Below are 72,089 nucleotides of genomic sequence, written 5' to 3' on the forward strand. Positions count from 1 at the left end.
GATAGCAGACTCGATCGAGCATTATGGGTGCAGTCCACCAAATCGTTGTATTTCTGCGCGAGAGTTCCTTAATATTTTGTGATACCACGGGATTTTTGCAATAAGACAGACCCTAACCAGGATGGGTCATAGAAATATTTCTATAAATCCCGAATTTGGGATTGATACTTTCCAGTTCGGGGTGTTTCTTTCACAAAAAGCCCAAAATTGCGGGCCTATTTTGGATAGAGGCGGGAGGCTACATTCAGAAATGAATTTTCCTTGAAAGGCGAATAAATTTTTTTTCGTGGCTAAATTGGCGAAATTGAAACGAAAAGTAATCTTTTGGCCATAATCTTGCATTTCCAGTGAAAAAACGGAGGCCAACCTCTTTACGAGAGTCAACAGTCGGCGCTGTTTCGGTCCGATTTTGCTCTGTTTTCTGTGGGCGCGTATTGGTGTAGTGCTACCTTATGGGTGTAGTCCACTGATCCAGGCCCCATTGAAAACAGTGTAAAATCATCATTGTTCGGGGCCCAATAATATGCGTACCAATATCCCTGAGGCATCTGAAAAACACTCTAAATTATTGTATGGTCCATAATCTTTTCTTTTCTTTCAATTTTCAGTGGGTTAACCGATTACATTTTGAGTTATTCCTTCAAAACAAAATTAACCCCCAAAAAGTGATATTTCCAAAGTCTGCTTGCAGCCATTTTTCAAGTGACAACCCTCAACCTTCTCGGGCACTTAAGACTATTTTTCAACAGTATTTTTTTTAGCCATTCTGCTCTCATATGAAAGCCCAAAGACCCAGGGAGTTGAGTTGATTCTGGCAAAGATTTACACAATCCCACCATTTTGGGGGCCATACAATCTCCTTTTTCAAAAGATACAGTCGAGGGTACTTTTAATGCTTATGAGCTTGCCAGAAATTCTCGCTTGAATTCTCCCCGCGCCGCGCCCCGCTCCGATTTCTATTGCGCCCTCTTGTGACTTCATTTTACCAATCGATGGCTCGTTCTCGATTAGTGAAATGTAGTAACAAGAGGGCGCAATAGAAATCGGCGTGAGCGGGGCCGAGTCGCTGACTGGCTGTCGCCGAGTTCTGCTGTCTTTGCCCAAGACTACGTCAGAGGCAGACTTTTGACCTTTAAACTGTCTCGTATCCGGTGCCAGGGATTTTTTAAGCAGCAGGCACACTTTGCGCGTTATTGAATAGGGAAACTATCTGAGGTATTTATGAATAACCTTTATAGGCTCACCCAAAGAGGGCACTGACTTGTAACTGGCTAAATCATTTGTAGTCGATTATCAAAACTCGAGTACATGTACCGATTTTTCCAAGTAGACACAGTGCGGAGTACGATATTCGATTTCTCCATCAGTATCGAATTCATTTGGTTAAATATTGGTACTATAACCTTAACAATACATGCTGTTGAACCTTTATGAACAATTTAAGTGTCATAAAATGTAGACCGAAATTAAAAAAATGGCGGCGTAAACATGGACAAGAATTCAGCCAAGTCTTCCCTAACGTGGCACACTTTCAAAAACTTCACAGAAAATCTCACAAAAATCATGTTGTTGCGCACCCGCAAATCTTGTTGGAATTCTAGCTCCCCCTAGTTTTACTCGTTCTGGTATTTCAGTTGCATTCTCAGGGTCTCTTATTTAGCCCAGCTATGCATTGTGGAAATGTAGTAGAGACGTTAATTTTGTATTACGTTATTCATGCTGTACTCTGGCGTGGTCGCGTGTTCCTTCACTCCTTCAAAGTTTGTCATTCTGTTTTCTCTGCTCAGTTTGGCATGTTGGAAATTCCCCTCCACGTGGCTGCGTGGTTGGGCGTGGTACGGTTCCCTGGAATGCTATATTTAGAAACCTCAGACTTCGTAACAGTTAGCCATTCCCCACAGATGACCTGGTAAACACTTCCACGCACCCAGCTTACACTTTTCACACGTGACTTCTTATTCTGTATTTCACCTTACACGCGACGCCGAGATTCTGGCACACGACTCTAGCAGGAAGTCATGTGACCCTTTGAGATGGAAGATTCCCATTGGTTGAGCTGTTCAACGATGCTTATATTTTATTAATTCCTAAGCCTCTAGAATCCTATAAATAGAGCAGATTTCCTCTAGCTTGTCAGTCACTAGCACTTGCGGCGGCGTGGACCAAACCGAACGAAACCTAACGTGGTGCGGCGATTGGACCCTTTCCGGGAGAAGTGCAAACCATTCTTATGGCGAAGAAATGTAACCATATGAATGCCCAACTGGCTTAGCTTGGACCGATGCGAGAGTGGTACGAACTAGCCCAGGGTGCTGGTGAGAGTCATAGCGGCCCGTCACCGCTACGTCCGAACCGGTTGCCCAGCGAGACACCCCGTGTCCCTCGCCACCCATGTCCTGCTTACTAGCCCAGTCCTCCCCATCCCTACGCGGAGCCATTGGTACATACAGGGTGTATCAAAAAAAGCATACAGTCAGAAAATTAACTGCAATTAAAAATGTGAACATTTTTCGAAAAGCTCTTCTCCTACATGGGTTGATCAGAGTATCATGCTCTTCTTGAACTTCTGATCAAGAACAGATTTGCTGGGGGTGTACTGCGGTCTGACCATCTTGTTTCATTGATTTCAGCGCTAAAGAATGAGGCAGTGGCACAGAGGGCCCTCCAATTTTGCAATTGCAAACATTTTTTGTCCAGTGGTATGCAGTGAAATCAAACTAATGAACACCAAATTGCCGTTCTCATTACTTGTGCTACCGACATTTTTGTGTGGATTTGTAAGTGGGAAAAGACGAAGTTCAAAGAAACCTTCCAAAGTAATCCAAGGAACAAAGCGCATACCATACTTGTTTTTCTGGACTTTTGATCTAATTCTGAACAAAGCAGGTGTTTGCGCAAGCCAATTTTTGAGCGATTTAGGAAAATAGCTCCTGGTCACTCAAGCGTGGAAATCTGTTCATGATCACAAGTTTAATAACAGCATGATACTCTAATCAACCCATGTAGGAGAAGAGATTTTCGAAAAAGTTCACAGTTTTATTGTGCAGTTAATTTCCTGACTGTGTATTTTTTTATACACCCTGTAGTGCGGCAATTCTATCATTGCGCTCATCACATTGCGGTCTGAGCAGCAGTGCGGTCGGTACATTGGCGCTGGCTCTGTTGCTAGTCACCCCGTGGTGGAACAGGACAGCTCTCACAGTACCACGGCCCCATGAGTGTTGTGCGATACTACACACCCGTACCGTACCTAACTTGCATTTCCAATGGTCTTGCCAAACTGTAATTCAGTTACACTTGTATACAGCTTCGCCTCTCTATAACTTTGCCTTTTATGTGTTGTGTTATGTTAAGCTACACCTTCTGCAAACCCACATTGAACTTTGATGAAGAGAAATGAGAGCAATAAACCAACTATACACTTTGACAGTCACCCAAACCCCTTGTTTCCCGTAGACCTTTTAATAAAATTGTTGACCCCGAATATCACATCCCGTAGATACTAATAAAGTCCATGCTACAATCGACGTGATAGTTAGGGAACGCAATAATATTAAAAAAAATTCTTTAAAGTTCATTGAATTCTGATGAATTATTATTATCTCCACTCGAAGGGCGTCAATCAGTTTTGAAGGGGGGGGGGGCATAGCCCTGATCAGAACAAATGCAAGCGCGAAGCTCGAGCGGCGTGGGGTCCGAGACCCGCCTGGGGGATCTGAAAAATCTTTTTGGCTACTTCAGCCAGTTTTTACAAATGCTTTTTCAAGCTATACATTTTCATGTTGGCTTTGGAAAAAAGTGGTGGGGGACACTTGATATATACCCCCCCGGAAAGGTGGGGGAGATTTTCCCCCGTCCCCCACCTATTGACGCCCGTGCTAGGTTTACATTTTGTACAAACATCCTCCATGGTACACTGAACCTAACCACAAGCTTATTAGAATTTTTTTTTCCTAATTCTTTTTTCTTTGGCCGCATTATTTCCAAAGAAAAAAATTGGAAAATAAAGCCAAACTGAAATTTCGTGAGAACTTTTTTTAGCGGGTAATCGAATATTCAAAAGTAAGATTTTTTAATCAAATTATTGGGTTTTTAATGAAATTTCACTGGTAATAAAATGCAAGGTCAACAATATTTCTCAAGTCACCTACTTTATATATCAGAGGAGAACAATCAATGTGAGGGCAGCAGGCTACATCAATAATACCTCGGTGTGGGTTTTATATGATGTTGGAGTGCGAAGGACGATGAACCCGAGTTTTGTTTGCCTAGATTTAGGGGCCCTTGTGATACACATATCTACGTCTAGTTAACAAAAGAAGTTAGCGGAAAGATGGCTGCCCGGATGAGTAACTAACGTTACAGTCTCCATTGAGAAGACACGTCTAAGTACGTTAAATGTTTTTCTCAGGCTGGTCCTCAAATCTCTTATAAATTATGGTCCTCTCATGACGTGTAGACAGCCAAACGTAGGCCAACTTTAATACCCGTACCACACGTACAGTAGCTGTTTAATAATAGTCCGATCTCGACCCTACAAGTTAACCTTTTTACATCTGGCCATGGTCGGGTGATGTCCGAATGTTTAAAAAGGTGATTTGTAATATTGTATGTCCAAATGTTAAGGTTTAGTCTAAGTAGCTGTTACCTGGAGTGTGTTAAGTCATTGTGTTATGCCCATTTCAGCATAGGGGTTCAAACCATTTCCATTGGATTTTGAGCTGCCACCATGTCTTCTGCCCTCAATGTGATTGGTTCACACAAATGTGCAGAGGCCTAAACATCTCTTCCAAAGTGGGCCCCTATACTGGAGCCGTTTAATGGAAAACGATGTAAAACTGTAAATAAACAGATACAAAATATTTTGAGTAACAAGGAATAAGTCACTAAGTTCCATAACAATACACAATGAAATGTAGAAAATGCAGAAAGTCTAAGGACTGCAAAAAGTCTATTCTACCTAAAGTACATGTACACACATGTACATGTAGGTCAATGTAAAAGGACACAAATAGATGTAAATACATGTACATGTAGAAAGAGTTCATGTACAAATTAATGGGTAAAAATGCAATGTGTGAGGAATGTAACTATGAAACCTCATAAAAAGCAAACAGTCCTGTGCGTACAGACAGATAAAAGTGCAACATGCACAGTAGTGAAAATGAAGAACACAGGACACAATGTACCGGAAATCTTTGCTTAAACATACTGGTGAAAATGCATGTACATGTCAAATTACATGAACAGGGCAATACTCCATAACACGCTTCAATTTAAAAAGATCAACTTGTGAAGTCAAAGAAGGCAAGATAATTACAGACAGTTCCACAAACAGAACTTACGATAAAACATAACAGGCACTGGCAAGAATGTGTGTATTGTAATTGTATACAAAATACTACGCACGTGAGTGGAGGAGGTGAGTGTGACACTGAGAGGGCTTTATATACCAGAAATAAACCCTAAATTGGACTTATAATAGACTACAGAGGAACTATATATTATAAAGGAAACACAGAAATGGTAAACTTACGGATCGTGCTTGAACAAGGGCTTATAAACAGGTGTAGCAAGTTGTAAAATGTACGAGTGAAGTAACGTGAATGACATGGAGCGGGAAAGTGAAAAGCGATGGTAGAGGGCGCTAGACTAGATTACTGTGGATGAGCAGCCCAAGAGGAGAACTCGAGGCAGAACACTCCCCGCCTGGCATCTGATAGATGTCAAATCTAAAGAACATGATGATAATAACAAACAGCATGGAATACACAGTGAGAATGTAACACATTCATTCTGAGGATGAGTTGCTAGAGTCTCTAGCGAGAAGGAGAATGACTTCAGTCACGGGTCTCAGGAACAGTCTCTGTTCTCCATTACGGATGATTTTTACTTCAATCTTCCTGACTCTGTCATCTCCACTAGGGAAGGTCTTAGTGACCAACCCCATGGGCCATTCAATCCTCTTGGCTTGAGAGTCTTTCATGAGGACGACATCTCCCTGTTGCAAGTTAGGTTTCTCAGTTTTCCACTTGCGGCGTTCTTGTAGATTCATGATGTACTCTCGCTTCCACCTCTCCCAGAACATGTTGGCCAATCTCTGAACGCGTCGCCACTGACATCTGAAGAGATCCTTGTCATCAAACTCACCAGGAGGGACTGGGGGTGTACCGACCTTCTGCGTGAGGAGCGTCGCTGGGGTGAGAATGAATGGAAGGTCGGGATCCGTAGAAACTGGAGACGATGGTCTTGCGTTAATGATGGCAGTCACCTCTGCCATGAGCGTAGTCAAGACTTCATGAGTTAGCTTGCCTGGTCCCAGCTGAAGCAACATGGCGTCAAGGATGCGACGAGCAGTACCGATCATTCTTTCCCAACTGCCACCCATGTGTGAGGCATGGGGAGGGATGAATTTCCACTCACATCTATTGTCTATAAGCAAGCGCTCAACCTGTTCCTTCTGACGTCCTGATGAATTGATGCCAAGCTCTTTGCAGGCACCTATGAAGTTAGTCCCACAATCAGACCTGAGCAGCTTTGACGGTCCTCTCAAGGAAAAGAAACGTCTGAGTGCATTCACAAAGCTGGAGGTGTCCATTGCCTCGATCACCTCGATATGTACACCTCGAGTGGCCATGCATGTAAAGATGACGGCCCAGCGTTTGTTGTTTGCTTGACCTCCTCTTGTTCTACGGGTCGTGACTGACCATGGGCCGAACACATCTAGGCCTACATAGGTGAAGGGAGGGTTGGCACTCAGGCGATCTGGGGGTAAGTCTGCCATGATCTGCTCTTGTTGTTTGCCTCGTAGTCTACGACAGGTAACACAGTGATAGATCAAACTGCTGATGACTCGCTTGCCACCAAGGACCCAGAAGCCTGCTGCTCTCACCGCACCTTCGGTCAAGTGTCTGCCCTGATGGCGTACCTTTTCATGGAAGTGTCTGATGAGAAGTGTGGTGACGTGGCACTTCCCAGGGATTACAGCTGGGTGAGCTTCATCATTAGAGAGCTTGGCCTTTCCCAGTCGACCTCCAACTCTGAGTAGATCATTCTTGTCAAGAAAGGGATGGAGCTTGATGAGTGGACTGGATTTGGAAATCGGCTGTCCACTCTTGAGACTTCTTATCTCGTCTGCATAGACCTCATTCTGCACTGAATGGAGAATCGCCACCTTTGCCCGCTCCAACTGTTCTGGCCTTTGGTGCTGCTGACATTGGTGCCATCCATGACATGAGCTGCCTTTGTCCGTCTGGGAAAAAGAGTCAGCAATGTGGGAGAGTTTTGAAATGGCAGTCTGAAGATCCCTCCAAGAGGAGAAACGTTTGAAGCGCTCACTTCTCAGGCCTGCTTCAGACACAACTGTGGCACAGCTATGTGTAGTCGTCTGGAGTCTGACTTCTTTGTCGTTTTTCGGATGACGCTGCCGATGAGACCTGAAGGGGAGTGGGGCTACCCAACTGTTGGCGTCATCCTGGACAAACTCCTTATTCATGATGGATAGGAAAAGCTCATCCTCGACTGATGCTGCCATCCTGTAATCATCAGGAGATTCTTTGAAGATGTCAAAACCTGCGCTGGCCGACTGTCTCTTAGGAACACACTCGAAGGTCTCGTCTGTCAATGTTTCTTTGACGTGAAGCTTGTTTCTGCATGGCGTCAGGCAGGTAGGCCGGCCGTTGTCCAGTATGCTAGTCTTGTAGGCATGGACTTCAGGCTTGTGTGCTCCGCCAAGGCACACATCTCCAATTACTACCCAGCCCAAATCCAAGCGTTGAGCGTACGGTGCGTCTGGTGGCCCGTTGCACTGGCTTCGAACCTTGTGTGCCTGAATGACGTCTCTGCCTAGCAGCAGGAGAATTTCAGCTGACGGATCTAGTGGCGAGATCTTATGGGCAATGGCCTCTAGGTGAGGGTGATGACTAGCAGCTTCTGGCGTCGGGATTTCGTCCCGGTTGTTGGGGATGGCATCGCACTCAATGAGAGGTGGCAATGAGATGCTGACTTCACCATCCAGCGACTGTAAGGTAAAGCCAAAGGCTCTCCTTCCATGAGTATTTGTTGTTCCAGAGCATGTACGGAGTGAGTACGGGGATGGGTTCCCATGAATGTTAAACATGTCGAAGAAAGTGGATCTTGCAAGCGAATGATTGCTCTGGTCATCAAGCATGACATACACTCTCTTCATTTTGTCAGGTTGCCCTTCTGGATAAATACTGGCTAGGCATATCTTGGCACATGATTTCCCCTGCACACCTTTTCCACAAACCGCTGTACAAGTCGAGGTTGTCAGGGGAGGTTCTGGACGAGCTTTCTCCCCGCCGTGGCTCTCTGCATTGTGCCCGAGATCCTTTTGTGCCCAAGGGGGTGGGCCATCATGAAGGGCTGACACGTGACGGTCACTGTCACACTCTGTGCAATGAATGGCAGCCTTGCACTCTTTTGCCTGATGAGCAGTGGAAGCACAGCAGCGGTAGCAGATGGCATGTTCTTTCAGGTAGGACTTCCTTTCCTCTAGTGGCTTTCCCCTGAACCCACGACATTTTCTAAGTGAGTGAGGTTTCTTGTGGATAGGGCATTGCCTTTCGGGTTCCAGTGGCGTATTTGAGGCAGACGGCGGAGCAGTGGTTCTCTCTATTTCAGTCTTCTGGACGGAAACCGGAACCCTGGGTTTGGATCGGTTAGGTGTAGGTTTGTCATTCACAGATGTGGTCATAAAAGACGGGAGGAGTGAGAAGCTTGGGTCGTTCCTCATCTCTGCTTGTGAGTAGACGAAACTGACAAAAAAGGAAAAAGGGGGGAAGGGAACGCTGTGCTGTTCCTTATACATCGAGCCTTTTGTCACCCACTTCTCTTGAAGGTAGTGTGGAAGTTTCTGGACAATTGGATTTGTTCCTCTGGCTGTATCTAGGAAATTGAGGCCAGGCAATTTACCTTCGAGTTTTGCCGCCCGAACTTCAGTGAGAAGATCCGCAAGCTCCTGTAGTTTCGTGTATTCTCTGTTTCCTATCTTAGGAAAGTTCTCCAAACGTGAGAAGAGAGATGCCTCAATGGCCTCCGGAGACCCGTATTTCTTGTCGAGCCGTTGCCAAACCAAGTTCAAGCCAGCCGACGGGTCGTCGATGTGCACAGCTCTGATCCTGGTGGCATGCTGTAGGGACTCCCCGCCAAGCCATCTGGTGAGTAGGTCCAGCTTCTCACTAGGTTTCAGGTTCAAGCCTTGTGTCACATTGTGGAAACTAGCTTTCCACGCCCGGTAATTCTCTGGCCGGTTGTCAAAAACCTTGAGCCCAGCTGTGAGCAGGTCTCGACGAGTGAGGTGGGCCGTGAGATCTGAAATATCTGAACGACTGGGTGCGGGTCCATTAGTCTGGCCCCTGTTGTCGGCATGACAATGTTCGGCCACATTTGTCAGGTAGGAGGGGCGTGGAAAGGTCATTGCGACAGTTGTTTGAGGGGCTTGGGCAGAGAAGCTTGGAAAGTTCTGCGGAGGATGCGGCGGAGGGGCCTGAGACTCAATGGTGATGCTTTCCGGATGCAACTGTCCGTTGAAAATGGGGGCGGCCTTCGAGCCAGGTTGCTCAACAGGGGGCTCTTGGCGACGGTCAAAATGTGAGTCGATATACTCTTCTGTGCGTCGTGCCGGTTCAGCCGAAGGTGCAAGGGGGTTGCTGACAATGCTTGCTCCATCCTTGATGGCTTCGGCCTCCGCAGCTGCCTCCAGTGTCTTGGCGGCAGCTAATGCAGACTCAGCTTCGCCTTCTTCTTGCAAGGCAGTCAACATGGCGTCCAAACGTGCACGTTCCACTTTCATCTCGATCTGACGTTTGGTGTAGTCAGCTCTCGTGCGTGCGGCCTCTGCTTTAGCACGTGCCTCTGCTGCAGCCAAGCTGACGTGAGACCTTGTAGATCGTCGTGAAGCGGAAGATGACGCTCCACACTCTGAACGCACTTCCAGGTTCTGCAAGTCACTGGATCCTTGGGCAGACGACATGGTTGTTACGTAGCACCAGTCAATGGGGGAAGCTCTTGAAGTGAAGTGTCGATCCTTTTACTCTTATGCCCTCAATGTGATTGGTTCACACAAATGTGCAGAGGCCTAAACATCTCTTCCAAAGTGGGCCCCTATACTGGAGCCGTTTAATGGAAAACGATGTAAAACTGTAAATAAACAGATACAAAATATTTTGAGTAACAAGGAATAAGTCACTAAGTTCCATAACAATACACAATGAAATGTAGAAAATGCAGAAAGTCTAAGGACTGCAAAAAGTCTATTCTACCTAAAGTACATGTACACACATGTACATGTAGGTCAATGTAAAAGGACACAAATAGATGTAAATACATGTACATGTAGAAAGAGTTCATGTACAAATTAATGGGTAAAAATGCAATGTGTGAGGAATGTAACTATGAAACCTCATAAAAAGCAAACAGTCCTGTGCGTACAGACAGATAAAAGTGCAACATGCACAGTAGTGAAAATGAAGAACACAGGACACAATGTACCGGAAATCTTTGCTTAAACATACTGGTGAAAATGCATGTACATGTCAAATTACATGAACAGGGCAATACTCCATAACACGCTTCAATTTAAAAAGATCAACTTGTGAAGTCAAAGAAGGCAAGATAATTACAGACAGTTCCACAAACAGAACTTACGATAAAACATAACAGGCACTGGCAAGAATGTGTGTATTGTAATTGTATACAAAATACTACGCACGTGAGTGGAGGAGGTGAGTGTGACACTGAGAGGGCTTTATATACCAGAAATAAACCCTAAATTGGACTTATAATAGACTACAGAGGAACTATATATTATAAAGGAAACACAGAAATGGTAAACTTACGGATCGTGCTTGAACAAGGGCTTATAAACAGGTGTAGCAAGTTGTAAAATGTACGAGTGAAGTAACGTGAATGACATGGAGCGGGAAAGTGAAAAGCGATGGTAGAGGGCGCTAGACTAGATTACTGTGGATGAGCAGCCCAAGAGGAGAACTCGAGGCAGAACACCATGCTTCCACCATGGCATGCTCTGCGAGTAGGCTGTTTCAACAGTTTACCACCACTCTCAGACCAAATGACGTACATGTAGATTCAGATGACATTGCCTCTTTCCTTAATTTCTAACATGCCTTACTTCCTTGACCTTGTTTTTGTGCTAAGTTGTAGTGGCTGTGTATGCACTGTACTACATGTATGTGGCCCCAGACGGTCAACTCGTTTGAGGATAGAGGAAACCATAGTCTCCTTGTTGTTTCCAGAGTGCCTTTAATTGGTCTTTATGCGATTTATCCCTCAGCTCAAGGTAGAATTATTTTTGCACATCACTCTTGGTTGAGCAGTTTCCAAGTTTCTTGTGCAGAAAACTCATTTACTGTCCTCCATCAGGAAAAACTAAATAGCAATCTTTTCTTGCATGTATGGTACATGTAGTTGAAGGTGTATGTGTTGGAAGATCTAGATTAATGTGTGGAGGGCCTTACGATGGCTCTTGCTGGGATGACTACAAGTAGATGACTACATACATTGTGGAAGATGTTTACGCATCCCCCTTTATTTTGTAAGTGAAAGAAGATCCTATTTCAATGCACGGATCATAGCTGATGGGCCGTAGGCCATGATGTAGTCATAGTCTTTGTCTGAGCACAAATCTCACTTCCCTATGTTGAACAGCTTTGATATGACTTCCTGCATATAAGGATCCAAAGCGGCCAAGGAATCTGGGGTCCTGACAAGTATGGTACATGTACGTGTAAGCCTCGGACTTGGGTCTCTTTGAGCAGTTGCAACATAGAAAGCTTAAACTTGGTTCGCAAAGGAAGTAATCTTGTTGATGTGTTGGTTCCATCTGAGGTTGCTACATATTGTGATGTCAACGCATCAAGGATACATGCACATGACTGCTGCTATCCTGACGATGCAAATTTGGAAGTGTGAAAAACTTCTGACCAATGAGATGCACGTGACTGTAATTTTCTGGTCACTCTGTCACAGCCTTTTACTGCAGGGAGAACTCTTGTTAGCCTTTCTGAATTACTTTTGAGTAATCTGCAGTGGTGTAAATTTGTACCGGAAATGGGGGGGATGGGGAAAAGTGGGGGGATGACATGCTCAGCCATGGATATTTGAAAAGTGGCTTGGGAGGATGACACCGTATGACACTTTATAGAGGTCCAATGTTCGTGATACTGATGTACATCTGTAAGAATGAAACATTTGTGGCATTTTAAAATTGTTTTTCCTTTTTGAATGATATCGAATGCATTGTAGTGTTGGGAAGTCCAAAAAATTCTTCACAATCTGCTTGAATTTTTCGCTTACCACAAAAAGTGGGTGTGGGAGGTGATGATTCAATAGCTCATCCCCCCATTGGGGGGATATATATTTTGGGCTACTTTATCGAATGCCATTCTGTTTGCTTTCTGTTATGAAGTGCAGAAGCCAGGTCATGTACAATGTATTGTCTTGATGAGCTGGGATTCACAGGAATGTTTAGTACATGTACGCAATCCATTTTCTTCTGCTTAGAGTGGTCATATGTTAAAGTGTTAAATATGTTCTATGAATTTGCAGCATACTCTACATGTATTATCGTCAGCAATATAAATACTGGTCAGTATTTATCTGTTCAATCTCCTTTTTTGAAGATGGAGCTGATGTTGACTCTTCAGTCTTTTGTTAGGATACACATGTCTAGTGAACTCAAATATGGATAATTCCAGAAATTTGGGGTCCATTTTTTTCTTGTCCCTGTCACATCTGACATATGGTTTTGTAAGTTTAAAACACATTTTCTAAGTTCCATGAATCAATGTAGAGTACCTGCCAAACAAATAGTGATAGTTTTAAATCAATTCCGTTGATATTTTCATGTCAAATAACAAAGGTCAGATGTAACAGGGACACAAAAATCTCACATTTTTAGACCCCTAATTTCTTACCCATATGTAGGTGAGGTCTGGAGCAATTTCAGATGCACACTCCTGCAGTATGTAAGCAGATAGATTGTACGGGCCTGCTGTTTTGTTGGACTGCAGTTGTGCAAGAAGTTTCTGCTCTGTCAGAGTGTGTATGGCAAGTTCTGGCACAGTTGGAAAACAATACTGTCCAATCATGGCATGTTTTCAGTGTATTGTTGAGCGAACACTTTCCTAAATTGGTCATTCAGGAATTCAGCTGTCTGCATGCTTCCAGAAATCAGGTGTACCTTATCTCTAATAGCGCAATAAAATATCTAGAAGCTCTTAGACGTTGCTTTGCAGAATTTGTTTCTCGTATCTCCTGTATTGTCATTTATGTTTCTTTCCAGAGGATTTAATACCTCTCTTTATCCTCTTGGCATTTAGTCTTGTACTAGTTGTTAGTTTGTTGCTTGCATTTGTGTAGTCTCTTAATGTCTTAAGTGATCCATGGTGGCTGTTCACCCTTGGTGATGAGCTTTAGTGGGATGAACTTGTCCATTGCCTCAGTCAAGCCAACTCTGAAGTCAAACCAAACAATCTGCAGGGTAATCATGTTTGTCATAAAGGATGACTATGTGACCAGCCAGTTTTGACTTTAGTCACTTCCTTCAGGCTGTTTGATGTCAGCTTTCCTATAGAAGTAAATTTTCTTTGGGTTTTGCTGAATCTTGCAGGGTTTGTTGTTAACTGTGACAAGAAGTAAACCATTGTGATCACTCATACCGGGCTACACTGTTGAACATGTATTCACCACAAGGGTAGGATAGGGTTTATCATGAGAAACAAGTCCTAAATGTTGCCCATAAAGGAAGGGGCAAGTACCATTTGTTCATCATGAATGATATTGATAAAATCATGCTCTAAACTAGGTTTTTATCTTCCTGGAATGGTTGACATAGTGCATGTACTCTAGTTGATGCTAGGGAAATTGAAGTCACCCCAAGCCATACAAGTACGTGCTGACCTTTGGATGGATCAGTGTTATCCAATAATTGGCACAATTACTGTAAATACTCATATTCTTGGAGGTGACTAGACTGTGGCCTGTAGAAAGTGTCGAAGACTGATCCATTAGCCATGTTAACACACACCTTTAATGTTTTCCCTTTGTGGATTCATTATTTTGTTTCAGGTTGGTACTTTATATGTATCTGGATGAAGCAAGGAGGGTTACACTGTTGGATGAAGCCAGGAGATAGTGTGGAGGGTATACTGTTGGATGAAGAAGATTCAGTTGACTGTTTCTTGCATATGTGGGCCATGTTACAGGCTGGATAGTATGTAAAGATTTTAGCCCCATGATGTGCGACTAAAGCTAAGAGTTAAAATGCCACTAGTGACAGTTATTGTCATTGGTGCAGGGCAAAGGGGGAGGATGTACAGTAACTATGCATTGGACTTCCCTGAAAAGCTGAAGGTATGTTGGCAACCAATGACATGTATAGCATTGGTCTCAATAGTACGTACAGTTTGGACCAGAGTCATTATTTTAATAATGTAGTGATTCAAGTTGAGTCAAGTCATTGTAATAAAGTGACTTAAATCAAGTCATTTGGCTAAAAAGTGTAGTCAAGTATTTCGCCCACGACTCCCAACTCAGTTAGGGGTCATCCAAAGTTTTCTACATTTTCACAGTAGTACACAGAGTACTATTTTTCAAGGCCCCCAATTAGTACTTATCAACATTATTCTTTCGGTATCTTGAGTTATTCACAAACTCCCGTACTCACTACATTGTTGTAAAGTGCCCATTATTAAGCATACAGATGTGCATTTTTGAAAACCTTCATGTTCAACCTTCATAAAGAGTTTCAATATGAAAAAACATTATTTAGACGCATAGTTGATATTGAAACATTTTTCTCATCAGAGATGATCTCATGCTTGTCCCCGGCACCAGGACAAAATTATGTGGGTAAATATGGATACAGCATTGGGAACGATGCACCACAGTGTCAAAGGTTATTTAGTACACATGTACTGCTGGCATGTCACGCTGTGTGCTTGCACTCATAGGCTGGGCTTCACGTACATTGTAGATGTAGATGTACACACACCTGCAGCATTCACATCATATCAATGTGGTATGTGCTGGGCCGTACCATGCATCACAGCGGATAGGCCTACAGTACCTGGAAAGTACATGTATGTACACGTACATAATGTACATCCATCAGAGCCAGCTTTCAGCATGCGACTGGTGATTACATGTAATGCTTGCTTTTTCTTGATTTTCTCGTTTTACATATACAGTGTAAATAAGAATACTACAAAAAATCAACATCTTACTAGACCAAAAATGTTGTATGTGGTTTATGACCCCCTCCCCATTTGTACGCTTTGTTGACTGAGAAAATGTTGAAAACTTTGGACGCCCCTAAGGGGTGCCAATATTTGAACACAATACAATAAAAATGAGAGCAAGTTTGTTTTTGTTTTTGCAGTTTTTAATTTTCTTTCTTGGTTTCTATGTGGTTACACCACATGTTACCTCTGATGATGATATATATCGTGAACATTATAAACTGCCATTTCTTTTAAAATTTGCTTTTATTTTCGGGACTTGAGTCTTACTAACTTTCACTCGAGTTATTTACCCATTGAGACCCGAGTCACATTGCCAAAAATTGTGACTAGAAATGGACTCGAGTTGATTCATTGACTGGCATCATTGCAGCTCTGGTTGGGACTGTCTCATGGTTGTATGTCAAGTGTAGTTATGTACGTACTGTCTATAGTTAATTACTTTTTAGTAATGTGTTTATTTTTCGTGATGGAAAACACCTTACTTTTGAGGTACTTTCACAGACAATCAAATCATTTAAATCATTTGAGTACTGTACATGTATACTGGAAGCTGAATCTATTGGAGCTTCTGTGATGGAATTTTAGTGCCCCTTATTTTTTTCATGTTTTTGTGAGGTGCCATGAGTGAAAAAATTTGTAAAGAAATTATTTAGTTATTGCGTAATTTTGCTTTCAAACTAATTTATTCATACATAATTGATTGACATACATGTAATGCATTTGGTCTGAGAAAGTTTTTATATGTAAATAATTGTAAGTTTCAATTATATAATGGAATTGTGAAATAAATAATGAAAATTGTATGCAACTTACTAACATTAAGACACATCTGAATTGGTGTCATTATATTTGAATAGTTAAACTGACAATTATTTACATATAGTTTTATTTGACGAAAGGTTATATGAAGTTATATAATGAATACATTTAATTATGTATCAGTCATTTGGTTTAATAATATTTTACTCATGGCACCTTTTCTACATTGACTGAATATTCACATAGTAAAATTTTACACAAATTTGTACACTGTACACAATTATGGCTTGATTAATGAGGTTCTGTCTTTAGGTCTGCATTAAAGAGCTTACTTCAAGGTATATACTGTACATGCACACTGAAACCACTTCAGAAGAATGACACAAGAAATACTTCTCTATGTGCACTATTATTCTACTCCTGAATGCTTGTTTGCTTTGTCATGGTGATAAAAGGTTGTTGGAGTTGCTGATCCCAACATCGTAGCACGAAGTCATCTGCAGAAAATTCACAACATTCCCGATGATAGACTGTATGATGGTAATATAACTAATAGATCATACACAGGCAAACTATCTTACATTGTACTTGAAAGAACTTTCAGATTTGGGGGGAATTAATGAAATACACTATAATTTCAGCCCAGACTGATTGTTGACATTGTTGTCATGCAGTGGAAATAGAAGCAAGTTGCCAATAATTCATCTCTTTGAATAGGATAGATGCTGATACGGGCCATGCATGTTTCAGTCCCTGTAATTAGTGATTGTAAAATGTTTGTGTAGGCATGGCTGTACTCATCAGGGAATGGTCGAATGTGTACATTGTGTGTTAATATAAATAGTCAATCGCAGATGAATGTACATGAAGGTGGCATTTACATTTGTTAATCCATTTAAATTGTCTTATATTGCAGATTGGACCAAAATAACAGCACAAGACAAGTTTGCTGATGCTGTCATTATCTCAACTCCAGACCATCTTCACAGAGTAGGAACACATTGCCTTGTACTACACTGTACTATTCAAACATGCAATTGAATTTGTTACTTTGGTTTATATGCAAATGATATTCTTTAATTTTGCCTCAGTGATCTTTAAGAGGACCAGTTATATGCACAGTGAAAAGCAAGTCTTTTTATCGGTAGGGAAGTGAATGCATGAAGTACATGCTGGTGTTTTCCTTTTAAAAATTATGTTCATAAAAAATTTGGATAACACTTCCCACAATTTTGTGGTGGATTCATTCTTCTTTTTTACTTCTACGTTGGCACTTGGCAAAGTCCCATAGTGGGATATCATGCCAAGGGTCCATGTAAGACCGATGAACGTCTACATGTAGGTTGTACTGGGGTTGTTTTGAAATAGGAATATGCAGCAGAGGTGACTGATGCAGGGAGGTTATTCTAAGAAGGTACTGTTCGACGGAGCAAGTAGAATTTGTAGATACTCGTGTGAGTATGAAATATGGCGATACTTAAGCTGATGATAACCGCATGTTCCTTTGATTGCTTGGAGTTAAAAAATTATGTGGGCTAAGAGATGGTTGTTGGTTGTTGGAGATACAGTAACATATTGGTTGTCTGGTGTTTCTTTGACGAGTTGTAGTGACTGCCATTTCAATTCTTCAATTATTTAAGACATGCTTTCCTTAGGATGGTATTTATTAAGAGCATACCTCGCAGCTCTTTTTTAACTAGCGTCTATCTTGTTGATTCAGATGTTGATTTGTGCGTATGGGTCCCATATACAAGTGCAGTATGTTAATTTTTGTGTAAAGGTCCCATATACAACTACAGTATTCCAGTCCTGGAATCTTAGATAGTAATCTTAATGGACACACCATGGAAAATCCACAGAGAATTCCCTGTCTGTGAAATCAAGAGGAGCATGGTATGATGCAGATTAAAAGAGATCAATGTGCGATCACAAAATGTGGAATGGCAATACCATACTGAAAGATGATGAAGAAAATAGCACAAAAACAACAACTTTTAACAGCTTGAAGAAGATCAGCAAGTTTCTCCTTCAGTTAGGGGCAATATCAAAACAAATATAAAAAGTGTATAAAAAGAGGATGATACAATGAAAGCAGTAAAAATGAATGAAATGTTTCAAAATTTACGCAAAAAAATGGAATGATGTTCAATGGTCTAGTGTCCCCATAATGTACCTGGAAAGGTATTTTGTAAAATTTTTAGTCAAAATGTGTAATGAGTTTCAATTGTGTAAATGCTAATTGCTTTAGATCAAGCAACTAACTTGACTTTGATTTTTTTGCTTTTCTTTTTCTTGAATTTAGGACCCGGCCGTTGCATGTGCTGTGGCAGGATATCACATCTTGCTGGAGAAGCCTATGGCAGTGAGTATCTAAGTGGCGACTATTCTCAGATATCACTAGCAATAGAATTCTATGCATACACATTTTGTTGAATGTTATGGGGACAACAATTTCAATAACATGTAAAACACATAAACTTGAGATGAAAATGCGTAAAACAATGAAACTATGAACTTAGCATATTCAATCGTGAATCTCAAACACAAAAGAAGAACTTTTAGACAAAGACAAGCAAGGAAGGAAGGAATCGACCTGGCTTCATTGTAACAAAAATTTTTGATTTGTGTTTTGGAAATGTTTACTTCCAAAACGCCTCACATTGAAGAAATAGAGTTTAAAAACCGAAATCCCAGAATCTACATGTATTTTGGTACAGTTATAATGATCGTGCACTGTGTCTATGGGCAAATACATGTAGTGATGTCCCTCTAGTTGTTATGGTATAAAATGTTACTCAGAATTCGATTGGTAGGCTTTTAGATAGGTCATTTAGCATGTACTTGTACATGGAAATCCAGGCTAGACATATTTTGGAAGAACAAGCGAAGTGAGGCTACAATCAAACATTGACAAGGCAAAGCAGTCAATTGATCTGTCACAGACAAATCTATGATTTATTTAGTTATCTTTGACAACAGTTATTCATCTCTATCACCCTAATGGGCTTCCTCAAGTACTAGCTTATTTAAAACAATGCACGTACATTGAATGTTTTCCGAAAACTTTCTTTAAACAGTTGCTTTTGAGAAAAGAACAATGGAAATGTTGAAGAAAACTCCACAGATGAGTAAAACTTGACTACCAGAGGGCCAACTAATCCATTGAAACTGAGAAGTGATGAAACGCTTGATCGGTTTATTTCTGCATCATAATTGTTTGGTGAACAAATCCCATGTTAATGAGGATATTGGATCATAGTATTGGTAGAAACATAATTGCTCTTCTAACTGGAAATAAATTGGCACACCGATCTTTATATAGAGACAGGATAATGGATGGAGAGCCCCTTGAACATGATACATGCCGGTTTGGAAGGACCTGATGTGTGCGCAGCACTTTTGAATGCATGCAGATACATGTTGCTTGCTCTTTGTATATGCAGTTGTCACATCACAATGAGCTTCAAGTGAATTGCTTGTGTGGGGTATTTTTTGTTGAAAAAAGGATTTTTGAGAAAATTTCATCAGCAACCAGATTTCAGTTTGTTTTTATAAACAAAACCCTTCGTGTAAAACTGCTGTAAGGGTTTGTTTACATGGAAAAGACCTCAGGAAGTTGTCAAGTAGTGGATTGTGGTGACACAGCAGGGTGCCAGGCTACATGTACATTATTGTATGTGAACTACATGTATGTACATGTAAATGTATGTATTCATCTCTACATACATGTATCATATACATGTGTCTCTGGTAATAAAGAGCCATACTAGAAACCTTTACTTTTTATTGGGCCCCTCTGCAAGTACACATTTCTGATCTGTACTTTGACAAAGTGGAAATATTGTAATTAATACAATTTTTATAAAAGTGCACGTAATTAATTTTCTTTTCCTTTCCTTTCAAAAGCTTTGAAATAGATCCAATATAGCCTCAACCCTCAGAGAGTCATGAAAGGGTACATTAAAAGTTTCCCAATTTTTTTTTGGACCTGCATCTCCTTCCCCTTCCCAAAATTGGGTTCTGGACCCACCCTTGTCTGTAGGGGTAATCTCAGTAGCCATATTATCACAAATAATATTTGACAAGAAAGATATTGTTGAAAGCCAGCAGGGTCTTTTTCCATTTGACACTATCCATTTGCATCATTTATTCGCATGGTCAAATTTTTTTTTCATGATTGCAGACAACAGAGCAAGGATGTCGTGACATAGTTGAGGCCTGTACGCTTAATAGCATCATTCTGTCAGTCTGCCATGTTTTACGTCATTATCCCCCCATGAGCAAGATTAAGGAACTGATTGACAGTGGTGCTGTGGGTGATGTTGTCAACATACAACACATCGAGCAGGTAAATTCCAAGCTTTCACTGACTACCTTTTATTCATTCATTCATGGAAGGCAGTCGCGGGTGACTAAGACGTCAGAGGCGTCGTTGATGTGAACGTAGGTGGGAACGCAGCCTAAAGTACGATGTGCAGATGCGGCCACACTGTGGGCATGCAGCAGCTGTTGGATCAGGTCTCCTCTCTTTACAGACTTGATGCTTCAGGTCCAGATCTTGCAGACGTCTCTCCTCATATGCCTTACTCCATTTTGGACTGCAAGTCGCCAAGCACTATGGTCAGTGGCCAAGTCTCCCAGCTACATTGAGTTACAAGGACATCTTTAGACAGTCTCTGTAGTTTTAGAGTGGCTGACCATATGTAGAAATTTTTATCTAGATTAAGACAGGTGTTCATCACTTTTTGAGATACTTTTGGAGGCAGTCGTCCCAGCTAATGCTACTCAATCAGCCTGAGCACAAAATTGCCCCCCCCAAAAAAGGTCCAACCCACTGACCCAATTTTGGAAGGCATGCATATTTATTAGCACAACTATTTTTGGGGCCTAATAAAAGACTTCACGTATGCAGTAGGCCTTAGTTACATAGCCATAATAATCATTGATTCTAAGAAATCTTTAGCAAGTGTTGATCCAATTCGAGCAAGCAAATTTATGGCTTACCCAATCGGGGGAAAAAAAACAAAAAATCGCCGCAGCCTGCACCTTAAGAAGGATTACTTAATGCAGCTGCGTGTATGGTTCTGGTAGGACCAAGGAAAAAAAAATTAATTTCGGCCCCTGACACTGCACGTTACAACTCTACCTTGTATATAGTATGGCAGATAAAAAGCTGGTAATGGCTGAACAAACTTGATTGTGTTATGACATTTTTTCCGAGCACTTTTTTGGTCTAATTCCGAACTCTGCTGTCACCTTTGTTCTTATAAAGGTGGATGATGTTGGCGTCCTTAAAATCCTGTGGGACCGAACCATCCTCTCAGAAGAGCTACATCAAGTCCCTGAGCTCAGTTGTCACAGGCTCTCCTCCCTCCTTGAAGATTTCAGGGGGTATCCCATCAGGGCCAGGAGCTTTACCGACTTGGAGCTGCTTGATGGCTCGCTAGGTTTCCTCCAGGCTAGGAGGGTCATCAAGGGATGCCAAGGCTATGCACCGAGGCATGTCCTGGATTACCTGCTGATCTATGTGAGAGGGGCTGTTAAGCAACTGACTGAAGTAGTTACTCCAATGCAAAACTATGTCGCTCTTTCCTGTGAGGAGGCTGACATCAGCAGATCTAACAAGTGCCATAGTATTGGAAGAAGGGCCGTACACAGCCTTCACCCAAGCAAAGAACTTCTTAGAGTTTTTCCTCATCTGTATAATGTTGTAGTTCTGCAGCCTTTGCTTCCCACCACTGGTTCTTCATCCATCGCAACTCAGTTTGGATCTTGCTTCTGAGATGCTTGAGATGTTCTTGCTTGGCAGGTGAGTTTTTGTTGTTTAGCCAGCAGGTCCTGCTTCCTGCTTCTGTTTCAGCAAGCTGGTAATCTCTTTGTCGTTGCTGTCAAACCAATCCTGGTGTTTCCGCTTTGGGTAACCAAGTGAGTCTGGCAGTGCTGTAGACAGTATTTTGGAAGTTGGTCCATGCTGCTGCTGGATTGCTTCAGATGGTAGACTGTCAATCCGGTCCTTGAGGTTTGCAACGAGGGTTGCTTGTGTTTCAGGATCAGAGAGTTTCAGGACATCCAGCTTCTGGATGTCCTGCTACTTTGACGTCTGTGTTTTCTGGATCTCAGCATTAAGTGGTCAGTCCAGCACTCTGCCCCACTCATTGCTCTTGTAACTTGTACATCTCGGATGTCACAGCGTCTGGTGATCACATAGTCAATCAGGTGCCAGTGTTTTGACCTGAGGTCTTGTGGTCTTGTGGATGTCACGTAGCTTGTACAGAGTGTTTGTGATGGTCAGACCATGCTCGGAGCAAAATGAAAGGAGCAGCTGGCCATTTGAGTTCTGCTGTCCTGTGCCATGGAGTTCAATGACAGCCAGCCATAACTGGGAGTCTCTGCCAACACGGACATTGAAGTCACCTAGTAGTAGAAGCTTATCTTCACGTGGGGCTGAGAGTACCAAGCTTGTGAGGTTCTGGTAGAACAGTTCTTTCTGCTTCTGGGTGTGGCTCATCGTGGGGGCATATGCACTGATGAGCGTCAGATGTGTCTTTCCTTTCAGTGGGAGTCTCATCACCATCAGATGATCGTTGATTCTTTTGGAAGGGATTCCAGGTTGGTGACAAGTGAAGTGCGAACAGCAAAGCCAACTCCCGCTTCCCTTGGCTTTTCTGGTGACTTTCCTGACCAGAAGAAAGTGTGACCAGCACCTGTTTCAGTAATCTCCCCTGTTTCTGCCAAGTGTGTTTCATTGAGGGCGGCAATATCGGTATTGTATCACTCAGCTCATGCCTTATCAGTGCAGTTCAACGTTCTGGTCTGTCGCAGTTCTTTCTATCCATTAGGGTTCTTATGTTCCAGGATCCAACACGAAGAGTGTGTTTGTTGGCAGATCTTGGATTTTTCGTAGATCTTTCATTTGAGTTTTGACCGCAAATTAGATGTCCAGTCAGCTGTGATAACCTGACACGATGAATTGAGGAAAGCTTTGTTTAGGTCACCTTTTTCAGACCCTTCTCTAAGAGGGGGAGCAGTGCTGCCCTTCAAGAGGGCTGCTCCATCGCTAAGGTAGCTGCAGAGCCCTACCTTTGCCTCAGGTGAGTAGAGAGTGACCACCCCACCTTGACCGCCTGAGTGCAGGTCCGTGGCTAGCAGCTCCCAGTGCCATCTTACACCTGCCACTGTTGCCACTCGCCTGTCGCCCCAGGACTTTAGACAGACGTCAAAAGGAGGAAAGATTAGTGGTGTCTCTGAATCCAGGGCGAAGAGGTGTATGGAGGTCTTTGGCTGCCCAAGTACCACAACCTCTCAGCCAAGCCAAGCCTCTAGCCAAGAGGGATGCAAAACATACCGTCTTGACCACGACTGGGATGCAGGAGCTGCCAGAGTGAAGACAGAATTTGCCGCCAAACTGCCTTAAGGGTCTCCCCTCCTGATTTCCTGTTGAGGTTGACTCCTCTAGCCTTGGTCTTTCCCAAGATTACCCACAAGGCAATGGGACCAAATTACCCATGGCTGGGGGGTTGTGGTCAGAGTTTCCCTTCTCCTAGGTGGGTTACCTCCCATGGCTGTTGAGCCCCGCCTACCTGGAGCTGTCTGGTTTTGAGGCACCAGAGACTCGCCTTTCACACCTCTGCTCTCAGTTTTAAGCATGGGCTGGCACGAGAAGCCAAGCAGTAGGGGTTTGTTAGGAGAGGCTTTCGGAGACGCTAACCTAATGGGGTATTTTAGAAGATGAGAGGTGGCTCAATTTCTCTCACTGCCCCGGCCATTCTAACCTTTTGGTTCATTTTTTATCTTTACATATTGACATATTATCACCATTTATATTTTGTTTCCGGAATCAAACTTCCAGTGTGGTTTGAATCATAAAGTGGAGCTCATTTATGCATTTCACATTTACAGCAAATCCCTTGCAAAGCATTCTAAGAGGTGCAGAATTTATTGGAGCATTATACATACACAGCATGTATCTGCATCATGTATAATGCATCTACATGTACTTGATGGGCATGCATATGATGTATTTGTGTATTTAATGTTTTAAAGGGTCAATTCAGTGCATTGTTTTACAGTTTACCTTCATATTTGCTAGTTTTGTTTGGTCCCTGACCCTACCTCACCCAGGCTATTCATCAGTCAAGGAATTGGCCTCATTACAGCACATAATATAATCACTGTTATAACTTTTGCAAGTTATCTTGCCACAGTGAGTTAATATCCACTGACCATCTATCTGGCTATGGCGAGCTATATTATCTTGCCGCAGTGAGTTACTATCCATTGACCATCTGTCTGGCTATGGCAAGCTATATGCTTTTGCTGCGGAAAAAATTGGAGGGAATTAAAAACATTCCCCCTTCATCCAAATATGGAAATTCACGTCCCAAAGAAAGATTTTCTTTATTTGAAACATAGCTTTTTCAAAGCAGGCTTAAACCAACTTCACTGCATCCCATTCTAAGGATACATTTGAGAATGATGGTAGACTGAATAGCACTTATAAAACTGTTCAGGTATTGGCCGTGGTGGGATATCGATATGCCATGGCAAAGTGTATTACTCACTGCAGCCAGATAGTCAAGATAATAACTCACCGCAGGGAAACGTTAACTCCCAATGGCAGTACCATTTGGGAAAAAATGTGTTGCCTATACCCCTTATGCTCTTCTGTATATTTCTTTGTGGCACATTACTGTGACAAAAGTTAGATACTTGTACGCCACATACAATGTAATACACACATGTACATGTACTATATGCATTTGAACAAATTTGATCATTGGTACAACAATAAGAAGTACATGTATATGCATGGTGTTCTGTGTTTCTTCACATTTAACTGTTGGAATCAGTGTGTAAGTCACCCACCAAGTGATCAAATTGAACCAACAAATCATGCATGTTGTATATTCCTGAATACTGATACTATGATAATTGCCTTTGTGTTCCAGGTTGGATTTTGGCACTTTGCACATTCCTTTGTCCGTGGAAACTGGTGTTGTGAGGACAAATCTACGTTTTCGCTACTTGCCAAATGTTGCCATGATGTTGACCTCCTATCGTGGTGGATGAGCAAGTACAAGTGAGTTATACTTTATGTTTAGGAGGTGTCTCTAGTTGGACAACAGACAACAACTGAAAGCCCAGCACACATCCACTACAGTCCTATGGGTTGCTTCAGTACCCCAACTTTCCAAGACTGACCTGGATCGTTACAGGGATCAGGCACATTTTGTAATATACACTACTCAAGATAAGTTAAAGACCCCTTTTTTATCTGACTTTTTCCTGAAACTATCCATTTTGAGAAAATGTGCATTTTATGTTTTGAAACATTCAAAAGTTTTTTATTCCAATGAAAACACCATCTAGACAAACAAATAAAAGAACTAGACCCCACTCATTGCTTAGAAAAAATTATAACTTAAGAAATTAGTGGTCCTTAACTTTTTTGAATAGAACCTGTATGTTTATGATTGGTATCGATTTTGTTTCTAGCTTGGGTCGGGTTGCAAAGGTTGCTAAAGTATGACCAGTGATCCACTTAATGTCAAGCCTGTTGGCTTACCATCGTTACAAGTAATAACAACAATTTTTGTTGTAATTTTCAAACAATTGTGTATTCCCTGAATTTTTCCTGCAGTATTTTACCTGAATTATTCTTTGGAAAATCCCCTGAAATTGGGTAAGGGACTGAGAAACCAATCCACTGTAGGCAGAGGTAGGATTCAATCTTAGGTCACAGGTCAAAGCAGTGGAAGGTAAAGAAAAGAAAGTAGCCTCTGTACCAACCTGTTATGTCATACTGCACACGATAAGACTTTTCTGAGTGTATCTGAACTCAACCACTGTTTGCATAGTTACATAATTGACAACAATTTTGTTTGTGCTACTGTTCATGAATAAACTGAGGGAAAGCAGATAGTGCTCATAATACACCAGGCTTAAGAAAAGCCATGTACCGGTATGTATAAAGGCAATTCCATGGTTAGTTTTGTTATATTTGAAGTAATGTTGCATCACTCATTGGGCGTATTGATCCATCAACGCATGTAGGGATGAGTTCTTCATATTGGTACCATCAGTACATCTTGCCAAGATTTGTAACAAAGCCATAAGCAAATTTAGTGACACTTGATGATTTGTGAGATGTAATTGGGCATGTAATCTTGGTTAGTAACATTAAGAAATGGACAAGAATAACAAAGAAATATGTTTGCAGACAGAGTTTCCTGAAGTGGGATACTGCTTAGTGCTGAGTAAAATTATAGCATTTCTGTGATTGCCTACTGACTGTTTTGCCATTTGTCATTTCTCAATTTCTCATCAGTTGATAGTATTGCCCAAAGATTTTGGTTAGTTACGTTGCAGTTCGTCTACCCATCTTGTTCATGGAAGAGATTGCAATCAAATAAAAAAGCTTGTTCAGCACAGAATATGAACCTTTCTCTTTGGCTTCATGACAACAAGTTACAAAACAGTCCTGCTTAGCATGCTAAAACAAGGTGCCAAAATGGGTATCATACATACCCATGATTTTAGCCCCTAAACAGGGTTTTAACTAAAAGCCAGAGTTAAGTAAATTCCATCTCATTAGCAGACCACTCAAATGAAAGGTCTTCTTGTTCTCTTTAACTTGATAGTACATTTATTATTTTGATGCTTGTTCTGAAGATACGTTAAATTTTCTTTTTTTTTTTAAACCTTTGACCACTTCTTCATGGAATTGCCACAACTAAAGCCCCTTTCGATACAATAAATCATGCATGGTGGGATTAAATCTTGATAAGTACTGCCCCATAACTTGGGTAAGTTGGAACATGGTATGGAGTAATTTGGAACATGGTATTTTATGATTTTTAATAGTCTTGTATCTTGGATTTTGCTGCTTGTAAGGGGCACACAAAATAAACACTGCCGTATGTTGAGACATTTGCCAGCTTTTCCTACATTACAGGAAAGGTGTTTTCCTAGTTGCATCCTGTCAACCATTTATTGCTGTGGTGCATTTGCAGTATCCCTGCAGCTAACTTCATATGGCACAAAAACTTTGAAAATTTATTAGAACCTTAACCCTAACACTCCTCAGTCCTCCAACAGGTGAAGGATTGAGGTGGGTTAGGGTTAATCTAACAGCAGTGGTGTCAATTGGGTTGAGTTTGCTGGGGGCTCTTAGGGCACTCATTTTTTTTGGGGGGGGGAGGAAGCATGTGACGTTAGGATCTGATCTGTCCTGTTCTATTGGAGTGAAAGGTACATGGACCAAGGCAGAATATCACTAGATAGTCCCTCTTGTAATTGCAGTGAAACTCATTTCAGATTATGTCCCGAAAGTTATTGATTTTGAACATGAGTCAATATGGTCCAATGCAAAACTGATAATTGTATATAGGTAGAATGCTTATGATTTTTTTTGTCCACAAAAATAGTTCAGAATACTCTTCAGGGTGTTCCAGAGAAAACCAAACCCTGAGGAAAGGGGTTAATATACCCAAACCATGAGATATGATTGTAATGTATAAGGATCTCTGAAATGATACCTATTTCTAATGATACCTTGATGGTATCCCTCCTGTCATGCATGACTGAGCACCATTGTCTTGAAAATGGGGCATCTGAGCTCAGTTGTAACACTTTGGATGCATTCTAGGAGCCATTGAGCAAACTCCCGTCTCCTCCTGAAGTCTCCATGCAAAAGTCATTAACATGACTTTTTGTTTCACTTTCAACCATACATGTTTAGTCATACATGACAGGAGGGATACCATCAAGGTATCATTAGAAAGAATGCTGCTTGTACTTTTCGGAGATCCTTATACATTATAATCATATTATGGTTGGGTATATTAACCCCTTTCCTCGGCGTTTGGTTTTTTCTGGGACTCTGTGCATAGGTTTTTCACTTTGAATTGTGGAATCAGAATTTCCTTATTGAAAACATATCTTAGAGAGGGTTACTTGCTTGCTTATTGCAATGTGTTCACACATCAATGAATATTCAAAGTAAAGAAAATTTACTTGGCCAGCAAAAAGCTGTAAAAGGTAGCAGTTTCCGTGCATGCACAGACATTTTAGGCCACATCCTAATTATTTGACTATGGCTTGAAATTACACATGACTATATGGGGACTGGCTTCAGCCATTACTGTAGACTCGTGCGTAATTTCAGGCCACAGCCAAGTAATTCGGACACGGCCTTAGTGTAACATTGAGGTTTTCCTTCCATGATGGCGTTACAGTTTTGTTCATGAATATAGATATCTCATTAGCATAAAACCAAAACATCAGCAAAATACCCCTTAAAATTGTGAAACAAAAATTAAAATAAAGATAGCTGAGACAAAGGTGCATTTTACAGTGGCCATGTACTCTGTTTATAGGGTCTAACAAATTTGTCTTGTGTGAGGGGGTCATCATGGTAAGAGATAAGAAATGCCACTTTTTTCTGATTCCTTTGTATACATGTATTTATTATTTACCCTGGGGAGACTGCTCAGTGATTCCCAGCAATTACTATAAAATCCATTGAAAACAACAGTTAATACTGCACCGAGAAAAGAGTAAAGTCGAAATCGAGTTAAAGAGTAAAAATCAGTTAAATAAGTACACAAAATGTTAATTAACATGATCCAGCCATGTGCTGATGTACATTAGACAAACATCAAAATAAGTAAATTTCATGAACACCCATACATACAAGTATTAAAAAATCAAGGCTTTGTAACTGTTTTTAAAACTAGTTACAGTACAGTTGCTGGCAGTGGACTTCTTAGGTACATAGGCAGGACATTTAATGTGTCAGCTTCACAAACATTAATTTACGTTTACCTGAATTTGATTTACTGAGTGAAATAAGGTTACCTTTGGAAATTGACAGAGTATTATAAGAATGTGCATCAACAGTGTGAAAGAAACAGTTGCATAGATTTGTGATGGTCACTGCATAATAAGACTTTTGTAGACCAATGTATTTAAATGAAAAGTATGCCTTTCTTCCAAGGTATTCCATTGTAATGTTGATAAGACATGCTGTTTGGGGTTCTCTGTGGTAGACTGAGGATAACTCGTCCAGCAGCTGTTCTGAATTTCTTTTGAGCCTGTTGAGGACTATTTTTGTGGAATTTCTCCAAACAGCATCAGAGTAATCAAAGTGAGGCAGAATCAGAGTTTTGTACAACAGGCTTAAAGTGTGCTGTGGGAGAACACCTCTAATCCTCCAGATACCTCCCACACTTTTATTGGCTTTTCTAACTTGTCTGCCAATATGCTCATTCCAAGTTAATGATGGATCCAGCCACACACCTAGATACTTTCAGCCATTTCAGTCATATCCCTGTTTAAAACTCTTGCCATCAACAGATTTATCACAAGTGAAGGATGCCATGTCACCAGCATGTAAAAATATCATAGTGTCAATGTACAGAGTAAAAAGAGTGGACCCAATGTTGATACCTGAGGTATTCCAAAATTAACTCCAGCAGGGGTAGAATACTTGCCACCAATTTTTGTAACCTGCTAGCATCCCTGCTGTTGAATCAATCAAGCTCAAGACGACGCACTCCAATATTGTACAATTTGTCAATAAGACAAGCATGATGAACAGTGTCAAATGCTTTAAGTACAAAAAACTGCACCTGGCATATTTTTAATTAAGTAATCAGACACTTTCTAAAGACATGTTTGGGTGGGGTGCATTGGCCTGAAGCCCAACTGGTTTTCAGAAAGAATGCTATTCGGATCAAAGTGGTCTGGCAATTGTTCGTGGACAAGCTTCTTGAAAATTTTCATACAAGTAGGAAGTACAGAGATAGGCCTGTAATTATTCATATCAAGGTGATGATGCCCATTCTTATAAATAGGGGATACACTACTCATCTTCCAGACTAAGGGAACAGAACCAGTGGAGGGGCTTAAATTCATAGTGTGGGCCGGTTATTTTGCAAGCTGTCTACAACCAGCCTTAAGCAGTTAAGTAGTCTGGGAGCAATACCATCACAATGATTATTGAACGAGTTGTCTTCTATACTATTCATTACTTAACTCTCTACACTGATGTTTTATTCAGTAGTATGTTTCATGTGTCTGATGCCATTTGTAAATTCCACAGATGCACTGGGGTATCTTCATTTGGGTCGCTGTCCCACTTCAGAAAGGAAAATAAGGTTGGTAAACATTTAATGTAATTTTCAACCCCTGGGAAATCCAGTAGATACCAATTCTAGGGATACTTCCTGTGTCAAAAAATCAACGTATCTCCTTAGAAATGGATCCTCATCTGTTCATGGCTGCCATAAGGCTTTAGCTTTCACTGAAAGACCAAGCCAGCTGCATCTAAATCATGACCGCTTTTATGAAGAAGCCAATTTCTCTCCGGAGAGTAAAACCTAGGTTTCAAGAAAATCATATCTGAAGTTGGTCTCTTTTTTTTCAACATTTAATTCCCCAGTTTTTAGCATGGCTTTGACTTAACCAATCCTGCTTCGTGAAAGAGGGGCTCTTTAATGACACAAAACTACAGAATAATGTAGAAGTCACTTTGAATTGAAATTGTTTATTATGTAAACAAACACATTCCTCTATTCATAACAATGCTAGAGTTCGTGTGACTTGGCTATAACGCGTTCCAGGTGCAAAATTGTTACATTTGTATCCATTTCTGAAGTCAAATTCACCTCTTCATGAAACCTGCAAAACAAGTTTGCCCATGGTTTGCCCTTTATGGCTAATGCTATATAAAACCGTTAAGACAAATTTACCTCTTGTGAAAACACAAACTGCGGTATAGTTGAATTTTGCCCAAGGTAGATCATCATGATTTGGTTGATTTCGGTAGATTTGGTAAAAAATGATTACACCAAGTTGTAAATAGCCCAGTTGATTTTGCAAAGAAAAAGGAAAATGAAAAAAATCATGACTTAGGGCCTAATTGTCTCTTTGTGAAAATGGTGACAAAATGTAGGGCTGAGCATTCAGTGTAGCACTTTGGTCATGGTAGATCTGGACACTATGATTGCCAAATCACTTTTAATTGAGGAAGGGACTTCATGACGTTCAAGTGATTTCAAGGATGTTATCCTCGATCTACCCCAACATGTAGGTAATATCTTCTGCATCATATATACAGTGAGCTTCTTGCATGCAATTTTGCCATTCAGGTTGAAGCTTAAAGAGTTAATGCTGAAGGATGTGTAAACCCCAAACAATTTTCCTAACAGTTTCCATGGTTACTGTACATGTACATGGAGATCATACAAGCTACTTTTCTGGATAAATAACGTTCATTACAGGAATAAGTGATGGCAAGGCTGTTAGGAAGCAGGTTTACTAAGATAAATGTTTATGTTGTGAAACATACATGTATATGAATGAGTAAGAACAAGTGCATCCAGACCTGTACCGGTGCTTCACCATGACTAGAATAACCTACCTGATCAAAAGAGTGGCTACTCAAAGTCTTACTATATGATAGAGGAGCTTTCCAAAAGAGTTAGTGATGCAGCCACTCATCAGGTAAAATTGACATGTATTTGAGCTGTATGAGACCAGAAGTGTGGGTAGACCTGTGCACCACACTGCAATCCCTGGAGGGTTTAGTGTTAACAGAGTTAACATTATGATGTGGCATTAACTATGGAGACATTCAAGAAATGGACATCATGTTCCTTGGAAGTGCTCATAAGGTTCAATACATTGTGTGAAAATTCTGTGTGACACATTATTGTTTATTCCATTTACTACATACTGAATGGTCAAAACGTCTTACCATGCTTGATCCTGGCATATATGGTGGTGTTAAAATGGCCCTTTTTGGTTGCATGTCTGCATGGCTGCCATATTGTCCGTAGATTGTTTAATTGTCAGATATGTGACACTTCCAATGGTTTGATTACCCTGACCTGTGTGTGCTATAAGTTACTGGACATACCTGGAACACAAAGTACCATGGCCTTGCTGTATCTGCATGCCAGCCCTATCTCATAGGTTTTCCAAAAGACACAGGTATCATGCGCCTGCTTCTTGATGTAAGGAATATTACATTTTGCCTTGTCTGTTTTTACAGTAACAATATGGTGTTTTAGACAGTCTTTAAAATGAGGTTTTGAATTGACATTGGGTTTGATTTATTGCAGCCTCCTGGTTCAGCCACTAGATGCCTAGACTGTAAGATTGAGAAAGACTGCTGCTACTCAGCCAAGAAACTCTACTTGAACATGTATGAAAAGGTATGCACTGTTACATTCAAAATGAGAACGGTCTAACTTATTAAGCCCTAACAGCTGTGTTTTGTCACCTTTTAATGTTCTAGTTGATCAAGATCACTGACACTGTACAGAGCAAGCCACATATATACAAGTATTTGTAGGCCAGCACTGCTACATGTATATTGCAGAACTATAGTTCAGTCAATTGCAAGTAAAGTCAGAAATAAAATGTATTTGTATTGAGAAACATTACACCTTTGTGCCAGAGGCTCTTTATTTGAATAACTTGTGACTCTGAGATTGGTGTGATTGTTTTTGGATGACTTGATTGTACCAGTAACTGTCATATAAACTCCTTTTGCATTTCCTTTAGTACAGTCTCATTGGTCATCAACACTCTCCTTTTACTCCTACATAGAATATTGTAAAAGCATGGTAAGGGTTCATTTCTGAGATTAGTCCATATTTCTAGTTGAATTGAGACCAGTCCAACAAGGTACACACAAAATCTTGGTTCTCAAGTGAAAAGGTTAAAGGGTAGCCTCATGAATGTTGAAACAAAGTATTGATGGTCTATAGCCCTAACATTCCTGAATCCTCCAATTTTAATCTGATTTTGCACACACCCTAGGGAGTTAGGGTTGATGACTTCACTGAATGAAGATCATTCTGAAGTGTTCAGGTGACATTGCTTCAATTAAATAAATCTCATAGTGGAATTAAGCATTCTCATTGTAGCTTTGGTACATGTTAATAGACCATATTGCATTTTTATTCTCCGGGCCAATTTTTTGCAATGCTTTTTCAACTGTTGGCAAAGTTTTATTAACCTTACTCTTATGAAAGATGTACAAATACTATTACTTGTTTGAACATAGAAATGGTTGCTGCTTCCCTGATGGAAGCAATTCATATTCCTGTGGATTTTGTAAATAGTTGGAACTTAAAGGCTCAGGTTATTGTATTCTTAAGTGTGATATCCCATGTGATCTTGCAGGGTATTTCTGATTGGCCAGTTTCAGTTATCTGCCATGAACCATCAATAGACTCCATCACGAAGGCTTTACAAAATGGGCCATATGGACGATGTGTGTATGACAGTGACAATGACGTGTGTGACAATCAGGTAGGTGTAGCAGATAAGTAAGAACGTTCATTGTATTTTATGGCCCATTGTGGTGCGACTGTAAGGTCAGATGGCATGCAACTTTTCCTGAGAACACCTTATTTCATAGTTTTACTTACTAAATACCTTGTATTCTTGTTCACAAGGAAGCAAGGAAACAAAATTGTTCCCAGAGGTACAAGAAGCCCTGAAGTTACAGAACCTTTGTTTATAAATAACTGAGACAGTTTGAGTTTTGTGACTGGTCCAGGTGGTTTTTATCGAATGATTAGACACGGTCAAGAGGTGTTCAGAACCAGGGGCCAGTTTTATAGAGCTGCTTAAGCGCAGAGTTTGCTCAAGCACAAAAAAACCTTGATTAATAAACAAAGGTTACCAGCTCAAACTCTGTGTGACTGCGGTCAAGCTATAAACCAAAAGACAGGTAAATACCTCTTCACGACAATGTACATCATAAGAAGTTTTGGCTAGTAACCCGTTTTGCCACGCAAGGATATTTCATGCTCAAATTTTTCGCTTAAGCAGTGCTATGAAATTGGCCCCAGTATTTAATAAGCATGGCTGTTGAATCAGAACAACAAATGTCTACCTCTTCAATTGTCACTTTTAGTAAAATACTTTAATTTGCATAAAGTGGGCAGTATTTAAAGCTTAAAAATTACAGGTAGGTTTCACAAAATGATTTATTTTAGATTACTTTCAAACCAAATTGAGAGCATGGTCCATTGTCAGCCAGAGGCCCATGGTTAGTTTCAGATGTATTTTTTAAGAAACTGCTCAATCGCCCTTTTATTCCAATTTGTAAATATATTTTTACACTTCTTAGAAAGGCAAAAATGAACATTTTGATTAGAAATCTGTCAATTTCGTTGTGTTTGGCGAAACACTCCTATCCTATAGCCAAATCTTTTTTTTTTTTTGGAATGGCACTGAAGAAACACCCATGTAATGAGCTCTGGACCAATCAGGATGGTCTATCTTGTTAGTATTTGTTAATAGTCAGTGAAAGAGTACTTCAAAAAAGTCTTGCTGGATTAATAAAACCGGACATACCTCATTCCATGATTTGATGAAAGTTGGTCTCTGTATACGGTCATTATACTACATGTATATATAACTTCATTATTATCATACATGTACCATACATTTCTGCCTTGTGTAGTGCTTTCTGTTTTCCCTTTTCTTACATGGACATTTATCTCTGTTACCTATGTATTGAAGGGTTTTTGCGCATGTAATGCTGTGACTGGTTTTCAGTGTTTGTGAGTTTATGTCATCTGTCCAGCACTACTTCCCAACATCTCTACCCTACATGATCTATAGTATTGTCACTACCTCATTACAAGCTATCTTTTATTATTATGCATATCTATTATTCTGCATATGAACCATCTACCTTTCTGTATACTACCAGTTGTCATTACTGTGTCTTTTGTCTGTTTATATGAAGGTTGTTAGTCTGCGCTTTTTTGGAGGACGTACAGCAACGCTAACTATGGTGGCTTTTACAGAAAGTGTGTGTAAAAGAATTGTCCGAGTCTTTGGAACAAAGGTAATCAATTGGAACAATTGTGCATCCTCTTCACTACATTCCTTTTATTCTCTGACTGTGCAATTTCAGGTTAGATAATTCACCTTTGATAGTTTCATGTCGATATACCGGTACATGAATATACTCAAAGGATGTGAAAGTGCATGAACTTTGCTACTGGCCACAAAACACCAATCATCAGTATCTTCACTATATATGTGGTACTGAATGAACTTAAGCATTAAGCCTGGTTTCCATATTGACATAAAAAATGCAGAGAGCAATGCAATCAAGATGCACGCTGTATCACAGACATATGGAAACATATGAAACGAAATGTATGTTGCCAATACCCAAACATATGCAAACCAACTCCAGACGGATTGACAAAGTTGAATCCGGTTCAACTTTGCTGATTGTGCATTGAGTCACTGAGCGGCCTATACATGCACACTGGCATGACGACCATACGATGTTCCTCTTGCTTAGTACCACCCATTTTGTTCATTTTCTGCTTTTACTGGCATATGCAGCCCCATTGATCAACAAAATAGCTGATCATAAAAAAAATACATCAAACTGGATTATCAGTTTGGTTCCAAGGGTGGTATTTCCACCTATACAAGGCATTTTATGCAAAAATTTTCTGACTTTCAGACACCAATTTGTTTAATTTTTTGGTGGAATGCCGTCACGCAGCGTCTCTCTCACGACTGTCTGTGTCTTGACATTTTGCGTGCCATCTGTGTTCGTTTCAACCCATGCAAACCAGGCTTTACAATTTACTTATCATTTACACACAATTCAAACTGCAATCATGCGCCCAAAACATACAACTGCTGATTCTTGAGCAAATGTCAGCTGGCGTGCACTTGTCCAGTTGTGTTTCTTAATACCCTGTGCAAGATGGCTTCTCTTTGAAAGACTCTTGGTGATGCACCACAGTACAAGCTTTGCTTCTATATAGTGTAAATTACCGCTGGTATGTCTCAGAACGTTATGTCAAACTGCTAGGTATTGATGTATTGATATGCAGGGGGAAATTAACTTGAATGCCAAGGGTGAAGTACAGCTTTATGACTTCCTCAGTCAGCAGACGATAGACGTTGGTATAGATTTCCCTTCATCAGCTAGTGTGCGAAGAAGTGTAATGGGCCATGACATTGCAGATTTCTGTCTAATAGACAACTTTGTCCATGCTGTGGCAGTAAGTATTTGTTCATACAGAAATAAATCCAAGGAGTGACACATAACACACTGCAGCCTGTTTTATGCCAGGATCTCCAAACAGCTTTTGTCAAGAGATGATGATTGGAGTTTCACCTCACAGTGGACAAATGTTCCTTACTGGCTGGTATTATATAATTCTAGGTGAGATTACTGGGGTAAGGGAAGATGGTTGGAGGGAGTTTTGGTGAACAGCTCATTGGAAGCATTTCCCATTAGATGAGCCTGCTCTACTGTTCTTTGTACATGTAAAACTTGAGATATCTAGTGACTTAGTTGAGATATCACTAGATTTTGTTCTTCCATTACCTGAAGATTTCAAGAAAGTTTTCAAGTCGTTTAAACTCTTTCTTTTTGGTTTCTACATTGTTACATCCAACTGGGCTTTAAATTCAAAAATATTATGTCACTTTTCATAACATTGAAACATGCTTTTTGAAGTGGCAGTACAACTTACACTCGACATTGCTTACATAGTTTGATGGTTCTCAAGTTCACTTATTTTTATGTTTATCTTGCACTAGTTTTAGTTTTTTGGAGAGATGTTCTTTCTTTCTTCTTTAAAAGCAAGGAATATTATACCTGATTGATGAATTATGTGCATAACTTTACAACCTGTCTTACAGCTGTGAATTTTGCTATTTCAGATGAAGGACCCATCTATTGTTCCAGCATCACCAAAAGAAATTCTAAGCACTCATCTACTGGTGTTTGAGGCAGAGAAAGCTAGGCGAGAAAACAGAGTCATTTGCTTTGATGAGTAGTGACAAAATGTTGGCTGACTGATCTGTCCTCTTCTGCAATCCTGTCCAGTAGCCATGTGGAAAGAATAGTAATCATCAGAAGGGAATTTGCATAAAACAAACATGAAAAGGGCCAAGACATAAATCCTCAGGTTGAATGGTAGTATAGAAATCAAAACTGAAAGTATATTAAAGTAGGGCTGAAACTGGCACATACGAAGTGAGACTCAAGCAATGCAAGTTAGGCTCGCATGCCTCTATTGCATGCCTCACACTCACACAAGTTTGTCTCATATTGTCATGTTGTTTTGTGGTCTTCATATTTTAATTGCTTTTCTCTGTATCCTATTTGTCTCTTATTTTTAGCTTTGAAGTAGTAGAATCATTTATGTCTTCTCAAAACAGGATCTTCTGATTTGAAAGTACAGTTGGCCTGACAATCAAGGTAATGTAAGTAAAATCCCATGTCAGAAAGTTCAAGTTTTCCTGCTGGAACATGCTTTACGGTACACTATAATTCAGTAATGGGAATTCTTTGTGTTGCTGATGGGAACAGGCCATTGCCATGTAATGTGTGCAAAACAATTTCAAGGTGTTCCTCTGGTAAAACTGTGTTGTTCCCAGTAGAAACAGTGTACATGTATCTTAACCCCTTCGCGCCGGGAAGTGTTAAGACACGCCATAAAAATTGAGATCCTCAGCCGGCTTTCCAGCTATTATTCTCGGCCACGCTCGAGCGAACACGGTGAAAGAAGGCAGACCCTGGCTCTTGTATATATGGTAATTGGCCTTTGTGTGTAGCCCAGAAATGAAGACCAAATTTGCATCATAATCACCAGCTTCACAATAGTCCCCACTTTGAAAAGAGGCAACTGGAATGCGGAAGCTTGAGTAGAGCTGCATGCCACCGAACAATCAACCTTTTCACCCTGTAATTCAAAGCGTGCAGAGCACGCTGGGCCACAAACTGAGAATTTGCGGTTCGGCAGGTGGCCTTCGTGGCCAAGCTAGGCTGGAATTCTTGGAGTCGGCTTTCATAAGAAATTCCCGTCATCAAGGGGTTAAAAAACTGAGTACACTCGGACAATTTCCCCCAATGAAAATTGTTATTGTTTTCAGACAATCTGTCCATAGAAATTAGTAGAGGACGGTTCCATGCTTTAGATATAAATTTGGGGGATATTCAGTGTACCACCCTTTGAATCTCAAACCACATGTAAATATTTGCTGCAAGTATATGTATGTTTTGCTTCAAGTTCATCAACTGTACAGTGGATTACTTGGATTCCTCATTCACAGCATCTCGGTGTACCCATCTGGGAGAGAATTCCTGCTTGTTTTCGTAGCATATAGCCAAAGAGCATCTGCTGTAAAAATTTAAAAATAACATTTCACAGCAGTCTAACGAAAAAAAAATTTCACCTTCAGTTGAAGAAATTAAAATGACTTATCGGTATCAAAATGTTCAGATCAGTTTACACAAATACATTACAGTCAAACCTCGTTAATAGGTCCTTCAGACTTTTCAAACTACATGTACCTTGTTATAACAGAAATCTTGTATTATCAGGAATGAAAATAATGAAAAAAGAAAGAATTAGGACCTACAATTTTTCTTGTTATAAGCAGAGTCTTGTATTAACAGTGCTCTCATTAATGAAGTTCGACTGTATGTGTCAGGACAATTTACACAATGTCAGTACAAGTAAAGAATAAAGGACAAATGCATTTATACTTTATTAATTTCCTTATTCAGTGTTGTAACAGTGCAGTTTTGTGGTGAATTTACCAAAATCTGATCCAAATTACCTGCTATAAAAAATTTTTGTTATCGAAATGGCTCACTCACATCTGCCTTGATGTGTAGTGTATAAATGTAAATCACGTATGATACCACATCCTGAGTTTTGCAACTTGAATTAGACACTGGTTGGAAACATTATTTGTTACTATGAAATCATGTCAAAAATTACTGTACAAATATGGCATTAAAAGCCAGAAAAAGGACAGTCTGTACTCAGACACAGTGTGGACCTGACCACCTCCACTACTTTTCCACTTAACACCTTGTTTAACATAGATTGTATTGATGTATTGGTAATAGGTTGGTTTGTAACCATGCCCCAAGTCTGAAGGGATCAGTCTACTTGGAAGCATATCAGTAAGCAGCTTAATATAACACACACACACACCAATGACACAGTACCCCCACTTTACGCAGTAAAACACATACCTGAAAAGCAAGTTTTGAGACGCTTCTGCATTCCAAAATTTGTGTTTTTCTCAAAAATGGCAGAATTATTCTGGGTACCAAACATTCACAGCTTGACTGCTGCTATTTTCAAATTTGGCTCTACAATTTGTGTTTCTGTGAGTGATGTATACAACTCAAACCTTTGAGAGATAAATACAAACTGTACAACCCATTGGGAGCAATGAATTTGCACATGAAAAAGGTTGGTTTTAGAAAAGACTTGCACTTTAAGATCAAATGTGTACCTGCACAAGAAAAATGCAAGCATATGCAAATTTGGAGGATATAGAAATTCATGCAGTTTATTTATGTATACTTAATATCTTTGATACTTCTAGATACTAAAATGTAGCCACCTGGGTATTTCGTACATTGACTGTATAACTCAACAAGTCTGGTATCCCAAAGTAAGTGTAATTGATGATTTTGTTACGTTTTCCCAACGTAGAAGGCTGATCAGCTGAAGTATTTAGTATCGCAAAAAGCTTGCTGGTGTGTGCTGCATAATGAAACTTTCATGGCCATAGTGATGGACATGGGCGGAAGGGACAGGGGGACACGTCCCCCATGAATTTGGTACAAGGGGACACAAAGTTGAATGTCCCCTCCATTGTTTAAGCAAAACAAAATACTAAAGGAATTGATGGATCAAGGATTTTCCCTTTTTGAGTTTTTACAAATGGAGTAAGATAATGAAATAAACATGGTGTGCACAAAAAAGTTTCAATTGATGCCCCCCTCACAGTCAAGGAGAGATTTCTGCCCATGGTGATGGAGATCAGAGAAAAAAATTAACATCAAATTTTTACGTAAAATGCATGTGTCAGTCTTCCTTGGGCAAGTTTTACTGACTAGAAAAAACAAATTACTTGTAAACCAAATAAATGAAAATGGATGAACACCAAGGCCTTAGTCAAGATAATGTGTACAGTATGTGTATTGGAACCTGGTGATGCCATGCACTATAATATAAATTTCCTTGAGTGTGCACATAAATGGTAGAAGTATGGTAACATCCCCTAATGTGGTGCACTTTGACTCATTTGAATTTCCTCAGTATTGCCGAACCTCTTTGTTGAAAAACCTTAATTCCACTTGGTTAAATCCTGGTATTAATATGTCATGTCATGATTCAGGCTTTTAACCTTTGTGAACAATGCCACAGTCCAGAAATTTAGTCTGAAATTAAAAAACTGTCATGTCCAGAAATTGAGTACGAATTCAGCCGAGTGTCCCCTAATGCCGTGTACTTGAATCTCAGAAAGCTAACAAGAGGTTGTTTTTAAGTTAATAAATTCTAATCTATTATTATTACCTCCACAAATCTAACTACAAGTGTGTTGGAAAATTATTTTTATATTTCTGGGTGGATTTTAAAAGCATTCATTTTGCAATTAAGAAAAAAAAAGGAAAATCAGGCCAAACTAAAATTTCCTCTGGACTTAAAGAAGGTAAGTAAACTTGAGATATATGAATCTGAATATTGGGAGGTTGATTGAAATTTCTTCTCGAGAAATCTGAGGTAAATCTTGCTCCAATAAGACACCGGAGGCAAAATTCAAAGTGTGCCAAGTTAGGGTATAACAATAATATAATCCTGGAATTAATGCCCAGCCATCCAAGATGTGGGTGTGTCAACAAGCAGTAACTTACTTTCAATCTTAAATGTCCAGGCTCCAGAGCAGTCTCTCAAGAAGGTTAGTTCAAATTATTTCAACTACTATTCAATGAAAGGCAAAATTTAATTTAAAAAAATCCCAGCACTCGGCCCATCAGAGACAAGTTTTTAATGAAGCAGCATGGAAGAGCAATTCTAGAAATTCTTAAACCTCTTCTTGAAGCTATGTTGGATAACTAGTTGGCGATCGCGTATGATGGGTGCAGGAAGGTCAACTGCTTTGTCTGCATCAGGTACAGACCTAAACCAGACAAAGCCATACCTGTGGTAACAACAAAAAAACCTGGATTCATAATAAAATGGCCCACAAAGAAACCACCAAGGACAGGACAAATTTGCAGTGCATTAACCACTTGCTGCCAGGTGGATTTTTCTTGAGCAAGACAAGATGCCGCGTCATTTTCAAGATTTTCCGTTTCAAAATTCTTCAAAAATTCATCATTACAATTAATGGCCGTTTACAACAAATGAAGGATTCTTTGGGCACTACCCAAAAGCTGACAGGTAAAATTCATTGATTCCTGAATATTTCAGCCAGGCCTGCAGCCTTGGAAAAAGAGCCCAGATTGTGCAGTGTTACGTGAGATTCTTTTGTTCCTGAAACCGGCACAGTGCACTGCTGATGTCTTCAATAGGGGCCAGATTAGCGTGCAGCAGTGCTGTGTGGCTCATTGCTACGGTGGTGGAGAGCTTTTGTCCCTGGTGGTAATCCCCTCGCTCTAAATTCCTCAAACCCAGGTATACTGTTTCAAAACCAGGCTGGATTATCTCCACTATTGACAGCGAAAAAATGGCAGTGATGCCCAGCAGCTCAGCCTTTTGTGCTGAGCACAGTCTTTTGTTATAAGGCACAACTCTTTGTCCCAGTTCCGGGCTCCCCCGCTCTGCATATAAAGCTTATGTACCCGAAAACGGGTTGCCCGGCAGGTAGTCGTTAAAGGGAAAAAAGTGTGAACATGGTACATGTATATGTCAGCAATGGGATCACTAATTGAGATCCAGATCCATGTGAAAAAAATATGGCCCATTGTATCAGAAAATCATGTCATACATGTACATGCACTTTGTGGGGGCACTTCTCATTGCAATGGCCAATGAATGATGCAGTCTTGCCCTCTGATACATTTTAAGTATGAACATTTTATGCCATCTGCATACATAAAACTGTTTAATCATTTCATGAGGTAGCTGATAGAAATTCTATTCACGGAGTACATGTACTTTACTGCAACGGAATAGAACATTTCGTCTGTCACCCAATGAAGCATTCATTTGTTTTATCCAGCACTTGAATTAACATTTGTATACAAGATGCTGTTTTTTTTCTCAGTCCTACATATGAAGCGAGATATGGGACGGAGAGCACCCCCCACCTTTGTTGTGGTCATCGTTTGATCGAAATCTCAGGAATTCTTTACAGACATCTGGGGGGAACAATAGTCTAGAGTGTGTATAGGGATTGGACATGTAAGGGGGGTACCCCTCTGTCCCACATCTTGCTGGGTATACAGTCCCACGTAACTTGTGACACAAAGTTGTGCGTTCCAAATAAATTAATGCATTGATGGCCATGACTGTGACTTCTGCACATGCTCCACTGCAACATCATCTTCAACTTTGAATCTCAAGTGATAATTGTTCAACTCTGATTTATTCAGGGTGATGTAGAACAGTCACAGTAGCATTCATCAAGACAATTATTTCTTATTGGAAAGGGATCATCGAAGTCAATTTACCTCCTTGACTTCTGTGTCCTCTGAGTGCGAATTATAAGAACATGTCCTGGTTTGACACCTTGGCTCTCCAGGTACTGTGTCAATTCTTCTTCAGTGATTGCAGGATGAAGATTCCCAATATGAACCTTGTAAGGAACTGTATCAACGAAAGTAGAGACAGAAAGCCATGAGATAACCACTAAAAAACCTCTGACTTCAATGCTTTGTTATTTCTGGAAGTTGTTTATCTCTGTTTTTGGAGAACAGCTATAGCCCATAACTTCAGACCATTTCAGTCAGGTTTTGAGTGACAAAGAGTCAAGAATGAGATAAATTTGCATACTATTTACTGACACGGCCCTGGAGCCTATGCATAGATTGCAATATAGTGTAAAATGGTCAAACCAAATCACAGGTTTGATTGTGTATGGGGAATATAAAAAGTGCATGTGGGATGTGACTAGGCCCAGTATCTCCAGAGTTCATCTCTGGACACGTCCACATCCCTCTTTGCTGCTTGTACTGTGCTGAGTGCACAGACGCTGGTGTTTTTTTACACATTTCCGTTGCAACTCGACCATGGCAATATTAGATGACGAGTATTGCAGCACTGGGAGCGGGTACTCTGCTGAGGCATCAGACTCCACTAAACATTTGCTGGTTAGCTGGTTACCAGGAACAGAAGAACTTACTGCAAAACCACGAGTTGGATCATTCAAATTGTCTAAATTTATTGTGAGTAATCTAATTCCTTCATACTCATCCATTGAGAGGACGCATTCTGGTATTATTTGAGAATCTTGCATAACTCAGCTGTATTTACAACCAGGGTATTATCAGTGGGTATCGATGATAACTAATTTGAAATTTCAGATTGCATCTCTGGGGTTTCAGCATTGAAAGGCTCTCTATCTATTCTGAGTGGCTGTCTGAGGTGGATCCAGGAGGTTGTGTCAGTGTTAAGGCCTGATTTCTTGGCTACTTCAAGACCTGGACGAAAAGTGGAATAGGACCCCCCCCATCCCAGCTGGATGATCAAAACCAGAGCTGTATTAAAGAACAATATGGAGCTCTGCAGCCAAGTACATCCATATCAATTTTAAAAATCAAGTGGTGCACAAGTGTAACCAAGCAAATAAGTGGTGCACAAGTGTGATTTTCACAATCAAGTGGTGCACAAGGGTAACTGTGAAATTTGGTGAAGAAGTGGTGCTCGAGTGTATTTTACAAAGTGGCACACAATTTTAATTTGAAAATAATAAAAATGTAACTCTGCAAAGTGATGCCCTCGTGAAACTTTGCAAATTAACAGTGTATGCATGTCAATTTGGATATACAGCTCACAGTGATTCAAGTAACAACAAAACTTCGGAGTGTTTAATTTATTTTGACGCGAACAATATGAATTAGTTGATTAATGTTTCAAACCACACGAGGGAATAAGTTGTTATTAAAAATTACTTTTTTTAAGTGGCAAGTTGACTTGAAGAGATAAAGTCGAGGCCAAGATGAGAATTATATTTGTCACTGATGTTGTGGAAATTTATTTTTTTTTTAAATAATAATAAATTTTTTAAATCAATAAATGAACTGCACGGAAGTACAGGAAGTTCTTGAAAATACATGCAGTTTCTCTGTCAATTTCTTTGAATTGGCGATATGCTGACACACTGATAATGTACCAAGCCAAAGGTGAGGTCCATGATTTTTCTTTCAGGCCTCTATGAAGTTAATTTATACCACTCTAACACACTTTTATTCCCTTGTTAACATACGTGTAGTTAACAGTATAAACACACCTAAAGCCACACCACATCATGTGTTGACTAGTAGTAATTCACTAGGGACTAGGATTTTGAGGCATCCAACAAACAAAAGAATGCTCCTCAGGTTGTGAGGTAAGCCATACTCACACTTGTCAGGTCTTGGCAGCCGTCTAATAATCTTAAGCTGTGTATCCCAGTCTTTGTTGGATGGAGAGGGCATACTAATGCCATTTAGGGACAACATCTTCTTGGCATCTTCTTCTGTTTTTACAATTACTGTTGCAAAGCTGTAAAAATAACAAAATGTCTACTACTTCGTATCAAATTGAAGAACAAATGACAGTCAAAAGTGGTGCACATTATATCAGCACTTTAACTTGAAATGATAGGGTTATCCTAGCCCCATACTAGCCCCCAGGGGTAGTCCGATAGATTGGCCTAGGGCTTGGGTCAACCATTCAAACCAGATACATGCAACTGTAACAGCAATTACTACATGTGGCATGTTCTGTTGTCATGGTTGTGAGTACGATTTTCGCCAACTTCAAATTATTTATCATCAGTTCTAAGAATGTTTCTTTTATTTACAACAAATTTGTGATGTTTGGTAAAAGTGCACAGAAAATTCAGGAGCCAGGGAAGTCGTTCAGTAAACCAGAATGTTCGGTATAGCAGTGTTCGTTATAGGGATGTTCTTCTGTTTCACTGCATGTACACTGGAACGCCACTAAAACGAACACCACTGCACCCAGCATTCAGAAATACCGAACATCCTACTCGGCTCCCGAATTTGCTGTGCACTTTTACCAAAAAATTACAAATTTATTTTACACAGAAAATATTTAGAACTGATAATTACTCAAAAAAGCACTCACAATGGAACAACAGCCAACATGAGGTGCGTTCTGAATCATTAGTGGGTAGCGTACATCGCATGTAATGTGTGTGTCTACAGACAGCTACATGTACGTACAGACCAGTTGTCAAGTACGCGTTTGAGTGTATGCTATGCAGTACTCACAACTCTGGTACAGAAAACCTTGCATAATAACTGCTACAAAACTGGGAAATTTGAGCTTGAAAACTGCCAAACAGGAAATAAGTGTGCAGATAGACACTAGCATAGTTACTTGACTCTCATAAATCTTCAATAAATGTCTTGCTACATGTAGTTTCAATCGTTTTCAAAATGCTTGCCTAACACTACCTCGCTGACTTCCGACATGAGCATACTTCGACATGACTTCCAGTGCTACTGTACATGTACATGCATTTGAATGGTTCCCAGCGCAGCCCATTTATCAAAGTGTCATTTTACCGACAGGAACCAACAGTAATCATTCCTGCATGTCACATGTGATTTTTAAGCATTGGCTCAAGGAAAAGTTGCTTTCATTTCATGATTCTACTTCCAGTGACGACTACTCAAAAGGTGAAATGTGAAAGGAGATATAACATATTAAAAGAATGCAGGAATTTTCTTTTTGTTTTTACCTTTTTTGTGTGTACGTTTTGGCCTAAAACATCATACCAAAACATTTTGTGGAGCAGCCTGGCACGTATGAATATTTGCCAGAGTTCAGAACAAGTGCCTGAATCTGTGACTGCAAATTGCTACACATGTACCAAATGGCCACAATACCAAACATTCTGTTAGGACCCCACTGTGTTCCTTATAAAAGCCTTCCACGGTAGGCCTATCTTTAACTTGAGCCTTACTTCAATATTTCCAATAAGCAGGGTGTCATACCCTATTGCAATAAAAATAAAATAATCATGAAACCCTTTTCTCTAGTGTTATTAACATACATGTAAATATGGCTGCTGTTAAGAACATGTATGTGTACGTGTACATTTATGATGTACGTTTGTGTACAGATCTCATTTGACTTGACACAGTAAATACCCAACAACCCAGTCAATTTTTTCACAATTATATGCCAATACATGCTTTGTCTACTTACATGCTTGCAACATACGCTCATCTTGACAAGTAAATACATGTACAGACTTTTCATTGGGTCTACTCTATGGTATTGTAATGGACATATATACAATTATCCCAAACCCTTTGCACATGCAATTAACAAGCAGTTCTCCCAGATCATCCACTTGAGTATTTCCCCAAAAGTTGCACAAGGCACACTGGTACATACCAAGGCAAATTCATGAATCTTGCATTAAATAGTGGCTTTATGGTACATACACAGCTTTGGCTGCTTTCAGCTGATTCTTTTTGTACAGTCTCTGCTTTGCTGTCAGTGTAGCGGTGGATGCAGCATTCTGCCCCTTCATTCTTTTGAGAGTGACTTTTGGGTGAATGCCTTCCTCCTCAAGAAAGAATCGGAGCGTCTCATTGCTAACACCAGGTGGTAAGTTTCCACAGTAGAAAAATATGTGATCTGTCTCAGGGAAATTACAAATTTTATCATGAATCATACATCTATGTTAAGAGAATATTAATAGTCTACTGTATGGTGCTTCCTTTCCAAGAATATAAATGTCCCTAATTTTTAGTGCCATCATTGTGGTATTTGAATGTGTCCTTTACAACTATTGAGGGGTTCGTTGTAATAAAGTTTTATCTTCCTCTGATAAAGAGTGATTAAGGATGTTTGTTTATAGGAACACACTGCATTGATGGAGTGAATTGGCTCTTGCCAAGTTTTTATTTCAGCAATGTTGACTCGGTTCGGAAAGTCGACATATCCACTCTTTTTTTCCCACGGAAAAAACATTCTTGTACATGTAGTAGTGAAGCAGCTTTTAAACCACTTGCTGCTGGGGAACCCCATTTGTACCACCATGGGTTTATGTGCAGCGCCGGGTGCCCGAAATGCGACGAAAGAGCTGGTCCGTGTAACAAAAGACCGAACTCAGAATAAAAGACCTGCTGCTGGGAATTGCCATCACTTTTTTAGCTTGCATTTTTCTAAGGTAATCCGTCACTGTTTTTAAACAGTATACCACTGTTTTGGGCATAGCACAACCGCGGATTAGCACCACGGACAAAAGTGCTCCAGGGCCCCATTGATGAGCAACACAGCACCACTGCATGCTGCATGGCATAACAAGTGGGTATTGAGAGAAACATACCTGATTTGACTGACTTCTTTAATGGGATATCATTCTTCTGTTGAGAAGATTTTCTTTTCCTACTCGAAGACTTCCGTCGAACACCAGCTTGTTCCTCCGAAGTGCATGCATTAGGTTGTTTGCCCTCTATGGTCTTTTCTTCTGCCCAACCGGTTTCCAAGGCAACATCATCCGATTTTTGAACAGGTGTTGGATCTCCTGATATATCCATGATTCTTGAAGTATCATCATGAGTCTTGTTGGACCTAATGTCAGCTTTCTGGTTCTCTTTGACAGTCCTTGTTTTCTTAAGCACAGGTGTTTTGATCTTGTCATGGATAAATTGTTTCTCCATAGGTGTAGTGCTTCCAGAAACAATATCATCAGTGTTTACTAATGCCGCTTTCTTTGCACTCCTGGCCTTGAAGTTAAGACTAACCTCATCACGAGCATCGTGATCACTGTCAACTGCTTCCTGGCTAATGACTACATGTATACCAGATAACTTTTGCTTCTGAGTTGTCTTTTTGCTTGGCATGTTCATCTGTCTGACCAATGATTTAGAATCTGATGGAACGCTTGGTACACCAGGATTTCCATTCCTGTCTACTGAGTCCGCAACTTTTCTGTTCTCAGATGACTCAGGTGTTTCCTTTAAGGATATTTCATCGAATTTGTTGCCTGGAAGTTGTTTGGGCAACGTGTCCTGCTTTTTTCCTCTTGACTTTCTGTTTCCTGACCTGGTCATTTTGCCAACTGTCCTGCCCCCAGCAAGCACTCTTAAAATTAAAGTAAAACAGACAAAAATTAAATAACAGACAGGTACTCAGCAGCAATATTTGAACACTGACTGTATTAGTAATCACACGAGTGTGAGTGAAACAAGAATATTGTAGTGTGTCTGTGTCCCGTATACCACAAGGAATAATGTAGTGTGTCTGTGTCCCGTATACCACAACGAAAAATGTAGTGCGCCTGTGTCCTGTATACCACAAGGAATAATGTAGTGCGTCTGTGTCCCGTATACCACAAGGAATAATGTAGTGTGTCTGTGTCCTGTATACCACAAGGAATAATGTAGAGCGTCTGTGTCCTGTATACCACAAGGAATAATGTAAAGTGTCTGTGTCCCCTATACCACAAGGAATAATGTAGAACGTCTGTGTCCTGTATACCACAAGGAATAATGTAAAGTGTCTGTGTCCCCTATACCACAAGGAATAATGTAGAGCGTCTGTGTCCCGTATACCACAAGGAATAATGTAGAGCGTCTGTGTCCCGTATACCACAAGGAATATTGTAGTGCGTCTGTGTCCTGTATACCACAAGGAATAATGTAGAGCGTCTGTGTCCTGTATACCACAAGGAATAATGTATTGTGTCTGTGTCCTGTATACCACAAGGAATAATGTAGGGTGTCTGTGTCCCGTATACCACGAGGAATAATGTAGAGCGTCTGTGTCCTGTATACCACAAGGAATAATGTAAAGTGTCTGTGTCCCCTATACCACAAGGAATAATGTAGAACGTCTGTGTCCTGTATACCACAAGGAATAATGTAGAGCGTCTGTGTCCCGTATACCACAAGGAATAATGTAGAGCGTCTGTGTCCCGTATACCACAAGGAATAATGTAGTGTGTCTGTGTCCTGTATACCACGAGGAATAATGTAGTGTGTCTGTGTCCTGTATACCACAAGGAATAATGTAGTGCATCTGTGTCCCGTATACCACAAGGAATAATGTAGTGCGTCTGTGTCCCGTATACCACAAGGAATAATGTATTGTGTCTGTGTCCTGTATACCACAAGGAATAATGTAGGGTGTCTGTGTCCCGTATACCACGAGGAATAATGTAGAGCATCTGTGTCCCGTATACCACGAGGAATAATGTAGTGCGTCTGTGTCCCGTATACCACAAGGAATAATGTAGTGCGTCTGTGTCCCGTATACCACAAGGAATAATGTAGTGCATCTGTGTCCTGTATACCACAAGGAATAATGTAGGGTGTCTGTGTCCCCTATACCACAAGGAATAATGTAAAGTGTCTGTGTCCCGTATACCACAAGGAATAATGTAGTGTGTCTGTGTCCTGTATACCACAAGGAATAATGTAGTGTGTCTGTGTCCCGTATACCACAAGGAATAATGTAGTGCGTCTGTGTCCCGTATACCACAAGGAATAATGTAGTGCGTCTGTGTCCCGTATACCACAAGGAATAATGTAGAGCGTCTGTGTCCCCTATACCACAAGGAATAATGTAAAGTGTCTGTGTCCCGTATACCACAAGGAATAATGTAGTGTGTCTGTGTCCCGTATACCACAAGGAATAATGTAGTGCGTCTGTGTCCCGTATACCACAAGGAATAATGTAGTGCGTCTGTGTCCCGTATACCACAAGGAATAATGTAGAGCGTCTGTGTCCTGTATACCACAAGGAATAATGTAAAGTGTCTGTGTCCCGTATACCACAAGGAATAATGTAGAGCGTCTGTGTCCCGTATACCACGAGGAATAATGTAGTGCGTCTGTGTCCCGTATACCACAAGGAATAATGTAAAGTGTCTGTGTCCCGTATACCACAAGGAATAATGTAGTGTGTCTGTGTCCTGTATACCACAAGGAATAATGTAGTGTGTCTGTGTCCCGTATACCACAAGGAATAATGTAGTGCGTCTGTGTCCTGTATACCACAAGGAATAATGTAGTGTGTCTGTGTCCCGTATACCACAAGGAATAATGTAGTGCGTCTGTGTCCCGTATACCACAAGGAATAATGTAATACGTCTGTGTCCCGTATACCACAAGGAATAATGTAGTGCATCTGTGTCCCGTATACCACAAGGAATAATGTAGTGCGTCTGTGTCCTGTATACCACAAGGAATAATGTAGTGCGTCTGTGTCCCGTATACCACAAGGATCATTGGACAACAGCAACTGTAGGAAGCATTTCAAACCCATTCACCATCATAGCAAGGCTTCTGATATCGACAAATAGGAGGTCAATGCAATGTTGAGTGAACGGCAACAGTGTAAAACCCCAAGTCAAACGCTGCCTAAGTGACTGCTATGCTGCATCTCAATATCTGCCATGAAAACATGTCATCCAGTAATGCAAACTGAAAATTGAGCTTGTGATTCAGTGTTTTTCTTTTGTCATTATCCAGATCCCTTTTAGATTATAATAATTTTTCAAATAGCGTTTTACACAGCAAGTCTCGAAATGCTTCACAAGTATGAAAAATAATTCACAATTAGTGAATTAGTGTATAGGTACAATATGTATAAAATTGTTAACATCAAAATCAAGTTAGACGAAAATGTACGAAACGAGTCAATAAGATGCAACATTTTAACATTCTTTTCTGTGCACTTCACCACTCAAGCCGAACTTATATCTTATACATAGTTTTAGCAGAGAAACTATATCCTTCCATGAAAGAATTTCCTGCCATGCAACTTAATTTCTTTGGTCTTTAAACATCCACATTTCAATCTCAAAATAATTTAACCCTTACCATCCTAAGTCCTTCAAAATCCTCTGGATGGTTTTGAGGATTTTGGAGAATTGAGGCTGCATGGCAAAATTGCATTGCTAATTGCAAAGGATGCACTGTCTCAAGGTTGTGGGTTAGACCCTGTGTTGTTTATAATCAGCCAACAAATATACATGTATGTGAAAACCTCCTCACTGCTCTAAACATAACGAGAGGAATTGCCAGAGGAGTTGAAGGAGTGAGGCAGTGGGCATCCCTTCACAAAACATATTTCAAAAATATCGGAGGATTTGAGGATTGAGACCGTACCCAGTTTTTGTCATGAGAGCAGTTGGAGGATTTTGAAGGACTGAGGGTGTATCCTCTGAAAAGGGCCTAGGTGGTCAGGGTGGAATACATCAAAGGATACATCAAAATCCTGGATCAACAATTGACATTTCATTTTATTTCTGTAAAACAGGTGAAGTATTCTCGAGTGGTATAAACACTTTAAGAGATCAAAAGCCAATGTCCTTTATCTATTATGCGATGAATGTATAGTAATGTACTATTAGTGTGCAAAACTAAGTCTACGCGTCATAATCTCGTGTGCATTTGTAAATGAGCAGAAGTTCTTTGTGACCCCGACGAATGCACTAGCATTCTGAACTAGCAGTATTAGAACAGTGTCTGAATGCTCAGTTTGTTTTGAGGACAGATCCACCACATTGAGCAAGCATGTTTTACCTGTACAGATTTTGCTTAACATAGGCTACAATGTACATGCACATGGATCTCAACAAGCTTAAGTGAGGCCCAGTAGAAGACACTAATTTCCACTTACCGATAGTTGTACTGAGTTAATAACTCACTCATAAGCTTAGGGAAGTGATTTTTTCTTAGTTTACTTTTTAAAGGGCCCGTGAAATGTGTTTTTATTAGTTTGAATGGAAGATAATATGTTTAAAAAGATTTCCTGTCAGTAAAAGTTATAGCCTTAATGATTACGTATGAAACAAAAAATTATTAAGAGTTTTTTGTAAAATGGCTCCGGCCCAAGAAAAGCACCTTATTAGCATAGAAAATTTGCATAATTGTTAGATACGTTTGAAACCCACATCGGCCAGCGGCGCCAGCACAAGCACTGTGTGTATGTGTACCAGAGCGGTTAGTCCGAAAACACAATTTCGACATCACCAAAAGTTTGCTACAATACTAGTCGAATTTGTGGAGAATGCCAACCAGGTGCCAACTAGGTGCATTGCTGCAGGTTGTGGCAACACAAGTAAAGATGGCACAAGTATCCACGATTTTCCAAAAGATGGGAAATATTGAAAAATTTGGTCAGTGAAAAGTGAGGCTCAAATGGCAAAGTGGACTGGGCCATCGCCAAGCTCCAAGCTATGCAGCAACCACTTCAAACCTGAATGTTTTGACGTTTTGTACTCACGTACATACATACATGTACGTAGGCGCAGGTCTGTACGTGCGTACACGCATGACACGTGTACAGATATTTTGCATAAATATATATACCGTGCCATGAAGTTGCATGTGATACTCTGGGTTGACACAGACGAAATGGTGCCAGACTATTTGAGGGTTCTGAAACCTACATGACAAACAGCCCTGCCATTTGTCAAAATTTAAAAATTTGAGAAAGCCAATTTGAAAAACAGCAATAAGCCATATTTAAAGAAAATTTACTCCATTTGTTCATCATTACTTATAATATGACTGACATAGTAAAGCACAATTGAAAGTAGAAAACAGCAGTTAGTTCAGGGAGGTCTGCATGGGCCCTTTAAGTACTGTAGTCATTTTTGAAAGACAATACACGTACAAGTTTAAGGTGCAGATCATTTGCTGAAGAGAGGCAAGATCGTAAGTAAAAGGTCTGCCCTTCCGATTGCAAAATGGTGGAGCCAATTTGTGATTAGTGTGGTTCCCTGAGCACAGATTTTCCAGACTTCTCTATACATAATCTTAGTGGGAGTAATCAGAATTATGGGGACTGGTATCCAAAGCGACATAAACACATGTTACACAAATACGCTGCGTCTGTTGTCGTGTGACATACGTCCACAGAGAATGCAGATGTGTTTGGATCGTCGAGGGTTGGGAGGTAGGGATGGTAGAAACAACCCCATTTTGGGGCCAATACCATAGGGTCTTTGGGGGAGGATTAGCTCTACCGAGTGGAGTGTTCCATATCAAGACATATAAACTGCTGCCCAAGTTTTGGACGAGCCCATCAGTACATGTAGTATCTTATCGCTCAGTCCATGTATTACATATGTCTCGACATGGAACAGCCGTCGAGAAGATTAGGGATCAAGTGACGTAATGTTCAACGTAGCCCCACTAGTATGGCACGGATCACTCCCGATTTATCCTTAAATCGGGAGTGATCCGTGCCACACCAGTGGGGCTATGTTCAACGACCTTATTTTAAAGATGGCGACTGTGAGAGCGAGCCCATGGATAAATGAATGGATAAAGGCAAAAAGACTAGAAAATACCTGAATAACGAGAGTGAAATCATTCAATAAATGGTTTTCAGAAAGCGGAAAGGTAAAGGATCATGTTCGTGAGCAAAGGAAATTGCGCCCACGATGATATGATAAGTGGATGCTCCGAAATGTTCAATACGCCGACACGAAATTGCGTATACGGATATGGATGTATGGCTAAGGGCGGATCGGGAGTGAGAGTCCGTGCCACACTATTGTGGGGCTAGTACTAGGTAGAAGTAGTACGCATGCAGCATTTTGCATGGCCTCCCAAGCCAGAAGACTACCTGGCCACACATCTACAAAACTTTGCAAAAGTCTCAAGCAACATAGGGTCTAAATAAGTGGACATGGAAACAAACCTACATGTGTATTTGTTGACCAGCCAAGCTCTATGGTCACAGTAACGGACAACACTTCATGGACGGAGAGCAGCGGCAACCTTCACCGACCTTAATTCGGGCCAACAATGCAAAAATGTGCATGTTGGACTGGTCCCCATCTGCATCCCTGGCCCCGTCCCTACCAGGTATCGAAGGACGTCTGTAAGACGTCTGGGGACTATGCACGGGACGGGAACCAGTCTACTGTGCACGTGTTCCACGTTCAAGCAGCAGCTTTGAACTTGCGCAACAGCTAGCTGAGAGCGAAAGTTCCATGATAGGCCTGTACAGACCAGTGAATAAGCTGCCTCGGACAACAATACGATAACAAAAGCCAAAAATCCCACTTCAAAAAATCAGAAAAAATGCTCACAAGTTTCACAGGTGTTGAAGACACATCAATTTAAAGCTCACTTCCTCATCTTTCATTTTCCTTTCAATTTTAGTGGCTTAACCAATGACTTCAGAAGATATTGCTCTAGTAGGCTAGGCCAAGGCCTATAGTAGGGAAGTGCCGATCCTGGCATAAATGAAACCTCCTATACCAACCCGACCCCTCACCAAAACCAACAAATTTCAAAAATATTATGAAATTCCACAAGTATTATGAAATTCCACAACCTCCTTGCCCGACTTTGAATCTGACAAAAAATCCACAAATATGAAATTCCACAGAGAGCGAAATAAATTTAGCGCTATCTACTCTTTGAGCAGAAGCGCCAATAAAAATGATATCAATTCTGATTATTACATAAGAGTATTTAATACAAATAATAATGTCATAAAATCAAAACGAGTCAAGTTATAACAGATTACATTATAAACACGGTCTCTTTGCTTATAATTCACGGAGAAAAATCATTATTATTGAAGTACATTGACAATTACAATATTACTTTAACTACCACAACCGCGTCGTCCTTTGCTGTTATACCAGCGCATGGAATTAATACAAGCAGTGAGAAATTCTTCAAAGCAATTTCAAAATTTACCTCGCAAATCTATTGGCGTGTCAAAGCAATTGGCAGATGACAATAATTTTCGACCGATAGCTACGGGTCGACGAGGCCAAATCTTAAAAAAAGATTTCATTGCCGCAATTAAAGCTTTTACAAATCCCGAATTTTTCCGCGAATTAGACGTAGGCGACGTTAAAAGATTTAAAGGCAACTACCGAAATTGGGAATTAACACCGCTCATTTTTAATGACGATGCAGTTCAATTTTTTATTACGCACAAGAAAGATATTGAAACTTGGCATTGAAACAATTAAAGGCAATAGGTACTAACAGATTACAGACGGCGATTAGAGTCCAATTAAAAAAGGAACGGCAAAATCTTCTGGCAGTAGATTTTGTTACGGCTGAATTTACTTTTTGGTCAAACATCACAACGGTGTATATAGAACCAGATGTTAAAAATACGGTGGAAGAACAAAAACAAAAAAAGAAGATATAGGCCTATCCCAAGAAGATTATACAAGAGCACAAGAAATTTTCCACAAGTTCAAGTGTAAAAACCTAGGCGATTTTCACGACCTATATGTCAAAACAGATGCTTTGCTACTCGCCCGCGTCTTTAAAATTAAAGATCCAACCATTTGTTGGTCAGATCCAACCATGTTTGGCAAATCAATGAAGGACACGCATAACCATATTGTAGGTCGTCTGCTTCGGAGTGAAGATACAAAGAAATCTACAAAATTGTCTTCATTATCAAATTTTAAGAAGGTAACCGCGTTTCCTGATTGCAATCTTTCGTTTGTCGAAATGTTTAAAGACAAGACCATGTTGAACAAGCCTATCTACTGTGGCGTTTGTATTTTAGATTTATCCAAAATTCAAATGTATGAATTTCATTACAAGAGGAAACATCATTTTGGAGATAAATTAAAGTCCATCTGTACAGATACCGATTCTTTATTGTTAGCAATTGAAACCGACGATGTATATGAATATTGATTAATATTGATTTGTTTAACTACCCTCCGGATCATCCAATTTACGACCCAACAAATAAAAAAGTCATTGGCAAAATGAAGGATGAATTTGACGGAGAATTAGTGTCGATGCCATCTGCATTAGACCAAAAATGTATTCTATTTTAACAGAAGCCGTAAATGAAAGCGAAAGGCGTTACCAGAGATAAACGGAAAAAGGAACTATCGCACGCAAATTATAAAGACTGTCTGTTAAACTAGCACCAAGGATTTTTTAAACAACAGTTGTTTAGATCAAACAAACATAACTTATTTTCGGTAGGTCAAAACAAACTGAGCCTTTCTCCGTTAGACACCAAGCGTTACTTACTGCCCAATGGGATAGATACTTTAGCCTATGGTCATTACCGAATATCGGAAGAAGGCGGTAACTCGGTGTCCTCTGGCACCACTTGAAGCTCTTCTCGCACAAAAGACCGTTTTGGCCTATCGAATAAATAATATAAAGTAGGGTCTGTTGTCACCTTTTGCCATTGACTCGTTTGTTGGCTCGTGTGCTTTTCCACTTGATAAACGTCTACGCTCCAGATGGAATTGGTCGCTCTTCTTGTAGTTCCGCTTTCTTGCTCACCGGAGTAATACAAATACCGAACGACGACATTGGGGGGTAATTCCGTTTTACTCGTTGAAGGTTCTGCTTCTTTATATTTAGAAGCTACGTCCACTACGGTCAAAGCGTATTTATAAGTTTTTCTTTTAACTCGATCCCACGGTAGGCCTAAATATAACATATTTATCTGATGCGCGTCGTTGGGTTCGATCGATTCTTTTCCAACAGTAGTTGGCCTGGGTGTATATCCAGGTGCGGGTAAATAAATTTGCCACACGGCCTGTTTTTTAACCACCTTCTCGCCGCGCTTTTGTCTGCGCCCGTCTTTTGATGCAACTGGTCTATGGCACTTTCGCCTCTTCAATAGCCTTGCTCGCTATAAAACAATTTTGAAAATTCTTCCTCCATTTTAAATAAAGTTAACCATACTGATACGCCAAAAAACCGACTCAAGCAGTTCCTCCGAGAAGAATCTAAACCAATTCTCTAACTTTCTGATCTTCCGAAGGTTCCTAAAAATCGGACAACTTGGGCTCTGACTGCTCTTGTAGCCAGGGCAATACATTTTGTCCGCTTAGTTCTGAATAAGCGCGTAACGATTCGTCCACAATGACGAATTCCTGTTGACTCACGCGTTCTTGTTTCATATGTTCGTTTAAAAAATCTAACTGATGGACTCGATTTTCTTCCCCGGGTTGGTTTTCTTGCGCCAATGTTCCGAAGCTAAATCGTGTTTCTTTCTTTCCTCGTCGACTCGTTTTTGAGACAGGCTGCTAAATAAAAAATTGGACCCAATGCCAACGCATTGACTATAGCTCCTCCTACCATCATTAATGCACTCACTCGCCTTCTTATTTTATAAAGGTTTTAATTTAAATGGGGCAAGACCTTTTAGAGAACCTGAGCGAGATACAAGACCAGTTAGCAGAATTTCAAGCCGACTATGTAGACATTGAGGTCATGCTTGGTGATATGCGAGCCGATATAGACCACATTGGTGACACAGTATTGCAGAAATGCAAGCCGAAACTTTTTGTAAGGAAAATCAACTGACTAAATCCGAACGCATGTTTTTTGCGACTGGTGTGTCGTTGATTGCTTTATCTTTCATATTTGGGATTTTGAAATAAACTGTCTGTTTATATTTGGGATTTTGAAATAACCTTTATCAATTACAAAACCATTAAATTATAAAACCATTAAATTATAAAATAGTCTGTAATAAAAAGACAAGATAATGGCAAGCAAGACCTAGAAATTCTGGAATTCAAATCCTGATTATAACAACCAGAAGTAAGAAGTATAGAATCGGAAGTGTATCGATCAGCTCAATTGATTCAAACTTGCTTAGCTTAGTACATACATTCATAGATTGTTTTAAATGATCCTCTTCTTAAGAAATAATCTTCTAAAAAATGATCTTTTATAGTCAATTTTGTTTGCAATGTCTGATTTTTTTCCAAAGGAAGAATTGCCGTTGCAGGAAGAAAATAATAATGTTGCAACCCCACGGTAACCTGGTATTGGTTACCACGAAGTGCACATTAAAAAAAGAAGACTCCAGAGCACTGTAAAACAAGAGGAAATCAGACGGACACTGTAAGCTATGGTGTGGAGCCAATGTTACTGCTCTGAAGCATGGAGTCAGAATGATTACACAAATACAAAACATAGTTACAAAATAATCTAAAGAAATTTACCATTAATCTAGAACGGTATCTCATTTCTCAAGGAAAGTAATTAGAACTAACACTGCAATGAAAAATAACCATCATCGTCTAACGAATTATTCGCAAAAATGCTGGAAGTTCACACAGTAACAGCAATGGTGAAACAATAATAAAAGACCCTAAATCCTAAATTCGATCCCAGTATCGATAAAAATACCAACTCCTTGGGCCACAATGCATGTACAGTACATGTAAATAGTCACTATAATCAAGTATCGATTCTGTGGCCTAAGTCAACACAGGGTCTAGTCCAGCGATGAGTCAACCAGTAAACAGTTAATCATGCATGAGTGATTTTGCCCATGCTCTCATCATACCGCATGCCAATGCAGGCCATGCCTGCCTACAGGGCTCTAGAACAAAGAAATGCCACCTGCTGAGATAGGTGGTCTTAACTATTGCTAAAAAGTGCTCTGGTCCACATGCTAGTGAATTTTACATAGACACAAAACTGAAGTAAAATCGGACTGATCCTTCACAGTCTTAATAGAAATAAATGTATATCACTCAGCCGCATTCTACACAATACTGAATACATGAAGTTAATATCAATAATAGAGAAATGAAAGTACTGAGCACTATAAATAACTCTGCTATTAAATTCGTGCTAGACCACCAGACCAGCATGGTCACTACATGTTCAACATCACTAGAATATTGGTTCTCATCAAGGCATGGGTAATTTTGACCAGGCCTTGCACACACACACATGGTCGAGGCGATGTCTAAACAATGGTTTCTTCAGAGCTATTAACACTGCAAAACAACTCCAAATCAAGGCTGTGTGCTTCTCAAGTATTACAAATGATATAAATCATTCCTAGAATCATTACTCAACGGTAGCTGTAAATCATGAGCATTCAGAATCAGTACAGCATCATAAGTCAAGTCTACGCAAGGAATACTTAAGAAATACTTAAGAAATACTTAAGAAATACTTAAGAAATACTTCAAGGGCTAGGGGCAAAGAAGAATACTAGTAGCAAGGAAAAACACAGGCAAAGCCAGGGGAACAAATGAAGTTCAGCCCCTACAAACCAAAATCTGGCTCAATCTTGGCAAAGCAACATATCCACAAGTATTTAAACACTTTGGGTCAAGAGGACCGAATTCCCCTTTGTCCTCCGGCATGTTCTGCCTGTTTGCTTTGTTAGAAACAAAGTGCCCAAAGTTATCAAAATAAGCATAAAAACTAATGCTAAATCCTTCAATGCGGGTACAGTATCTTCAGTGCATAATACAAATTTTAGAGGTTCCTTATTCCCATCATTCATAAAAATATTAATGATCATAACATACCTGTAAAACAAGAGGAAATCAGACGGACACTGTAAGCTATGGTGTGGAGCCAATGTTACTGCTCTGAAGCATGGAGTCAGAATGACTCAAGAGAACAAAGGCACCCACACATGGCAGCAGTGCCCTACAGGAAGTGTTATGTAACTGGTTGGAACCACTGCTGCTGTGTACTAAATAGCATTAGACTGGTAAACAGTGTTCAAAAAAATAGGGGGGTGCATAAAACCACTATCAACTGTACTGGTCAGTGCAAATGTCAATGCAGGGGGCTACACTCTCCCCTGGAAAAAATAAATGTTGTCCTCAACATTTCTTCGTCACCAAAAAAAACAATACGCGTATCATGGGCAGTCACTAGTCTACATGTCCTGAAAATCAACTACAGTTTGTTGACAAGTGTCCATCCTGGTTGTATCGTCAGGACTGCTGAGTGGGTGGCAGCTGTTGCCATGGATACACCGGCATCTGCTGTGGATTCCATGGTGTCACATGTGGTGGCCATGGCATGGGGTATTGGGGCCACATCATTGGAGTCACAGCTGGGGGGGTCATGCACATGGGCCAAACTGGAAGTTGAAGACCTTGGCGGGGGTCATGGGCTCTGACTTCGCTGATTCTTTCTGGCTGCTGCTGGGGTTGACCCAACTGCTCATAGGTCAGACGCTGAGGTGGCCTCCTGTCCCTTGCTGGTCTAGAATCTGGATTAACCTGCGGTTCAGGCTCTGTTGTGTAGTCTCCATATGGTCCAGCAGGCTGCTCCGGAACATCTGCCGGCTGGTCAGTTTTGGTGTCCGCTGCAGCATCATCTGGCTCAGAGGAAGGGGTTGGAGCTTGACACGTTGTTTGGTGTTGAACAGCAGGAGGGGGTGCATCCATCACTGGGTCCCGGGTGGGGGACGGGCATAAATGCATCCCCAAGTCTGAATGGACATCAGCACCTGGATCAGTCTGCGGCTCTGGGGTGGCAGGAGAAGGTGGATCAGCTGCATGTTCTAGGGCGATGGCAGGTTCCGAGTCGGCCCCTGGGACTGGGGTAGCAGCTGGTTGACTGACTGGATCAGCTTGTGTCAGGAGCTTCGGTGTGCAGGTTGATTCCGGATGGATGGCTTCATCGTTGACATCTGCAGCTAGATTGAACTGGTCGCCACCATTTTTGTTGTTCTGCGGCTGCAGGTTGCTCCCTGGAATGAAGGTCGGGGCCTCTACATTCAGTGTTGGGGCAACTTCGGGTGGTGTGCAGACCAAAAGTTCATCTTCAGAGCTATCAGAGTCCGAGTTGCCTGATACATCTTTTCCTTGACAAGCTTGCCTGGCTCGCCCCCCGGTACCAGTCTGCTGTCGGCAACGTGACTTGGCTGTGTTTTGGTACTCGCCTGGAAGATCGGTGCAGGGTAGGAGTAAATTTCGGTGCAAGGTCCGGTGACGGCCCCTCCCGCTTTCTGGTCGGACCTCATATACAGGAGAGTCTACTGCCTTCCGCTCAACAACGACGTAGATTTCCTTCTCCCAGTGAGCTCGCAGTTTCCCCGGGCCACCGGTTTCACTCAGGTTCCGAACTAGCACCCTGTCACCACTCTGCAGGACCGTGCTGTGAACCCTCTTGTCAAACTGCTGTTTCCCTCTGGCGGCCGACTTAACTGCATTTTGTCGTGCCCTCTCATAAGCATTTGCCATTTGTTTCTGCCAGACTCTGCTGTACTCTTGGTGATCCTTAGTTCCGAAGTCATCATTAGACAGGCCGAAAGCCAGATCTATGGGGAGACGGGGATTGCGACCATACAGCAAGAAGAACGGTGAGAATCCGGTGGCCTCGGAGCGTGTACAGTTGTAGGCGTGGACAACTTTGTTGACAGCATCTTTCCAGCGCGACTTCTCATCTTCCGGAAGAGTGCGCAACATCCCCAGCAGTGTCCGGTTAAACCTCTCCACCTGACCATTCCCCATTGGGTGATAGGGTGTGGTCCGTGATGGAGAGATTCCAGACAAGGTTTGCAGCCTCCGGAACAGGTTGTTTTCAAACTCTCGCCCCTGGTCATGATGCAGTTTGTGGGGGAAACCAAACCTCAAGATGAAATCATTGAATATCTTATCTGCAGCGGTCCGGCCAGATTTGTTTGTTGTTGGGTAGGCTTGAGCGAAGCGAGTAAAATGGTCAACAATGACCAGAATGTACTCGTAACCACCGACGCTCCTTTCAAGATGGATGAAGTCCACAGAGACTAACTCAAATGGGGCTGTGGTGACAATGCTCTTCAGGGGTGCTCTGGTTGGTTGGTTTGGTTTCCTCTGTTGAAGACACCGGCAAACATTCTGGATGTAGTGCTCGATGTCTCTTTGCATCCCCGGCCAGTAAAACCTATCTCGGGCCAGGTTGACAACTCGCTCAGCACCAAGATGTCCCATCTCCTCATGTAACTCTCTGTATACCACTGACCGTAGTTTCTGAGGGAGAACCAGCTGAGACCTCCTGCCACACTTTCGAAGGAGAACACCACCATCCACCTGTAGTTTGGACCACTCTCTGAGGTATGCTTGTACGTCAGCTGGTTCTTGTGCTGCAATCTGTCGGCTTGGGCGACGCTTCCCTTTAACATACTCCATAACACGCCCCAGACAGCGGTCTTCACATTGCGCTTGCTTCAGGTCCTCCCTGCTTATACCCTGGGTGACTGTCACCTTTTCATCTGGGCTCGACGTCATCGTGGTGATGGCGGAGATCCACGGGCAACAACCAGCTCTGGAAGCACTGACGGCCTCAACTACTGCTTTTATCTGATCTGTGCTTGTCTCTTCAGTGCACTTGGCCATGAACTCATCAATATCCAGTGGTTGTCGGGACAGAGTGTCTGCGTCGGCATTGTTCCTCCCTGGGCGGTATTTGATTGTGAACCGAAAATCGGCAAGTTCAGCCACCCACCTGTGTCCTGTTGCATTGAGCTTGGCCGTTGAGAGGACATATGTCAGGGGGTTATTGTCAGTGTATACCGTGAAGTGTGGAGCATAGTATAGGTAGTCCCGGAACTTTTGTGTCACAGCCCATTTTAGGGCCAGGAACTCCAGCTTGCCAGAATGAAGGTGGTAGTTCTTTTCAGCTGCATTTAGTGTCCGCGACCCATAGCCAATGACTCGCTTCTTTCCATTTTGTTCCTGGTACAACACTGCCCCAAGACCATCTTGAGAAGCATCAGTGTGCAGTATGAACGCTTTCTCGTGGTCAGGAAATCCCATTACTGGAGGGCATGTGAGGCAGCTCAGTAGGTCCTCAAGGATATTCTGGTGCTTACGTTCCCATGTGATCGGCTGTCGTGATGAGGGCTGGCCAGCACCCCTTTTGGCAATCGTTTTGTTTGTGCCCCTCCACTGATGACTATTCTGCTTGGCTTCCCTTTCATCACTGGGGCTCTTGAGCAGTTCATAGAGGGGTTTCGCTTTGCTCGAGAAGTTCTGTATGTACTGCCGATAGTACCCGAGCAATCCCAGAAGCTGTCTCAGTCCTCCCACCGTACTGGGACTCTTTTGTCTTAGTGACTCGATGGCTGCAATGTCGGCGGGGTCCATCTTGTGGCCCTCCTCTGAGACGATCCTTCCCAGATATCGAACTTCCTTCTGAAAAAGGCTGCATTTGGCTGGTTTTAGCTTCACACCCCGTTCCCGCAGACGCTGCAGCACCTGACGCAGACGTTCAAGATGGGCACTGAACGTGTCGCTGTAGACCAAGATGTCGTCTAGGTAGACAACCGCAATTTCTCCCACCAGACCATCAAGACAAGTCTCCATCGCTCTCTGAAAGACGGCTGGGGCATTGGTCAAGCCGAAAGGGATGCGTATCCACTCGTACAGCCCCCAAGGTGTTATAAATGCAGTTGCCGGACGACTCTCTTCAGCGACGAATCCTTGGTGATAGGCCTTGCCCTGGTCCAGGGTGGAGAACCAGGCATTTCCCCCAAGACTGTCCAGAACATCCTGGATCCTCGGGATGGGTTGTCTGTCGGTGATCGTCTTGCCGTTTAGCTCACGATAGTCTATGCAGAGACGAAGTGACCCGTCCTTTTTCCGGACGCAGACTACTGGTGAACTATAAGGCGACTCTGACTTGCTGATCCAACCACGTCGTATCAAATCCTGAAGATAGGACTTGACCTCTCGATAAAGAGGTGGAGGGACAGACATGTACGTCTTCTGCACCGGCTGGCTGTCTTTCAGTCTGATGTGCATCTGAAGGTCTGGTATGCACCCTAGGTCATTGTCATCTTTGGCAAAGGCGCCAGCTTCCTTCCTCAGCAGTTCTGTTGCCATATGACGCTGTTCCTCCGTCAAGTGGCTGAGGTCAACAGGGGGGATCCATGCAGTGGTGGCTGCATGATTATGGATGGAGCATATGTTCTCTGCCTGCTTCTCATGTGTGGGCTCCAATGGGACTGACTGAACATCGTCTACTGGCTTCAGTGTGCCCAGCAGGGTACGGCCTCTAAGCGTGACATCATACGTGGCAGTGTTGAGCACCAAAAGCCTGACTTTTGTTGTCGCTCCTGCTATCTGGAGTACCACTGGTGGAGTTTCCAGCTCTGGTGGCCACTGGTCAATTTCTGCGGGTTCAAAGAGGACTGTGGTTTCCCCCATGGGTTTGGTTGATCGTACTCTGCCTGTGACGTAGGTATAGCCCCTGCTGGGGAGAGTTATGTTCTGTCTGCCCACCCTGACATCTGCCTGTTGTTCTGCATGGTCATCTCGTATCAGGTGAGCGAGGACTTCAACCTCATGTCTTCTCATTGATGGGAACGCCGTTCGGACAATGTTGATGGGTGAGACTCCCTCCGAGTCATTCTGGACAATCTCTTTGATGACATTATAGCCAATGATGGGGACCCCCGTGGTTCCAGAGGTCACCAAAACCGGGACTTTAATGGCTGTACTGGGTCCAGACATCAGTTGGAAGGCAATCTCAATCCAACCCTCAAATGGTATCTTGGTCCCATTCGCCGCAGTCAAGTCGAGGTCTTCAGTTCCTGGTAGTTCACTCAGGGGTCTTGTGCGAACACTGGGGAGGTGATATTCTTTCCATTCGGTGGGGAGTATAGATACCTGGGCCCCAGTATCCCACAACACTCGTGCCCTGACACTGTTGATCCAACAATTTACCAGGCATCTCTCACCAACGAGTTTGCTGACCTGCTGTTTTGATGACACTTTGGAAACTTGGAAGGGTTGGGACTGCTGTTGAGGATGAGATCTGGTTACTGCTCGTCCCTCGGCAGCAACCCTTGGGCGTTTCCCGACTGCAGATATTTTCCACGACGGCAACCTCGTGCATAGTGTTCGCTTGAACCACACTTATAACAATGGTCACAAGTGTCTCCTTTCCCATCCCGTTGGCAGAGTTGGCATCCCCGTGCTCGAGGTGTTGCCACGGTCTTCCAGTTTGCTGGTTGGCGAGTTGGTGCTGTCTGAGCTCCCCTCAAAACATTAGCGATTTCTGCAATGCCAGCTTTGAGTTCAGCGATGTCTGAAGTTAGAGTGCCCTGCTTTGGTTGTCTTTTGCCCTTGTTGCCTGGTTGTGTCTGGGCGTCACTCTGTGTTACCTCCCTTACTTCGACTGGTCGTCCTTTGTTGGTCCCCAGTTTCTCCTGTCGCTCTGCCTCTTGACTTGCAGCAAGATTCAGCTTGGCAAATAGCTCCTCATCGGTGATACTGGTATTCTGCAAGTAAGGACGCAGCTCCGCCTTTACTGCATCGCTGCGCAGGCCAGTTAGCAGTGCATGTACAAACATGTTCTGTACCAGGGTGGGGTTGTATTTGAGGCCAGAACCGGTCTCCTGACTGGCAAACACAACCTTCTGCCTCAGATCCATAGCGCGTACCAGGAAGCTCTGGGCTGGTTCCCGACCGTCTTGAGCAAGGCGGGATAACCGGTGGAACAGTTCGGTGGCATCTTGTTCCCGATAGTGGGACCGCAGGATCTGTCTTAGAACTGGCAATGTCAGGTTCGCCCTGCCCTCCAAGTAGCTGCGCAAGGGCAACCCCGGCACAACTGCACGGATGACTGCATCAACGATGTCCCGCTCGGAGTGTCCCCGGGCCCGTCCGCTCTCAATCTGGTGGGCCAGGCTCGAGAATGACAGACGGTCTTTTTGACCTGGTTCCCCGATCTGACCAGAGATTTTAAACTCTCTTCTCGTAAGGCTCAGGAGACTTGCTGGGGGCGGGGTTTCTGAAGGAGCACTGGTTACTGCAGAACTAGTGGTCACTATGGGGGTACTGGTTGCTGCTGAACTCGTAGTCACTGTGGGGGCACTGGTTGCTGTCGTAGTGGCATTTGCTGTAGGGGCACCATTCACTACGTTGTTGAGGGTGGGGTTGGATGCCTCTGGCTGCTGCGTCTGGGATCCACCAGTGGTACTCATTGCCCCAAGGAAATCGTGCAATTCCGTATAGGTGGCCATCCCCTCGTCATCTCTCTGCTCCAACTCATCGCTCAACAGGTAGCGGTTGATCCTCCTCAGCAGCAACTTGGGGCTGTCATCTTCTGAGCTGGTCAACCCCAAATGGTCACAGGTCTTTATCAGAGATGCCTGTGACAGCAGACCAACTTGCTGCATCAACTGGCCACATAGCTCTTGCGGCGACTCTGCCATGGCGATTCCAGGTCAGTCCGGCTGGCTCAATCCCTTGTGCTGGTACCCCTTGTCAACTCCCTGTGGCCTTTCACCTCTCTCAGCCAGTAGCAACCCTTGTGCAGCAAGTAGTGGCTTCACGGGCAGTCTCTTCTCCTCCTATATCATGCCGCCTTGGTTCATGTCTCTGGACGGGTGCGACCAATCATCCCCCGTTGGCGCAAGGGACAACAACACCCATCCCTTCGTGGTCGCCAAATGTTGCAACCCCACGGTAACCTGGTATTGGTTACCACGAAGTGCACATTAAAAAAAGAAGACTCCAGAGCACTGTAAAACAAGAGGAAATCAGACGGACACTGTAAGCTATGGTGTGGAGCCAATGTTACTGCTCTGAAGCATGGAGTCAGAATGATTACACAAATACAAAACATAGTTACAAAATAATCTAAAGAAATTTACCATTAATCTAGAACGGTATCTCATTTCTCAAGGAAAGTAATTAGAACTAACACTGCAATGAAAAATAACCATCATCGTCTAACGAATTATTCGCAAAAATGCTGGAAGTTCACACAGTAACAGCAATGGTGAAACAATAATAAAAGACCCTAAATCCTAAATTCGATCCCAGTATCGATAAAAATACCAACTCCTTGGGCCACAATGCATGTACAGTACATGTAAATAGTCACTATAATCAAGTATCGATTCTGTGGCCTAAGTCAACACAGGGTCTAGTCCAGCGATGAGTCAACCAGTAAACAGTTAATCATGCATGAGTGATTTTGCCCATGCTCTCATCATACCGCATGCCAATGCAGGCCATGCCTGCCTACAGGGCTCTAGAACAAAGAAATGCCACCTGCTGAGATAGGTGGTCTTAACTATTGCTAAAAAGTGCTCTGGTCCACATGCTAGTGAATTTTACATAGACACAAAACTGAAGTAAAATCGGACTGATCCTTCACAGTCTTAATAGAAATAAATGTATATCACTCAGCCGCATTCTACACAATACTGAATACATGAAGTTAATATCAATAATAGAGAAATGAAAGTACTGAGCACTATAAATAACTCTGCTATTAAATTCGTGCTAGACCACCAGACCAGCATGGTCACTACATGTTCAACATCACTAGAATATTGGTTCTCATCAAGGCATGGGTAATTTTGACCAGGCCTTGCACACACACACATGGTCGAGGCGATGTCTAAACAATGGTTTCTTCAGAGCTATTAACACTGCAAAACAACTCCAAATCAAGGCTGTGTGCTTCTCAAGTATTACAAATGATATAAATCATTCCTAGAATCATTACTCAACGGTAGCTGTAAATCATGAGCATTCAGAATCAGTACAGCATCATAAGTCAAGTCTACGCAAGGAATACTTAAGAAATACTTAAGAAATACTTAAGAAATACTTCAAGGGCTAGGGGCAAAGAAGAATACTAGTAGCAAGGAAAAACACAGGCAAAGCCAGGGGAACAAATGAAGTTCAGCCCCTACAAACCAAAATCTGGCTCAATCTTGGCAAAGCAACATATCCACAAGTATTTAAACACTTTGGGTCAAGAGGACCGAATTCCCCTTTGTCCTCCGGCATGTTCTGCCTGTTTGCTTTGTTAGAAACAAAGTGCCCAAAGTTATCAAAATAAGCATAAAAACTAATGCTAAATCCTTCAATGCGGGTACAGTATCTTCAGTGCATAATACAAATTTTAGAGGTTCCTTATTCCCATCATTCATAAAAATATTAATGATCATAACATACCTGTAAAACAAGAGGAAATCAGACGGACACTGTAAGCTATGGTGTGGAGCCAATGTTACTGCTCTGAAGCATGGAGTCAGAATGACTCAAGAGAACAAAGGCACCCACACATGGCAGCAGTGCCCTACAGGAAGTGTTATGTAACTGGTTGGAACCACTGCTGCTGTGTACTAAATAGCATTAGACTGGTAAACAGTGTTCAAAAAAATAGGGGGGTGCATAAAACCACTATCAACTGTACTGGTCAGTGCAAATGTCAATGCAGGGGGCTACAATAAATATTTATATCATAAAACGCATGCTGAGGTTATCATTGTTTACATTATAACAAGCAATTTGGTGTAATGTGTATGTGTTTAAAAAAATCACTTGGCCTCACAAAATGTTTGAATTCCTCAAACTAAAATGTTTTCACAAGCAAACACAAGTCAGGTTTCTGGCTGATTTAATGAGAACGAATCCGGTGACCACGGTAATGCTATCGCAGATTTTTGTGGTGGCCTCCACCAGTGGCTACGTACGAAATTGTAATCCGAACGTACGAATTAATTTTCTTCTTACCATGTCCTAAATGCACTTCCATTGCCTTAAATGCCTTCATATTTTCTGCTATTATAAGATTTCGTGGCACGTAGACTGGGTGGTTGTTTAAGGAGGATGGAATAAGCGGGATTGCCAGATTGTATTTCTGAAAGTATTGGGCCAAACAGGGGCCCTCCAAATTGCTCTATTTTTAGGCCTCATGACTGTTTTGAGGGGTGATTTTCTCTGGAGAGCAGTAGTAGGGAAGTGCCGATCCTGGCATAAAATGAAACCTCCTATACCTACCCGACCCCTCACAAAAACCAAAAAAATTCAAATTATTATGACATTCCACAAATTTTATGAAATTCCACAAATATTATGAAATTCCACAACCTCCTCGCCCGACTTTGAATCTGACAAAACAAATCCACAAATATTATGAAATTCCATAGAGGGCGAAATAAATTTAGGACCTCTACTCTTTGAGCATAAGCGCCAATAAAAATGATATCAATTCTGAATTGTTACATAAAAGTATTTAATACAAATAAGAATGCCATCAAATCAAAACGTGTCACAAACCAAGATATAGATGCCAGACCGAAAAACCAACGTTAAGTGTTACTTTTGTAAAGACACAATTGAATCCATTAATATGACAGACGCTTGCAATTGTAAACATTGTGTAAACTCAAATCATATCGATGAATGTAATGATTGTAGAAAATGTAACTAATCTTGTGACGCATGCGAAACTTGTAGACACTGTGAGAACTGTAATTGTTCTGACAAATGCATAGATTGCATTGTGATAACTGCAATAAATGCAACAGTTGTTATTGTTGCACCAGTTGTGATAACTGTACTGATTGCGATTATTGCATCAACTGTAAAGATTTACATGGCTTACCGTTTTTAATGTTTACATACGACAATAACAGCGACTACGATTGTTATAAAAGACTGAGATTTAGAAGAGAAGATGATCCCGACCCAGAATCTGACTTGGATGTAGATGTAGAAAAATTCAACTTAAAGAATTGAATATGACGAAGATGTAGAGATAACTGTGTCTCATCCAGCAGTGGCTATAGATTTAGATGAACACCCATATGCTCGTTTAATAGACGAAGCAGATTGAACTGTTACTAGGCCTACATATTAAAGATTTGATTGTAATCCTCGTTATCTTTGGGATAACGAGGGTTTTCTTTGTTTTCGTTTTTTTTTTTTTTGCCAGCCAGTCTCACACGACCTAACTAACATCAGAGTTCACATCCACAGTGTTGCACAAAGCCAGTTGTATGTGTGTCTATCCAAGCGGAATGGTTTTTTAAATTTTTTTTTTGAGCAAGGTCAATGAGTCTTGTTGGGTTTTTCCAATGCGGAAGTTCTTTGCACAATAGTGGTACTAACTGGCACACAGTTATTACATGTACATTACGGAATCTCACAGTGACATAGCGAAATTTCTTTCTTTAGTGGTGATTCTGCTCAATATGGGTACTTGAATTCATTTTTGGTGTACATGTAATTTACAGTGACTCATTTTACGCTGTTGCGAAATCCTCCCATTATAAAATGAGATGGATGAAGCAGGAACTATCATTTCGATGTAAGTTATCGAGGCGACTGCAAGAGTACTATCTCGGCTCTATCGAGATGACTTTTACGTTGGATGAGAATGAAGATTAAACGTGAGTACTGTGTTTGTTTGAGTTGGCTGGCGTGTCTCTGTTTGGCAAAATATATCAGTTATCATCTAAATATATAACAGTTGTGACAAATTGTGCATTAGTTTGAGTGCCGGCAAGTATTAATATCAGACGTGTCTCTGGCAAACTTGGAAAATCACTCGATTGCACATTTAAATGAAAGCATTATAAATATGCTGGGGAAAGTTAGTAAAACAGAAGAGTATTAAACTGCTTTTATTTTTTGTTTCACAGAAAACTACCCCCAACGTGAAGGATGGTTTTCCAGTTTGACTAAAGAGGGCTTACGTCACAAGCATGACTTGCGACTTTAAAAATAGCGATGATGTTTTGAAGCCAAATTTACAGAGTCGTTCTCGTGAGTGCGATTCTCTCTGCGAAGAGTTCTTGAAGCTAAAACCGTACTCAGAGCTAGGTTTTTGCAAAGTTCATTTAATTTTATTAATAAAACTGCTTGGTGTAAAGTTAAGGGAGGCCGTTGTTTTTAGCGGTCTTCCGAGGCGTTTGGGGTTCACGGCTTAAAACGTATCCCCACACCCTTAAACAAAAAAGTATTTATAAACGACAATGACTAGCTATTACCTACCATCGAATTTGGAAAGCTTTATGCTTTAATTAACGAAAAACCTCCTCCAGAGGCATATGTGGAAGTAAAAGAAGACATCTGTAAACACGTAAATACAAGAATAGAAGACGGGTTTGTCAGTTGTTACGGTTGTTTCAGAAGATTACAGCCTTATACAAACTTTGAAGTAGAAAACGTAGGTGGCAAATACAATCAGCTTTTGTTTATAAAAATGCCCAAATCTAAAACAAACAAAATACACAAACAAATAGACATTCAGTTGACGGAAGAACGAGCGGGTTGCACAGAACACAAACTAAACCAAATATTACGGGGCAAGATCTCTCGAGGCAAACGACTTCGCGCTCTTATAGCCGTCTGTTATCAAGAATTGTTTAGAAGAACTGGCAGACAAAGTAAAAGACCTATTTCAAGTTTCTGATAAACACTGGAGCGACGCCATGTGGTATTGTGTGATTTAAATAAGTACATGTTTAGGCCTATAGAGAGGTACGCTCACCTGACAAATTCCTGAAATTGTTATGTAGCTAACTTAGATGCCGATTGGACATTGGTTCCGTTCATTGCTTTACAGTTGAATGGTTTAAGTAGTGTAGTGTGTGTATATAAGGGTGTGTCTTGCAATAAAAGTTGTTAGAGAGACCCGCGAAGATTTTGCCGTGACCGGACGTAGGATTGGATGTTCGAGAGCGCACGAAAATTAGAATCTCTGTCAGCCAGTGACTGCCTTCGTTTGGCATACTTGATTAGTTTTCAAGATTCTTGTGTTGCTACTTCAACTGGTAAGTAATATCTCATTATGAGGAGGTTTTAAACTTTAAGCTTTCCCCCTTTCTAGGCCGCTTTAGGCCGATTCCACCCCAAGATGGAAGATGAGATGGAATCAGACACTTCATGGGATCAATTATCACAATCTAATCAAAGGTCTTATGACAGTCTTCAAGAGAATGATGACAGATCACGATCAACCCTAGATAGATTTAATGAGTCAAGCCCAAAATGAAACACAGTCTCAACCTAAAAGCCGTAAACGACAGCACATAACATACAGCGACGTCTACACAGATTCAGATAGTGACCCTCCACAAAACTCCCAACCTAAACGCCGTCTCATTCAGAACTCAAACATCAAAGTTCAACCTACACTGGTCATCATTAATTCCCCCGACATCAAACTTGCTAAGGTTAGCCCGATTAAAATTGCTAAAGCCTTGAACTTCCTAGGTCGCAACTTCGTGAAAAGCGTCACCAAAAGCAATCAAGGGGGCATTTCTGTAAGATGTCATACGTCAGCCGAGGCCAAAAAAACTCAAAGCCATGTCGCAACTTGATCAATGGACTATAACTACCGAATTTCCAAAATCAGAAACCCAGAGTAAAGGTGTAATAACTGGAATCCCCACTGAACTAGATGACAAAGAAATTCTAGAAGATTGCAAGAAACAAGGTATCCTAGAAGTCAAGCGTCTAATGCGCAGAAAAGATGGTAAATTGGAGACAAGTCTGTCTGTCTGCCTAACTTTTAATACTCCCACCATCCCTGAAACCTTCCAACTAGGATAT

At 41.3% G+C, this 72,089-nt stretch overlaps 3 protein-coding genes across 13 annotated transcripts; 1 reads left to right on the forward strand and 2 right to left on the reverse strand.

Annotated features, from left to right (window-relative positions):
• Window positions 1–4,174: 4,174 nt before the first annotated feature.
• Window positions 4,175–40,028, forward strand: LOC110985124 (uncharacterized). 9 transcript variants are annotated; one of them, XR_002598936.2, is made up of 14 exons: window positions 4,175–4,389; window positions 14,110–14,394; window positions 16,499–16,583; window positions 16,960–17,033; window positions 18,346–18,405; window positions 20,227–20,391; window positions 24,992–25,122; window positions 30,148–30,202; window positions 32,171–32,263; window positions 32,621–32,677; window positions 33,240–33,368; window positions 34,819–34,920; window positions 36,178–36,270; window positions 36,774–40,028. XR_002598936.2 is itself a non-coding variant. In XM_022245913.2 (14 exons), the coding sequence occupies exons 2-14, from the start codon at window positions 14,305–14,307 to the stop codon at window positions 36,888–36,890; spliced, it is 1,329 nt and encodes a 442-aa protein (XP_022101605.2). In that variant the 5' UTR covers window positions 4,185–4,389; window positions 14,110–14,304; the 3' UTR covers window positions 36,891–40,028. The 9 variants fall into 9 exon arrangements, 8 of the variants coding, with proteins under 8 accessions (XP_022101605.2, XP_022101607.2, XP_022101606.2 ...); XM_022245913.2 differs by lacking the exon at window positions 36,178–36,270 and adding an exon at window positions 35,936–36,106 and having other exon boundaries at window positions 4,185–4,389; XM_022245914.2 differs by lacking the exons at window positions 4,175–4,389; window positions 36,178–36,270 and adding exons at window positions 4,443–4,593; window positions 35,936–36,106.
• On the reverse strand, window positions 4,784–10,995 carry LOC147796426 (uncharacterized). Of its 2 annotated transcripts, none has more exons than XR_015427955.1 (2): window positions 5,537–10,472; window positions 4,784–4,838 (listed from the first exon to the last, which is right to left on the reverse strand). XR_015427955.1 is itself a non-coding variant. In XM_087147093.1 (2 exons), exon 2 carries the CDS (start codon window positions 9,992–9,994, stop codon window positions 5,792–5,794), a length of 4,203 nt encoding a protein of 1,400 aa, XP_087003219.1. In that variant the 5' UTR covers window positions 9,995–10,161; window positions 10,860–10,995; the 3' UTR covers window positions 4,784–5,791. The 2 variants fall into 2 exon arrangements, 1 of the variants encoding a protein (XP_087003219.1); XM_087147093.1 differs by adding an exon at window positions 10,860–10,995 and having other exon boundaries at window positions 4,784–10,161.
• Window positions 38,583–53,869, reverse strand: LOC110985120 (uncharacterized). 2 transcript variants are annotated; one of them, XM_022245896.2, is made up of 6 exons: window positions 53,715–53,869; window positions 47,379–48,136; window positions 46,489–46,684; window positions 44,430–44,569; window positions 42,538–42,673; window positions 38,583–41,063 (listed from the first exon to the last, which is right to left on the reverse strand). In XM_022245896.2, the coding sequence occupies exons 2-6, from the start codon at window positions 48,103–48,105 to the stop codon at window positions 40,937–40,939; spliced, it is 1,326 nt and encodes a 441-aa protein (XP_022101588.2). In that variant the 5' UTR covers window positions 48,106–48,136; window positions 53,715–53,869; the 3' UTR covers window positions 38,583–40,936. The 2 variants fall into 2 exon arrangements, with proteins under 2 accessions (XP_022101588.2, XP_087003220.1); XM_087147094.1 differs by having other exon boundaries at window positions 38,583–41,084.
• Between the last annotated feature and the right edge of the window lie 18,220 nt (window positions 53,870–72,089).

The sequence above is a fragment of the Acanthaster planci genome, linkage group LG16 (assembly GCF_054643075.1).
Source record: "Acanthaster planci isolate LZ-2023a linkage group LG16, COTS_SCS, whole genome shotgun sequence".
In the NCBI taxonomy this organism is placed as follows: domain Eukaryota; kingdom Metazoa; phylum Echinodermata; class Asteroidea; order Valvatida; family Acanthasteridae; genus Acanthaster; species Acanthaster planci.

Excerpts from the sequence above, each read along its gene's own strand:
- LOC147796426 (XM_087147093.1), bottom strand. The coding sequence starts at position 9,994 with ATGTCGTCTGCCCAAGGATCCAGTGACTTGCAGAACCTGGAAGTGCGT.
- LOC110985124 (XM_022245913.2), top strand. The coding sequence starts at position 14,305 with ATGCCACTAGTGACAGTTATTGTCATTGGTGCAGGGCAAAGGGGGAGG. Across the intron at positions 17,034-18,345 it reads CTCCAGACCATCTTCACAGA|GACCCGGCCGTTGCATGTGC; the intron begins GTAGGAACACAT and ends TCTTGAATTTAG. Across the intron at positions 32,264-32,620 it reads ACTTGAACATGTATGAAAAG|TCTCATTGGTCATCAACACT; the intron begins GTATGCACTGTT and ends CCTTTAGTACAG.
- LOC110985120 (XM_087147094.1), bottom strand. The coding sequence starts at position 48,105 with ATGACCAGGTCAGGAAACAGAAAGTCAAGAGGAAAAAAGCAGGACACG. Across the intron at positions 44,570-46,488 it reads CTGAAAGCAGCCAAAGCTGT|CTTTGCAACAGTAATTGTAA; the intron begins GTATGTACCATA and ends TTATTTTTACAG. Across the intron at positions 42,674-44,429 it reads GCTGCCAAGACCTGACAAGT|TTCCTTACAAGGTTCATATT; the intron begins GTGAGTATGGCT and ends TCGTTGATACAG.